At 40.1% G+C, this 72,089-nt stretch overlaps 1 protein-coding gene and 1 long non-coding RNA gene across 2 annotated transcripts; one reads left to right on the plus strand and one right to left on the minus strand.

Annotated features, from left to right (window-relative positions):
- Positions 1–15,991: 15,991 nt before the first annotated feature.
- On the minus strand, positions 15,992–57,241 carry LOC103695767 (cell division protein FtsY homolog, chloroplastic). The gene is made up of 11 exons (XM_008777176.3): positions 56,856–57,241; positions 56,669–56,773; positions 56,390–56,463; positions 56,228–56,286; positions 48,499–48,536; positions 25,687–25,807; positions 25,517–25,585; positions 25,345–25,427; positions 21,660–21,728; positions 16,394–16,456; positions 15,992–16,261 (listed from the first exon to the last, which is right to left on the minus strand). The coding sequence occupies exons 1-11, from the start codon at positions 57,174–57,176 to the stop codon at positions 16,148–16,150; spliced, it is 1,116 nt and encodes a 371-aa protein (XP_008775398.2). The 5' UTR covers positions 57,177–57,241; the 3' UTR covers positions 15,992–16,147.
- LOC120104154 lies at positions 46,015–46,236 on the plus strand. Its single transcript, XR_005506605.1, has 2 exons — positions 46,015–46,056; positions 46,145–46,236. It is a non-coding gene; the product is annotated as an uncharacterized LOC120104154 (long non-coding RNA).
- Positions 57,242–72,089: the final 14,848 nt, after the last annotated feature.

A 72,089-nucleotide genomic window follows, 5' to 3' on the forward strand; every position in this document is an offset into this window, starting at 1 on the left:
GGGGTGTAAGCCCCTCCTTGCTGCCGAATTAAGGAGATAAGGGTGAGCTCCTAAAAATTAGGAGCTCATCCTTATCTCATGGAGAAATAAAAGGGGGAGGGGTTCGGCCCCTCCTCTCATTCTTTTCTTTTGGTGTTCATGGCAGCAAGCCCCCATTCTCCTCCTCCTTTGATCCGCAAGCAAGAGAAGAGGAAGAAAGATCTTGGTGGCTCTCATCCATCTTCCTCTTGGTTCCAAAAACAAAGAGAAAGGAAAAAGGTTGCGCAAGGGTTTCAAATCTTCTTCCTTGGTCCTTCCTTCTTCTACCTCCTCTTAAGGCAATCAAAAGTTGATTCAAGGAAGAGGATATCAGCCATCATTAGCCTTCTCTGCAAGGGAGCTAGCACCCCGGGAAGATCCAAAGGCTTCGATCGACTCACTACTTCGTATGGATACCTGTAGAGGCCGGACGCGTGTGCGGCTTCCATTGAACCCTCATCAAATACCACGTGAATCAGATTTGCGGAGACCATCTACCCGCACAAGGTGAAGATCTGATCTTCTTAATCATAATTTTAAAATAATTTAATAAGAATTTAATCCTGATCTATCTACAAAAGGTTTTAAAATACGTTCATGCGATGAATGGGATATGCACATGTCTTTCCGCTGCATATCTGAAAATTTTTGAATTTTCAGCGGCATGTGATAGATCCTAACATTCTCAACTACACGACTATCCAAAAATAGGCAAACAATAATAACTCCACTTCTGATACCTTCACCAAGAAATATTAGAGGGCAAAAATGGGTGCAAGCCGTAAGAGGATCTTTATGGAAGGAGTAGCACCATCATAGACAGTAACAACTCGAACAAAATTTGGCACATAAAATCATCCCTTATTATACACAGTGAAATCAAGGCAAGGAGTGATTTTTAGTTTTGTCCAGATTTTATCTCATGGTATACAAAAGTTTACATCGCTACAATAAGACCTCGAGTGATGAAACTTGACTGTCATCATGATACAATTATGCTTAGCTGAACTTGGGCTCGAGAATATGACACCTTCTCAGGGTAAGATCGAGGATAAGCTTCTCTCATCAATTTCAATGGTCTTCTAATCGATAAAAGCTAGGTAGTGGAGGCAGTTAGATTTGTACCCGATGATGGGGTTTAGCAAGGAAACAACCTTGGTTGTAATGTCAAGCAGCAATAGCCAACTATGGGATGATGTAAGAATATTCTTGCAGCGAGCTTTAGAGAGAAATGAAAGAGGAAAAGTGGGAGAGGGGCTTCGGATCGAAGTGAGAAAAAATGGGTTGAATACACCTTTAGGAGCTTTTGATGCTTTTAAAATGTTTGTTTTTATCAGTGCCATTAGATCCAAATATTTATACGTGGATCCCATCCAATGTTATACAACACAAAGGTGGGACTTAAGTTACCTCATGTTGCTCTTGATTGATGGTGTAAAGGTGGTTATAAACTAAGGGGATTCTACAGAAGTTCTACATCATAATATAATTTGCACAAAATGCCTTCTTTTTCCATTTACAAAAATAGTCTTCCAAATTTTAAATATGCATCAACTTGTATTAAGTCTTCATCCATTACCTATATGTGCATTTATGTGAGGCTAGGGTCATAATGTTTCAGTATAGCCCAAAGAAGAGCATATTGCCAAAAGAGACAATTGTGGCCCTTTTCAACAATTATGAAAATAAAATGTCATTTTTTGAAAAAAAAAATCCATTGAAGTATGTCAAGCAGCTAAAATCAAATTAAACAACAATAATATACAAGTTACATTTGAAATTTAAAATTCAGATAGTATATAGTATGTTGTGGTATATCCAATATTTGGAACTTTTTCTGCAGCATATGTTGCTTCTCCTTCAATTTTTTCTAAGAACTACAATGGCTCTTTTCTTTAAAAAACAATATTGATAAAAGAATCTATATTGATAATATTTAATAACCTTTGATATGTCTTACTAACCTTTGATAATTATTGATATAAGAGGAATTTGATCATTTTTTAGATAGGTGTTGAAATAAAACTATATGGTATATCAATATTAAACTAAAAACCTTATGATACATCAGATAAATTAAACATAGCGGAAATAGCCATGTGATCAGATTTATGATGTTTGCCTGAAGGTTTTAGGGAGATGAAGATTTTGAGAATGGAGATTTTAGGAAACAAGGAGTTCTTCTTATTTATGTTTTCTTCCTTTGAGTGTCAAATGATGGGAATGGCAAGCACTATCTTTTTAAACATGGCTAGACCAGGGACCCCTTGTATGCACGTTGTACAAGTAGTTTCATCCCATCAAGGAAACCAACTCCTATATGTATACTAATAACTATCCCACAATCTTTAGTTTGAACAAATCAAATAACTACCCTTATCTTCCAATACATGCGCCACTATGAAACAAACAAATAAATAAATAAATAAAAATATCATTTTATTTAAAATATCTAACATTTTCCCACTTGGCCCACATAACCTTATAGAAGTGTTGGGTACTTATAGTTGGCCAATTTTACTTTGTTCATCTGGTTGTGGAATGCTCCCACTCGATCAAGTAATCAAACACATGGATCGTAACGGTTATACTCTAGTCAAGTGAGTACTCCCTTCCATGTATCACTATGCATCAAGTTCCTTAATTAAGCACTTTAAGAGCAATTTCTTTATGAAACTACTAAGGTTATTCGGGTCCTCTTTATGAATTCAATACTTTATGAACAAATAAAAATAAATGAATTCATTGAATATCATAATAAACTTATGTTTATGAACAAATAGAGAGAAAAACATAAACTCAATTAACAAGTCCCATATTTTCCACATGACCTTTAAACTGCTTTACTGATAATCCTGTAGTCATGGGATCTACAATCATCAATTGAGTGCTAATGTGCTCAATAGATACATCTTGTCTCTTTATATTCTCTCTTACACTGAGGTACTAGATGTCGATATGTTTGTTTTTGCTTCCACTCTTGTTATTTTTAGAGAAGAAAACAACAGCTATATTATCCGCAAAAGTCTCTCTATACTACCGATAACTTTGAGACCACCAATAAAGTTTCTTAACCATAATGCCTGCGTAGTACTCTTATAGCATGCAATGAACTCTGCCTCCATGGTAGACGTAGCAATAATGGTTTATTTACTACTTTTTCAGGACACAGCCCCTCCAACAAGAAGAAAAATCTATCCTGAAGTAGATTTTCTGGTGTCCGCACAACCAGCAAAATCCGAGTCTGAATACCCAACCACCTCTAAATGGTCAATGTGTTATAGTCTTTGGTTCCTTATAGATACCACATCACTTTCTTTGTAGCCTTCCAATGTTCTATTTCTGGACTGCTTTGATAGCGACCCAATAATCCTACTGCAAAGGCAATATTTGGTCTCGTGCAAACTTGAGCATACATCAAGCTGCCCACTGCAGATGCATAAGAGACCTTTTTCATCTCTTCCTTTTCCAATTCAGTTTGAGGAGACTGGCCTTTATTGAATTTGTCTCCCTTAATAACGGGTGCTACTAAGGGCGCATAGTCTTTCATCCCAAATCTCTCCAAAATCTTTTTAATGTAGGCTCTCTAAGACACACCTAAGGTCCTTAAAGTTCTGTTTCTGTGAATCTTTATGCTATTGATATAAGAAGCTTCACCCATATCCTTCATTTCAAAGTTCTGAGAGAGAAACTGTTTAGTCTCATGTAGTAAACCTAAATCACAGTTTGCAAGTAAAATATCGTCTACATATAGGACCAAGAAAATAAACTTACTCCCACTGACCTTAAGGTATATGCATTGATCCACAACGTTCTCAATGAATCCAAATGAAATTATAACGTTGTGAAACTTGATATATCATTGGGGGGATGCCTGCTTTAGTCTATATATAGACTTCTTAAGCTTGCAAACCATTTGATTGTCTGTATTGAAACCTTTAGGTTGTACCATGTAAACCTCCTCCTTAAGATCTCCATTAAGAAATATCATTTTCACATCTATTTGATGTAACTCTAAATCAAAATGAGCCACTAACGCCATGATAATTCTGAATGAATCCTTCTTAGAAACTAGAGAGAAGGTTTCATGGTAGTCAATGCCATCCCTTTGAGTGAAATTTTTGGCAACAAGTCTGGCCTTATATCGTTCAATATTACCTGAGGCATTCCTTTTGGTTTTATAAACTCATTTGCAGCCTATGGACGCAATTCCCTTAGGTAATATAACGAGTTCCCAAACCTAATTTTTCGCCATTGATTTCATTTCCTCTTTCATGGCATCATACCAAAGTGTGGAATTTTCTCCACTCATGGCTTGTGAAAACGAGGTTGGATCATCCTTAGGTCTGACATCAAAATCAGACTCTTGAAGTTATACAACATAGTCATCATAAATTGGAGTCTTCTAGTTCTTGAAGATCTCCTTTTTCCTAACTCTTCAACATTGTCCGTAGGTTGGAAAAGTTCGGGTTGAACCTGTTCTTGATGAGTATGTTGTTGCTCAGATGATTATTGTTTGGAGTTATCGGATTGATTTTTTCCAAACATAATCACACACATTTCACTCTGAGGTGAAACAACCGACTCTTATACCTCCTCAAGTTGTACTTTACGAGGATGGTCACTCCCACTAGTTTCATGATCTTTAAGAACTTTGCATTTCTAGACTCAATAATTTTAGAACTATTTAAGAGTGTATAGAATCGGAAACTTTTAGAGTTCAAGGAATACCCAATGAAATAACTGCTAATTGTCCTTAGGTCAAGTTTCTTTATGTGAGGATTGTAAACCCTCACCTCAACTGGACAACCCCATATATATAAGTGGTTCAAACTGCTTTTCCATCCATTCCACAATTCAAAAGGTGTCTTAAGGATAGCCTTGGATGGAACCCTGTTTAAAATATACACGGCGGTCTTCAGGGCTTCACTCCATAAGATAAATGGAAAATTCAAGTTACTATTCATGCTTCTCACCATATCCATAAGCGTATGATTCCTTCTTTCAGCTACACCATTTTGATTTGGTGTGCCACGCATAGTGTATTGAGCAATTATACCCTTACTTTCAAGAAATTGTGCAAATAGACCTTTCATTTGTTCCTTATCTGTAAATCTATCATAGTACTCTCCACCTCTATCAGATCTTACGATCTTGATTTATCAAGCGTATGATTCCTTCTTTCAGCTACACCATTTTCTCTTTGTTTCTCTACCTCAGCTTTATAAGTCTTAAAGGCATCAAGTGTCTTAGACTTTTCATTTAAAAAGTAGAGATGCATAAATCTTGAATAGTCATTAATAAATGAGATAAAGTATCTCTGTCCATTCAAGCTGGAAGAATATGGTCCACAGATTTTGTGTGTATGATCTCCAGAACCTCTAAACTTCTTTTGGCACCCTTAGAGGACTTGTTGGTCTGCTTGCCCTTAATGCAGTCCCCACAAGTTCCGAAGTCAGTGAAGTTAAGAGTTTGTTTAAGAACTTCATCATTCATTAACCTCTTAATTCCCTCTATAGAGATGTGTCCCAATCTCCTATGCCAAAGTAAGACAGAGTCCTCATTTATGAGACTCCTCTTTATGCCAACATTTGTATGTAAGGAAAAACAGTTATTTTCAAAATTTTGATCCAAGTTAATTTTGAATAAACCATCAACCAATTTTTCATTACCAATCAAACTATTATCCATGAAAATGTTCAAACATAAACCCTTAAATGAAAATTCATAACCAAGTACTGGCAATTTAGGAATAGAAATAAGATTTCTAGAAAATCCAGAAATATAAAAAACATCTTTTAATTCTAAAATAAATCCAGTTTCTAAAACTAGCCGGAACGTCCCAACCGCCTCCACATGTGAATGCATTTTGTTTCCTGAATAGACACTCTGTTCACCACCCATTGGCTTCCTGAGGTTGAGTAATCCCTGCATTGTGTTGGCAATATGGATTGAAGAACATGAGTCAACCCCCCATGAACTTTTAGGAGCATCAATAAATAATGATTCATGACATACAAGAGATTTGAAATTACCTTTCTTTACGAGCCAGGCCTTATATTTTTGGCAATCCTTTTTTGAAGGGGCCTTTCTTTTTGCAAAAGAAGCACTGCTTAATACCATCTTTCTTGATTGGTACTTTGTGCTCCTTCTTGCCTCGTTGACCATGATTGCCTATCTTGGCTTTTTCTTTGCTATGCGTTGCCATGTGTACACTTTCGGGCCTCTCATGTTTCCACCTCTCCTCCTCCTGTACACACATTGTCAGAAGTTCATTGATTGACCATTTCTCCTTATGTGTGTTGTAGGAGATTTTGAAAGCACTGCATTCTGAAGGGAGAGAGTTGAGCACGAGATGAACCAAAAATGGCTCTGAAATTTCAATCTCTAGGACTTCAGTTGAGCCGCAATATCCCTCATTTCCATGATGCGTTCACGGACACCCTTAGAATTATTAAAGGTTTTGGTAGATAATCTCTTCATTAGGGTACTGGCTAAGACCTTATCGGAACTCACAAACTATTTCTCAACAGCCTTCATATAATCCTTAACCTTAGTGCAGTCAGAGATTGAACCCCCTATACCCTTACTGACATGAGATTTTATGAGCATCAAACTTAAGCAGTTTGACCGCTCCTATCGCTCATACTTAGAAATCTCCTGTGGCATACTAGATTTCGTGGGAATGGGAGGTTCTTCCTCACGGAGTGCCAAGTCAAGATCCATACAACCTAAAGTGAAAAGAATATTTTCCTTCCAATCGGAATAATTGTTACCACGAAGTTGAAATGCGAGATGAATTGTCAATAATAGCAGTAGGAATAGCTGCAAATAACCAAAGAATAATCACATGCTATGATAAGGAAAAATAAGAAACTATATATAACAGTAATCCTGACCTTCCTGTGGGTAGAGGTTGCATCACACATAAATTACTATTATCTTTAATTAATAAGACTGATGAATTCAAACATCAAGAAATAAATTTTCGGTACATGTTGGCATAGAAAAATCTATTTTGATGCCTAAAATTACCAAAAATTACCATCTCATTCTAATCAAATCATAAAATTTAATAATCTCCCTATGGGTAAAAATTACTAAATTTTATGACTTTATTACAATTTGATGCCAAAAAATCTGATGAAGCTAATTTTAAAATGATTTTATGTGAGCTTAAAATTTATTGAGATACTGTGGCTACTCCCAAAAATTTTAATATTCACGCTTCAAGGCATCCTTAAGTATGTTGGTAAAGATAATAATGTCACTGCCAAAACCATTTTCCTAATTGTTCCAAAATCATCTCTCGTAGCATTATCATAAGAAATACAATCTCTAAGGGCGTTCAGGGTGCTCCTTTTTAAGTTTTCATTGGTGTTGCTCTATCCATCACAGCCTTCCCAGTCCTAGCTTATATCCTTGCGGAGCTCAAGCTCCTTACAACTGATATTGACCGTATAGCCAGGTCTGCTGCTTGGATCCTCCTACCCTTGCCATTGCCCTATCTGGTTCAAGCCATTTCCCTCTTATCTCTCTCTGGGTTCTCCTTTGCGGAGTTGAATTTGTCTTGTTTTGTATAATCCGTGTGAGACCCATCTTGTTATGGATTGCACGACGCACACTAGAGGGTGAGCCTGTAGGGGAAATATATGTTTGTGCCACTCTAGCAGCTGTTCTGTCTGCTGGTTTTGTGATAGATACTATAGGAACACATGCCTTATTTGGTGCTTTTATGATTGGGGTTCTAGTACCCAAGGATGGTCCCTTTGCAGGTGCAATGGTAGAAAAGGTGGAGGACCTTGTGTTAGAGTACATTCTGGAGAAGCTGACCAAGTCTGAGGAATTCCACGTTTGTCTCTACTGAAGCCTCGCATGGTTGAAGTTTTTTTGAAACTTTGTTAGTTTTGTAACAAACGTTAGAGTTTGAAGTATACGTTAGATAGTTAGATAGTTTGAACAAACTCCTGATCTTTCTGAGTTCGGTTTCATGTATAGCTTTATAAACACAAACTCAATACAAACAGAATGGGATGAAAAAAGCCAAATATTTAAACTCTCAGGCTCTTTCCTTATTTAGTTTATCTTACATGGTATCAGAGCCTAGAAAGGCTAACGCCTGATCCTTCTGTTCTGCTTCCGCAATCTCTAGAAGATGTCTTCCAACTCCACCGAAATGCCTCCCCTCTCAAATTGTTCTATCCAATCCAACTCCCCACCTACCTCTCAAAAACTTGAAGGCCCCAACTATATGGCATGGAGCCTCCAATTCATGGTGTTTCTCCGTAGTCATGACATGGTTGGCTACATCACTGGTATAGAGGCTGCTCCATCCAAGACCCTTGAAGGAGGAGCACCAAATCCAGCTTACGCAGCATGGTACCGGAAGGACAACTGCGTGCTCAGTTGGCTACTTGGCTCAATCTCAGAAAAGCTGGTAGCAACTCTATATGGCTTGAAGACGTCTAAAGAAGTTTGGGACTCTCTTCAATCCAAGTTTTTCTCAACATCGCGATCAAGAATTGCTATGCTCAAGCGCCAGCTGCAAACCATCACTCAAGGCAATCGATCCTGCCTTGCTTATGTCGAGGAAGCAAAATCCCTGTCTGACTAGTTAGCAGCAGTAGGGAAATCTGTTGATGAACAAGATGTCATCAGCTACCTCATTGGAGGATTGAAGCCGAGTTACACTCCGTTCATTACCTCCTACAGCTTTGCCACTCGTGACAGAGAGTTTTCACTTGACGATTTTCGAGCTGAACTTCTCAGTTTCGAATCTCTTCTTGAAACTCAAATCAATCAATCTTCGGACTCCCACTTTGCCTTTACTGTTGTCAAACCTAAGGGCTCGAACTACATGAAGAAACCTAAACCTCAAGCCAATGTCCCTAGATTTATCCAGCAAAACCAAAATCCACCCCATGGAAACAACACCAATCCTGCCCCTCATCCAGCACAGCCACAAAATAACTCCAATAGACGTTCTATGTGTCAGATTTGTGGTAAGGTAGGGCACACTGCCCTTGACTGTTACCATAGATTTGACTATTCTTACCAAGGGAGGATTCCACCATCAGATCTTGCAGCAATGGCGGCAGAAGCAAACTCGGTTTATGATCATCAAGTGTGGTATGCAGATAGCGGGGCTAATGCCCATATCACCTCAGATGCATCCAATCTCGCTAACCAACAGGCTGTTTGAAGGGAATGAAGCTGTGACTATTGGCAACGGTTTAGGTTTGAGTATTCAACACACTGGCAATACTTCTTTATCAGTTGGCAATTCAAACTTTAGTCTTACCGATATATTACATTGTCCAAATGCATCAACCAATCTCCTTTCCATCAATAAATTTTGTCTTGATAATAACTGCTACTTTGTACTAACTGGGGCTGATTTTTCTGTGAAGGAGAATCAGACAAACAGAATACTACTTCAAGGAAAGGTTGAGAATGGATTGTATCCAATTGCTGGACACAAGAGCATTTCAAATAAAATCCAATGCTTTACAAGCAAACTAGGAGTTAAGACCACAATGGAGTGTTGGCATAACAGACTTGGTCACCCATCCAAAGCTGTCTAATTAGATTGCCTCGTTCGGTTAGATCGTCTTTCCATTAAGAAATCTACAAATAAGATTGACTTTTGTGAGTCTTGCCAACTTGGTAAGGCCAAACAATTGCCGTATGAAGAGTCCCAGCGTAGGTCTGTTCAACCTTTAGATCTTATCCACTCTGATGTATGGACATCCCCAATAGCATCAATTGGTGGTTGTCGTTTTTATGTTATTTTTGTTGATGATTATACTAGGTTCACGTGGTTGTATCCCATGCACCACAAATCTGATGTATTTGCTCAATTTATAAAATACAAAGCTCTTGTGGAAAATTTATTTTCTTGCAAAATTAAGCAATTACAGACAGATAATGGTGGTGAATTTCTATCAAATCAATTCAAAGAATTTTTATCCATACATGGAATATTTCATCGATTGACTTGTCCACATACATCCCAACAGAATGGGATAGCCGAAAGAAAACATAGACATATTCAAGAGATGGGAATCACTTTGCTAGCAAAATCACAACTACCAAAATGCTATTGGGCCGATGCTTTCCTTACCTCAATTTACCTCATAAATAGACTGCCTACAAAGGTTTTACATGACCTGTCTCCTTACTTCCTGTTATACAAGAAACTCCCGAATTATGCTGAATTGCGTGTTTTCGGTTGTTCTTGTTACCCTTTACTACGACCTTATGAACAACATAAGTTAGCCTATAGAAGTAAAAGGTGTGTTTTCATAGGGTATTCTGGACAACAAAAAGGCTATCGGTGTCTTGACCGAAGTTCAGGAAGAGTTTATGTCTCACGTAATGTGATTTTTGATGAAGGTTCTTTTCCAGCAGTGGATACCATCTCATCCTCTTCTACCTTGAATGGTAATGTTTTGTCTGGTAAGTCTTCATATTCAAATACAACTCCTGTTTTTACTTTGCCGTTATTATCTAATATACCTCATCCACAACCCATACAGCAAGAAACCCAGTCAAACCCTACTATATTAACAATAATACCTAGACCAACCCCTCAGAATACTACAACACCTCCAGATATTGAAAATCCTCATGATTCTGCGGAGACAACTTGCATGCCGCACTTTGAGGAATTTCAAACCCAACTTACCCATCCCGAGACAGAAGCCATTGAGACCCGGTCACATCACATCCTTGAGCCAAGTGATCCGCCTGCTGCTAGTTCACCTCCCTTAACAATACCTCCAGCCAATGAACCAAGAGAAATTGTAACCCGGTCCAAAACTGGAAACCTGAAACCCAAACAATTCCCTGGTTTCATGACCTTTTACTCCACCCGTCATCCACTCAAAGTGTTGTCCAGTGTACTGCAAGAAACTGAACCTCGTTGCTATACACAAGCAGTGACAAACCCGGAATGGCGAGCTGCAATGGGACGCGAATTCGATGCTTTGATGGCGAATGGGACTTGGTCTTCATGTCCTAGACCACCAGATAAACATATTGTCCGCAACAAATGGATATACAAAATTAAGAGGAGGCCTGATGGAAGCATTGAACGTTATAAAGCAAGGCTCGTGGCTAAAGGATTTGATCAGAGAGATGGAGTCGATTTTCATGAAACTTTTTCTCCAGTAATTAAACCATCTACCATCAGACTGATCCTTTCTCTTGCCGTTAGTTTCCATTGGCCAATTAGACAACTAGATGTGTCTAACGCCTTCCTGCATGGAGTCCTTGATGAGGAAGTGTTCATGGAACAACTGAAAGGATTTATTGATGAAACTAATCCTGATTTTGTTTGCAGATTACATAAATCACTCTATGGGCTTAAACAAGCCCCTAGAGCTTGGTTTCGTAGGCTATCTCAAGAATTATTGGAGATTGGTTTTGCGGAATCTTCTGTTGATTACTCACTTTTTACACTCCACTCTGATGATTTGAAGATTTTTGTGCTAGTATATGTCGACGACATAATTGTTACAGGCACAAACTTTACTGCCATCATGCAATTTATAGACAAGCTGAAGAACAGTTTTCAGATTAAAGACTTGGGGGAAATCAACTACTTTCTAGGAGTGCAAGCTTCCCATAATGCTGAAGGTCTCCACCTAAGGCAAAGCAAATATATTGCAGATCTACTGGACAGAACCAAGATGGCAGGAGCGAAGCCATTAGCATCTCCAACAGTTTCTGGTTCAAAACTCTCTGCAACAGCTGGTACATTGTTGGATGATCCAACTGAGTATAGGAGAGTTGTAGGCGCACTCCAATATTGCACAATCTCCAGACCAGATATCGCCTATGCGGTAAATCAGCTATGCCACTTTATGCATAGTCCAAGAGATTTGCATTTAACTGCTCTTAAGAGGGTTCTCCGATATCTTAAGGGTACAATTGATTTTGGTCTTTATTATACTCCTTCCTCAATAACTCTCAACGCATACTGTGATTCGGACTGGGCTGGAAATCTTGATGACAGGCGCAGCACCAGTGGTTATGGAATTTATTTAGGAAAGAATCTAATATCTTGGAGTGCAAAGAAGCAAAATGTTGTATCCAGGTCTAGCACAGAAGCAGAATACAGGTCTATGGCAATTGCAACAGCTGAACTATATTGGATGCGTATGTTATTTTGTGAGTTGGGAATTACACTTTCCTCTGCACCGGTGTTATGGTGTGACAATATAGGTGCACTTGCTTTAGCTTCAAATCCAGTTTTTCATGCTAGAACTAAGCATGTTGAAGTCGACTATCATTTTATAAGGGAGAAAGTGGTAAACAAGGACATTGCAGTGCACTATATTTCCACAACAGATCAAATTGCAGATGTGTTTACGAAGGGACAAACTACTTCACGTTTTCATTTTCTTCGAAACAAACTGTTGGTCTGTTTACTGCCCATCAGTTTGCAGGGGGTATTAGAGTACATTCTGGAGAAGCTAACCAAGTCTAAGGAATTCCACGTTTGTCTCCGCTGAAGCCTCGCATGGTTGAAGTTTTTTTGAAACTTTGTTAGTTTTGTAACAAACGTTAAGAGTTTGAAGTATACGTTAGATAGTTAGATAGTTTGAACAAACTCCTGATCTTTCTGAGTTCGGTTTCATGTATAGCTTTATAAACACAAACTCAATACAAACAGAATGGGATGAAAAAAGCCAAATATTTAAACTCTCATGCTCTTTCCTTATTCAGTTTATCTTACACCTTGTGTCAGGCCTCTTCCTCCCTCTATATTTTGTTTCAAGTGGATTGAAGACTAACCTGGCACCAATCCAGAGAGCACAGTCGTGGGGCTACTGATTCTTGTTATACTAACATCCTGTCTTGGGAAGACTCATAAACTAAAAACTGAACTAGACTCTTCATCTTGATTTCCGATAACAAGGGTCATATAAATGCTTATGGTAGTTTGACCTCTTATGGTGCCTATTGAATGTCTATAGTATATACCAAAACTCTGTTTAAAAATGGTGTCTCTCATGTCAAAAGTTTCAAAGAGAAACAAAACACAACTCTGTGACTGTGCACGCTATTCTGAAATACCTATTTCATGAAGAAGATCTCAAAAAACTCATCCCTCAAACACATCAAAAATTAAATTGAACACAGGCATGGAAGCATGGCTCTGATACCAAATGAAATAAAACTATATGGTATGGCAATATTAAACTAAAAACCTTATAGTATATCAGATGAATTAAACACAGCAGAAATAGAATTACCTCCAACCATATGATCAGATTTGATGATGGTTTTAGGGAGATGAAGATTTTGAGAATGGAGATTTTAGGAAACAAGAAGTTCTTCTGGTCTATGCCTTCTTCTTTTGAGTGTCAAATGATGGGAATGGCAGGCACTATCTTTTTAAACATGGCTAGACCAGGGACCCCTTGTATGCACGTTGTACAAGTAGTTTCATCCCATCAAGGAAACTAACTCTTATATGTATGCTGATAACTATTCCACAACATTTAGTTTGAACAAGTCAAATAGCTACCCTTATCTTCCATGGGCCACTATGGAACAAATTAATATATATATATATATATATATATATATATATATATATATATATATATATATATATATATATCATTTTATTTAAAATATCTAACAGGTGTTTCGTTAGTTTGGCCTTTTGGGACCTTTGTTGCCTGAGATTACATTGGCCAGCAATTTATTCTGATTTATGAAGGCCTGCGTCAGGTCAAGAGTTGGTTATAGATAAATTCTCAAATCTGATGGACCATACATCAATTTATAGAGCCGATTTGATATAAATGGGATAAGGCTTTCCTGATCATGTTTGTAATGCCTTCTTGGGAATTTACAATATATTCATGCCATTTCATTGTCTAACATCACTTCAGTGACTTGGTTTTGTGTATATGAACTCAACACCAGCCTTCTACTAGCATTGCGCTGATATGCAAACTGAATGATTCTTTTTGTCAATTGCTGTGTGTTTTACAATGCAGTACCAACACAATAATATTTAGCTTGAACGAGGACTGCTGCTATTACCAAATAATACCTATTTTTGTGCCAAGTATGATGGTTTGTCAATCTTCTACATAAATACTCAATGTTGAAATAATCTAACAATTCGAATTTATATTACGTTAATTGGAAACCATTAATTTATATGAAGCACCTTTTAAGAATAAAAATTGTTGTCATTTAGTTGACTATTATTACTGCTGAGACACAATATTTTTTGCATCTAAAGCCGATATGAATTTTACATTTCTCCTTATGTCAATTCGTTTTCCAAATCCGATTCGAGATTGCATTCATGTCATGGACTTAGCTGTTGGTCATATGGCAGCTCTTCGAAAGCTTTTTGCTACAGAAGGTGTTGGTCCTCTCTCTCTCTCTCTCTCTCTCTCTCTCTCTCTCATGGTGCAGCTGGTTAACTCCTCACTTATGAACAGGAATAAGATTCACATTTTACTTCTAAGAGTGATTCTAGATGAAGTTTGTCAGTGTAAAAGTGAGGAGCTTGGTTTACATGCACCGAAACCGGATGAACTGGTAGAGGCTCACGTTCCTGCATGTTGTTGAGGTCGCTGTGGCAAAATTTTGGAACTACTGCAGATATAGAGGTGGTGCTGTGTGATCTTTGAGGGCCCTGTTTAGGAGTGCCCTGAAGGTCTGTGTCACAGCCTGATCAGGGGCAAATCTGGGGATCAGGTGTAGCAAGTTAGGTTCGAGTCTTATTTGGTTAGGTTGGGTTTTGTTTTGTCAAGTTTGATCCCTTGAAGTCACTTAGGTTGGGCTGGACTAGGTCAATTTTACTTGACTTTGGCCAATCGGAGTAATACACTCGAAAATAATCACTAGAGGTTTTGTCCATCGATCCATTATCAGAAGTTTCAAACAGGTATAGAGTATTTTGGGTAGTTGTAGTTCTTGTCCTATTTTCTGAACCGGTGATCGCGCCTTGTGCTTGGCAACCAAAGATTCTAGTTTCGATTCTTGAGTGATGCATCTTCAAAAATCTAGACTTCTTGAGTGATCGCATCCCGGTGATCTCCTTTTTTTTCTTTATTTAAAAAAAATTGATTCTATTTTCAGTATCATCTTTTGTTTTTTATTACTATGCAATTACAAAATAGAAGGGGATAAAAACGTGATGATGTCACCAAGCATTTTGAGAATTCACACAACTTGATTTAAAGAGGGGCTCCAATTGTTGGGCTATAATCTATTTTCACCTTTAGTGAAAAAGAAGTATTAAATTATACAGAGAAATGGATATTCAAAATACTGTCCCACACCTGAAGATTGGGTTCACAAAGAGCCAGCAAGAATAAAAGCAAACTTGTTTGTAATTCAGTGATGAAATATAAATTATTGTAATTATAAATATAATCATCTAGCTTTTTTCCGACTATTTTGCATAGTAGTTTCTAACATAGGTTGGCTTAGTAGTTTTCAACTTAGGATTTTAAGCGGCTGCCAATCTAACATCAGCCCTCCACATTAATCAAGCTTGGAACTGGTAAACTGGCAACAGCGGTGTCTTTGAAAATTAAATTATGTTAATAACATTTTATTTATATAAAGCTTTACTTGTTTTCCTATTGATAAGTTCGATCCTCTTGAAGAGATCAGATTTTCTTTATGTTCAAGAAATTATGACCGGAAAATTGATGTTTATTCCCTTCCCGATGTACATTTTAAGGGGGAAGTTTGAATAGACAGCAATTTCCTTCTTGTCATAATGGTCACATCTCTAGTATATCTTGAGAAGTGGAAGAGACAAATTCTTAGATTTAAGTATAGATTTATAAAGCTAATCTTTTTCATTAGAAAAATTTATATGAAAATTTTAAACTAAAGGGATGTTAGCAGCCTGTATCTGGCATTAACACATCAAAGTTTTGCAAGATCTCTATCAAACAGAAGGCGCATAAAGGAACTTTTCAGATATACAAGGAGATGGCTTGGAGATTTCTACACTCAGAAAGCTTTATTAAGCAAAATATGAGCATAAACATCAAATTTTTTGAACAAGAAAAAAGAATAGCAGTAGAACCTGCAAAACAGCTGTACATGATGGTACAACAATGGCTTCCTAAGAACCCTAAGAGAAGATGGCATTAACAAAGGCTTCAGCATCAAATGGTTGAAGATCATCTAACCCTTCACCAACACCCACAAATTTTACAGGGATACCAAGTTCATCTACAACGCTGACCTGCAGTCAGAAAAAAAAAAAAAAAATCTCAGTTTCACTACTATGGTCCCAGATGGGCCATGTCAAGAGAATTGTTCTTGTCGAAGAAATCGCATGAAACGAAATATTTCATTAAAAGATATTGGAGCATACCACACAGCCACCACGAGCAGAACCATCTAACTTCGTCAAGATCAGTCCTGTAACTCCAACTACCTGTTGTGAAATTTTAAGAATTGCATGTAAAAAATTATTTCTCATAAGAATAACGATATATGTGATGCTGCTACAAGTATCATTATATGCTTTCCAATCTTGCGAGGAAATCATGTTTAGTAAAAGAATAAAACTGCAAATATGAGTTCTCATATGACAATATATGTGGCCATATATCCTAGGCTGAACTATGCAAACCCATAGATAATCACCAAGAACAAAGACCAGAATAACTCCAATCCATGGAAACAGAGATGAACAAGAAGGAAATGACAAAAGGTTATCATGAGCAAGAAATGCAGAAAAGTTTGAGGAAACAAAACATAATGTGAAATTTCATCTATTAATAAATAAATGGGCCGTGACCAAAGGTTGAATAAAATTTTCAAAAGGTAGTGTAAGGTTTACCTAACTGACCTATAAAGCAGCATATGAAATAGTTCGCTTGGGGCGAAAAGACCAACCATGAGGGTCGTGGACATGTTCAGAATGCAAAAGAAGCACAGAATAAATTAGATGGGTTCTTCAGTATTCCGAACCCATAGGTCATGGTGACATAACCTAAAAACTAAACAGAAGATGTCAATTTCAGAAAACTGGACGTGGAACCCAATGACATCATACAGGCTAGATACACTCAATAGAAAAAAGGTTAAAATAGATAAAGGTCATCAAATAGAAGCAAATCAACTAGTTCAAGAACATTGGAGCCCCTTAGCCAAAAACATGGAACCAAATGGATTGGTAAGCAAAAAGATAATAGAACTCTCAAGGTGGTCCAATGTAATCAAGATCCTAAAACAAAAAAAATCGAGCATATGCACTTTGTGAGCTATGAAAAGTAATAGGCTCGCAAGATTTGCAGTCTCAGTATTAGACCTTGTACCAATAGCCTACCAGTACACAATATACATACCACGATACTGACACTCAAACACAGGGGGTGTACCATCTGAATACCCTACGAATACAGTATGGTACGCCCCATACTGGCTGGTAGGGATGTTAACACAGATCAGGAACTCTAGATAGGGTTTACTCTAGCAAGAGAGGCACAAAAAAAATTAAACAGACAACCTGGTAGTTGGTGAATGAGGATTGAGAAAGTTGATAACAAATAGTTGGGACATAACTTGATGGTTACAATTACGGCTTACAAGTTGAGTCAGCATTTCCAACTCAACCTGATCTGAACCATATATGGGTTTCCATAATTCAGCGAACTCTAATGCAGCTCAGCCCATCCTATTTACCTAATTGGAGTCTCAATCGATCTTTTCTAGGATTAGAAAAGAACTCACTAGCGGAAGTGTGGATTATCTTCCCTTGTAGGTAGCATCCACAAGACGTAGTCATTGAGCCCTATCATAATTTTTTCATGGCGCTGAGAAATCTCATCCGTCCGGCAAAGGCAGATTATTAAGCTCGAGTAAAGTTGGAACAAGAGCTACCCTACTCCCCCCAAAAAATGCTAAAACAGGGGCATGACAGCTGCGGTAGGATCTAGATCTGGGCCAAGACGAACTACTGTAGGAAAATTATTGAAACCATTAAATTCGGAATATGATAAAGTAGCACTTTTAAAGATAACGCCTTGCCTTAATTAAAAAAAAGTCAAAGCGCTTGGCATTGGGCCAATCTGTCTATTCAACAAATAAATGGAATTTTTATTTATCAATATCCAAGACCATAGATATTGATTTTTCCTTAGAGTTTGGGTATTTGATCGATCCACTGTTACTGACCAAACAAAAAAAGTGCTTGGGTCTTTTATATCAAAACAAAATCATAGTAATTGGTAATTGTTCCTCCATTTTGTCTTTGTGGACCGAGAAGAAAGGGGGCTCAGCGGAAAGAGGGTTGTACCATGAGAGAAGCAAGGAGGTCAACCAACTTCAAATTAGCAAGTTTTTTTTTTCAATTTTTTCTTCAGTTCATTTTAAAATACTTCAATTGGTACACACAAGAAATAGGCCAATTCGGTAGCCTTTTGCTCAATTTCTCGTGGAGTAAAACGATGGGACTGAGAGAAAGAAAGGACAGGGGGCGACCATGCATGGCACTTCTCAACCGTGTCTCCGAGCGAACATTCAAATATCAGTTCCACATTCATTCGTGAGGGTACTCCTAATGGGTTGAAGACCATATCAACAGGTGTCCCATATTGGGCGACCATGCATGGCACTTCTCGACCATGTCTCCGAGCGAACATTCAAATATCTGTCCCACATTTATTCGTGAGGGTACTCCTAATGGGTTGAAGACCATATCAACAAGTGTGCCATGTTGCAAATAGGGCATATCTTGTCTATATCTTCTACCAAGACATTCACCGAGCAAGTAGAAGCCCTTCATAGAGATACCAAGAAATCTTTTTTGAATGATTCAAAATAGAAATATTTCTCAATGAGTATTCTTGTACTAAGAATAAGAGGGAGAAGTTGATGTTTGTTCCTGAAGTAAAAATAGTTTGATCTGTTCCTAAATAATATATATATATAATAAATTATATATATAATTTATTTGTTATTTTATTTTTTTATGTTATTTTTTTTATGTTAAATGTTTAAGAAGCCCAATAGGGGCAATACTTGAAATGGTGATCCATAAAAAAACACCTATATTGAGATCGCCTAAAACAAGGCGGCACCCAAAAAGAATTACTAAATAACTTAGTAGAATTGATATGACCGCTATGGAGCAGTATGGGCTAATGAAGCATGGGGATCTTATTAGAGTTGGGACCTGAAGGAAACTTGGGCCAATGTCAGTACTCATCTCCGCATCATTTTGCTATATTGCTATACGTTCATTTTCCTCTTTTTTCTCCTAAATGAACTCCACATGGATAATCAAATAATTCACCATGATTCCACTATGATTATTGATCAATAATCAATAATCAATAATAAGGAACTTGGTGTCAACCCGTCACCGAGAATGGCTTATGTTCCAAGAACCAATGCTACCAATACGGTTAGCACCTACCACTGAAACGATGCCTACTGATGATAGTGCGGCTACTGTTCAAAATGCACTTGCTGAGGTGAACGCTGGTGTGGCTAAAGCTGCAAAGAATGCTCTGGGGTTTTTTTCATGCTAATGACAAGCAGACTAAGAAAGTGATTCGGATCTCACACTTTCCACCAACCTCGAAGGAATGGGTAAGAGGCTGACTCCAATTTGAAAAAGGGAGAATATGGTTATTGAAGCATAAAGCACATTTCCAATTTAAGAAATACCCTTTTTTTTTCTAACCCGACTGATGGTCACGCTTGAAAACGACGCCTTAAACATATCTTGATGCCTGAAAGTTGGATAGGGTGGCCCTTACGTAAGGACTATATTACCCCAAATTTCTATGAAATACAAGATGCTCATTGAATGATAAAGAAACTAATGTTCACTTATACCACTTAAGATTTTAGAATGTCCATGTTTACCCAACTCTAAGACTTCCTTTCACCGACCAATAGTAAATCATGGGCTGGAAGACTAATGGATCCATCTCATGCTTTTTAACCAGGGTAAGGCATAAGAATGATGTAAGACATTCTGTATGTATGTATATTTATATTTGTGAGGAACTCCAATAATAACTGGGTGTGTAGAAACTTAATTTCATGGTGTTGCACATATGATGTTTGAATGACACTACATGCCTTCAAATATCTAGAAATAGATAGTTTGAGCTCAAATACTCATCATTGATCTAGATATAAGGTTTATTTGCTTATAAATGAAGATAACTATCCATAGGAACCATATGACAAGCCAAACCCAAACATAATATGCCAGGTTTGGCACATGACCGACCTGAACTGACCTGTATGAGTGGATCAGTAAATAAAAATTCCTAAGAATCTCATGACCTGTGTGGTCAACTTATAGACCGCCTCCAGTCAAAATCTTGAACTGAAACTGTACTGGTTAGGATCAAGGCATGAGCAACATGATCCTAACATGGCTTGTTTGCAGGCCTAGTTTCATGTCACAATATCCATTTTTAGCATTGAATTCTCATAGTTATATTGTTGATATTCTACAAGCAAATGTGTGCAATCTTGGACAACAGAATGCTATTTATTAGACAATGATAGTTCACAAGTTAATAAAAATTTGATAAAGACTATTTATTTTAAAAAATAAATCAACATAGAAATTCCATGGTTTATAACTAAACAGGTCTAGATTGTAGATATACATGCAAGAATTCTATATTAGACATCAATGGCATGATATGCACATGATTTGTAGGTTAGCATGATAATGCAAGTTTGCAAAAATAAAACATTAAAAACATACATGCAATATGTTGTTCATTGTTGAATCAAATAGAATAAGAATAATTTGTTAATCTATCTAAAAACATATTAAAAAGAAAAAAAAACAAGATTAAATGTTAAATTGGACACACACACACACACACACACATATATATATATATATATGTATATGTATATGTATATGTATATGTATATGTATATGTATATGTATATGTATATGTATATGTATGTACAAAAGAAAGCCTGATGAAGGGCTCAAAGAGTCAGCAGAACAAAGGCAATAAACAGAATGCAATTTTAGTGAAAATAAAAAAAGATGAGGTCGCACTGAAGATTGGTGCACAAGAGATAACACAGTGATTGGTTTCATTGTCCGGGATTCATCATAGCAAATACTAAAGAGATAGATAAAGACATGCTAGAACTTGAATTAGTTGGATGAAGTGAAGGTCCCTGTGGGGTATTATGCAATAGAGAAATCCCTCAGCATGCATAATAACAATAAAGTACACAATATTCTCTAGCTCAGAATGTTGACCAGTATGCTGGGTACAAGGAAAAAAGTTGAATTTGACAATTGAGAATGTTGAGATAGATGTGTGGAAACTAGACAATGAAAAAAAAATGAGCATCATTAAAGTAGTAGGAGACAAGATTTGCTGTATTGGCCGGTACCGTACCGTACCATAGCAATACCAAACTAGTACGCCGTCTCGTATTGTATCAAAACTTAGTACATCTCGCCGTCTCATACAGTACCATGTACTGACACACTGTAATAGAATTTACCGATACGGAGTCCGGCACCGAGACAGCAAATCTTGGTAGGAGATGTACAAATTAAATTTAACTGATGAAGAATAGATCGAAATGGTATTGTTTTGTAAAATAGTGATCCAAGATGATAAGAAGATTACTTCATTAAATTCTCTTGCCTGCTGTAGCATATTCAAACCAGTTGTCCCATCCAAAACTTGCAAAATCTCCTGTAAAAATAAAATAAAATAAAACGACCTTGTGTGATTCGTCATGTAAAATTCAGCATGTTTTAACATGCACTAATTAGTAAACATAGCTGTCAATTAATTTATTTCAGACCAATTGCCAATTTGCCATTGAACATGCTGACCAGAAAGCAAGAGATTGGTATCTGTAGAAAACTAAAAGGAAAAAAAATCATTTTATAGTAAGAGCCAAAGCCTTTGGGCTGGAATCTGCTGTTGTAGATTCTCAATGCAACTAGGAGAGAGAAAGGGCGAAAGGAAAACACCTGCGCAGTTTTTTCTTTTCATTTTTTTTTCCGCATCCCACACCCCCCCCCCTCCCCCCGAAAAAAAAAGCTATAGCCTTCCATTAAACAATCCCCATCTTGATAAACATGTGTGCCATAGATGCAAAATCTATCAATAGTGAAGGCATAGGTATTTGTTCAAAGTGGTAAATACCAGATAATTTGGTTATTAAGAAGCAGTGCTATTTACAGGATGTACTAATAGAACTAGCTTAATGGTTAGAACATCAACATGCTTAGAAAAAATAGATCTTCCATACATGATATTACCATTTAGATTATTGTTATACCATCCAGTTTGCTGACCATAATATTATTTATAATAAATATGCATATATTAGATAATTTCCATCCAAAATTGACATGTATTGTCACATTTTCCAACTCCATCTTCCCATGCAAAAGATAAAGAAATTGCACAATACATGGCGGTCAACATTGACCCATTAAGTCCAAATTAAATGAGCCATATGATGCATGTGATACTTTATAGTAGTACCATATGAGTGTTAAAGCAAAAAGAAAATAATCAGAAACAAAATAAAATCATACAAAATAAATTTTCATGTTTCATCTTGAAGCTCTATGTCCAGGATATGCAAAAGAACTCTACTATCCCAATCTGCACTAAGACCCCTTTCTCATTTGTTTCAAGATAAGTTCAGGAGGAATATGAAAGGAAGTAATTACACAGGACCAGAAGACACTGGCTGTTTAGCATGATTTGACATTGAACGATATTGAAGTAGGAGAAACTTGTATTCAGATGTAATGTTAATGCTATGTATGCTTATTTTAGTAAAATCAAAGAGAAATTCCCTTTAAAACTATGGTGCAGTGTATAAGACACCCATAAACAATATTAGAAGTACATCTGCACCTTGACACTTTTCCTGGCTTCATAGTGTTGCAGACACAAGCATAAGCTGTACAAAACTAATTGTCCTCCATAATGCACAACCATGATACAGATATATAAAGTTATTGATTCTAGGATAGTTATAAACTAGCATATAACCCGCACGATGCACGAGTTACAATTGTTTCTCCTTTTTCCACCTATTCTTGATATGCAATATAACAATATAACAAATTATAATAAATAAAAGGCTTCAATAGTCAAATTTCTGTTGCATATTAAGCAATGAGCTATAACAATGGCCAAGCAAACTAATACTAACGTCATTCCTATTTGTTGCATATTAAGTAATGAACTTAGTGATGGCAAAGTATGTTAATATCGGCATCATTAATACCAGAATCTACATGACAAATGGAGAACTCCATACAGGCTGAGCCTCCATTTTAGATGTATCCTAGCATATAACCAACACAATGTGCAGGGTACAGATTTTTTTTTCTTTTTCGATTGTTATTGAAATGCAATACAGAAATGTAATAAAATATAATAAATAGAAAGTTTCAATAGCCAAACTTCTGTTGCACATCAACAAGTGAACTTTAGTGATGGCGGAGTAGGAACTCCCATCAAATATCTAAACCAACATAGTAATATTAGTTTAGATAAGTATAATACTTATATATTTTAAATGGATAATATTCTCAACTATAAATTATACTTATATCAATTATATAAGTATCATTGATATTTAATATTGATAATAGTAAAATACTCTATTATCTATCATCTATACTAATATATAATGAAAGGAATGGATAATATAATACTTATTTATAACAGATATCAGTTAATAAGTGATTTCCTCTTGTATTAGTTATAAGAGCCCCAGCTATTATCCAAAATCAAGAAACTATTGGTGACATTATTAATACAAGCATCCAAGTAGCAGGTGGAGAGCTTAGTTTAGTAAATTTTCAGTCCATATTACTAAATTTTAGTAAATCTCATTCACAATTGTTTCTTTTCATTCTTAGTACATTTCTCCAACATAAACACAACATAAGCGGAACCGGTACCAGGCACCGTATCGGTTCTCCGACGGGATGAGTCAGTATGGGCCTGCGCTGTGTCGTGTCGGGCCCGTACTAACACAGTAAAACAAACGGGAGAGATGAAGAACGAGAGAGAAAAAGAAAGAGAGCGGAGGAGGGAGGCCGATGGAGGGTGTCGGAGGCCGGCACCAGGCCCTTTTGCAACTTAGGCGGCCGTTCCCCTATTTCATCCGAAACAGGGGTCGACCGCTTTTTAATTTCGCGATTCTTAAGTTAAGTCGGCAAATCCGCTTTTTATGTTTGCCGACTTCACTTAAAAATTGCAAAATTAAAAAACAGTCAACCTCTATTTCGAACGAAATAGATAAACGGCTGAGTAAATCGCAAAAGTGCCCAGCGCCGACCTCCGCCGGCCTCCCTCCCTCCCCCGCTCTCTCTCTCTTTTCTTTCTCCGCCTCCGGCAACAGATTATGTTTCCATTGCCAAAATCGTACCGGTGAGCCACCGGTACAGCTCAGATCTGCCGGAACCGCCCGCTTCGGAACGGTTCCGCCGACTGTGCATAGACATGACTATGACAATCTATTTACTAATATATTAATCTCTAAATTCATAGAATATTTTCAACAGGTTCCTAAAACATTGTTGATCTCCATATGGATATGGGTTGTTTCAATTTAATTGAAGTACTGTTTTTTGAGAAGAGTGCAGCCCTGAAAGTCGGCTTAATGCCCACACATGGACACAACTATCACACTGTTTACTTTAATTTGTGAAAGTATTTAAGCATTTGTCTTTCAGAAAGTTGTAAGCATTAATGCATTAGGATATGAAGAGTCATCTTGTGTCTATTATAAATAGATATGTAGCAGAAAAAGAAGGAATAGTGAAGAATTAGGAATAAAATCTGTGTTAAATTTCTTTAAATCTAGTGGTGGATTGCACTTGTTATCTCTCTTCTCCTACCTTATTATCCTCTTTCCCTATCTTTTCTCTCCTTTGCATAACCCCTTTTATTTTCAGTGTCAACCCAACCAACAATAATTCTTCAAAAAGGACAAACTGAGTAAGTTTGCAATCAGAAATATAAAAAATGAGAAACATATTGAATTAAAATTCCAAGATATTAACATTCAGAAATAGATCGAGCATAAAGAAGCATGGAAATATACTACTCTTTAAAGGATAGAAAAAAGTGTTTTTCCCTTCTTTTTTTTCTTCTTTTGAGCTCTAGGATGGGTGGGAGCCTGGCTGTAAATCGAGTTGAGTGGGAATGAACCCAGGTCTCTTGTGTCCGTACAAGAGGCTTTACCAGCTCAGCCGGTTGGCACCCTCAAGAGAGAAAACAGGTATTGTCTAGAAAATTTACGGACATAATTTGGAGCATATTATCATACATTTGGAGCACCAGGGATAACTTTAGCAATAGCTTTCTTGCACGAAACCAACTCTTCCATGAGGCTGTAATTTGTGTGCAGACCTGAGAAAATCATTATAAAGTTAAAGAGAAGGATAAGAATCAAATTGAAACTAATATATCACAAAATTTTTGAAGAAGAAGATACGCACGTCCAGATGTATCACATAAAACTACGTCATATCGTTGCTCCTTCCCTCTTTTTACAGCCTGTGTAAGAACTATCCAGAAAGTGACTTCAGATGGCAATATACACATCCTCTCAGGAACTATTACACAAGCAAAATAATATACAAGATCATGGGGCACCTGTAAGTCATACCTGATGGGGCTTTGATCTTCTCACCTTCTGCAATAACTATCTCTGATCCAGTTCTCTCAGCCCATACCTCCAGCTGCTCACTAGCTGCTGCTCTGAAAGTATCACCAGCTGCCATTAGTACCTGAATCAAAGTGGCCAAATACAAACAAAAGAAAAAAAAAGTTTAAGCAAGTTCCTCTGCAAGACTCAAGGAACAAAGTGACTACAATTATAGAAGCAAAAAACCTTGAGGATGATAAAAAAAATTTAAAATTCCTCCATTCAGCTATGAAGTCAAACTGACACATGAGGTCTTAAACATTGCAAGAAGCAAAAACAAACAACTGCATAAATATGCATGAAGTCTTATTCTGGATCAAGATGATAGGCTGCAACAGTCATACACGTAGAACTTAAAAACTAGTCATACTTTAGCATGCTATTCTTTAAATGCAATTTAGCTTGCAGCTTTTAGTCCATGATAAACTTCACTAAAACCACACAAATCTAGATACTTTCTTTTAATAACAAAGCTAATTTAAAAAATGTAGCAGATAAAAAAAGTCAGAGATTTAGCAGCTTTAAGAATCAAGCCCTTACAGCCTCTATTCAACAGATAAATCAACAGATATTTTTTGGAATAAAAAATCCTAGGCTTCAAGAGCTACACCTATTTAAAGCTCAACATGACTGCATATAACAAAGGCTGTAAGGCAAATGAACAGTCATGTTGGGCTCAAAGTTCAGCTTGATAAGGGCTTGCTCAATTAGCAAGCAAGGTTGTGATATTCCCATCTTATTTGTGTTTGGCTTGAATAACCTCAAAATAAATTTAAAAAAAGATAAAAATTATTTATTTATAAATAAAAAATTGTGTTTGTGTATTATCTATAAATTGTAAACATATTAAATAATAAAATATGCATCTCAGCTGTTCAATTGGGATATGATAGTTTTAAATGGATATCAACAGCTTGGTCTCATGGTCACAGTAAGTCCCTTATATGAGCCCTTCAAGAAAAGCCTAGTCCAGAATCTCTAGATTGAAACTGAGTGAGTTCCTCAAGCTCTGCTCAGTTAATAATACAATAAGAGCTTGAGCATGGCATGTCTCACTTGAGATCAGCTGCGTCACACCCCTACCAAAAAGAAGGCCTTACTATGGTGAGCTGGGGTGTCAATAAGCTGAAATACCTTGGTTATGTTTGCTCACACGATCAATTCATTGCAAACACTTTGGCTGATAACTTGAGCAGAAGCTTTGGATCAATCAAATCAAGCTTAGTTACAAGCAAGGTGTGCTGTTATAGTACCGAATCTCGTACCGGTGCCACACTATTGCTGTGCTAGTACGGTAGGGTTTGAGTTAAGAATATGCTTCACGACTGCAAATCCACGTGTTAAGTTTTCTAAATTTAGTTTCTGGTCAATAACAGATGTTTGTTTTCAGTCAATAAGTCCTAGTCTCTAGGATATTGTTAGCGCATCACAAGTCATGGTTTGTTACCGTAAATCTTGTGATCCACTCTCTTTGCAGTTTTACTTTTGCACTATAAATGTAATGCACTGGTGGTAAATAAAATAACCCCTTTGCTGCATCGTAACTTTTTTATTTACTTTTTCTATTCCTTTTCTACTTTCAGATTTCACATACCTTTGTTTCTCTATCTTTTCCTTCTCAAAAAACAACAATTTGGTATTAGAGCTTCTATTTCTTACGGGACCTGGGAGCAACCATGGAAGTTGAAACAAGTTTCTCCAATTTCTCTCAAGCTGCTCCTCCAGTTTTCGACGGAGAAAACTTCCAGCTCTGGGCTGTTAGAATGGAAACTTATCGGGAGGCTTTAGATCTATGGGAAGCTGTCGAAGAAGATTACGAAGTCGCTTCGCTGTCGAACAACCCGACGGTCGCTCGGATCAAAAGCCACAAAGAGAAGAAAACCAAAAAATCGAAGGCCAAAGCAGTGCTATTTGTTGGTGTTTCAACAACAATTTTTACGATGATCATGACTTTCAAATCAGCAAAAGAAATTTGGGAGTATCTGAAGAAGGAATACGCAGGTGATGAACGGATACGAGGTATGCAAGTGCTTAATCTAATAAGGGGATTTGAGCTGTAAAAGATGAAAGATGCTGAGACAATCAAAGAATACTCAGACCGATTGCTTCGCATTGCCAACAAGGTGAGGCTTCTTGGCACTAAATTTGATGATTCAAGAATTGTAGAAAAAATTCTTGTTACAGTGCCTGAAAAATATGAAGCCTCAATAACCACCTTGGATAATACTAAAGATCTGTCCAAGATTACCTTGGCAGAACTGTTGAATGCTTTGCAGGCTCAAGAGCAACGGAGGCTTATGAGACAAGATTCTACTGTTGAAGGAGCCTTGTCAGTTAAACACCAGCATGTCCAGAGAAACAATAAAAAGAAGAAACAAGTCTCAAGTTCTGGGAACAGTTCAACCAACCACACTCAAAGCAAAGGTGGAAGCTCAAAGGGAAACTACCCTCCTTGCAAACACTGTGGTAAAATGGGTCATCCTCCATTCAAGTGTTGGAAGAGGCCTGATGCAAAGTGTAGCAAATGCAATCAGCTTGGACATGAAGCTGTGATTTGCAAAAGCAAATTTCAGAAAAAGGAAGAAGATGCTCAAGTAGCTGATCAAGAAGAAGAAGTTCAGATGTTTGCGGCCACTTGTTTCTCTACAAAGGTCTCCTCAGAATGTTGGTTAATTGACAGTGGTTGTACAAACCACATGACGTTTGACAGAACTCTTTTTAAGGAGTTAAAGCCTACCGCAATGACGAAAGTCAGGATAGAAAATGGTGGTTATATTGCAGCCAAAGGAAGAGGAACCATTGCAATAACAACCAGCTCAGGTACAAAAACAATTTCAGATGTTCTTTATGTACCTGATATTGATCAAAATTTGCTGAGTGTTGGCCAGTTAATAGAAAAAGGATTTAAGGTGTCCTTTGAAAACTTGTATTGTCTTATCTATGATGCCGCTGGAAAGGAGATCTTGCATGTTAAAATGAGAGGTAAAAGCTTCTCATTTGATCCAACGGAGGAGGAGCACACAGCTTATTCCACCAATATCAACATCACCGAAGTCTGGCACAAAAGGCTTGGGCATTGTCATCTTCAACGAATGTTAAAGATGAAGAAAGATGAAGTGATAAGAGGTTTACCAGCTCTGGTTGATCACTTGCCAAATTGTCATGCTCGTCAATTTGGAAAACAAAGTAGGAAACCATTTCCTAAATCATCCTGGAGAGCATCACAGAAGCTGCAACTAGTTCATACAGATGTGGGAGGACCTCAAAAAAACACCATCACTTCAAGGTAGCCAGTATTACATTCTTTTCATTGATGATTTTACAAGAATGTGTTGGATTTTTTTCCTAAAGTTCAAGTCTGAAGTGACTGGAGTATTCTGGAAGTTCAAGAAGATGGTGGAAAATTAAAGTTGCTGCAAAATTCAGATTTTAAGGTCTGATAATGGAAAGAAGTACACCTCAGCAGAATTTAATTTGTTTTGCGATGAAGCTGGCATTGAACATCAGCTCACTGCTCCTTACACTCCACAGCAAAATGGAGTTAGTGAAAGAAAGAATAGATACGTCATGGAGATGGCCAGATGCATGCTACATGAGAAGGATTTGCCAAAAAGTTTCTGGGCAGAGGCAGCCAACACAACAGTATTTCTGCAAAATCGGCTTCCAAGTGTAGCCGTTGAAGACAAAACTCCATTTGAAGCTTGGTATGGGTATATACCTTCATTAAGCTTTCTTAAAGTATGTGGTTGTTTGTGTTTTGTCCATATTCCACAGGTCAAGAGGGACAAACTTGACAAAAAAGCAATTCCAGGCATCTTTGTGGGCTATAGCACAGTTTCTAAAGCCTACAAAGTATATCACCCTCAAACAGAAAAAATGGTGATTACTAGAGTTGTTCACTTCCATGAGGATGAGCAATGGAACTGGAAAAATTCGCAAGGAACAAGCAGACCTTCACAAGAATTTATAAGTAATTCTCTTGAAGAGGAGACAATGGAGCAGTGGCAAAATGAATTGGAAGATGATCCTCCAGTTAGAGGAACAAGACCACCTTCAGACATTTATCAAAGATGTAATGTGGCATTATGCGAACCTGCTGGCCATGAAGAAGCTCTTAAAGATCCAAAGTGGAAGAAAGCTATGGAGGAGGAGATGTCAATGATTCACAAGAATAAAACTTGGGAATTAGTCCACAAACCAGAAGGCAGAAAAAACATTGGAGTAAAATGGGTGTACCGAACAAAGCTAAATGCTGATAACTTCATCAACAAACACAAAGCAAGGATTGTTGTTAAGGGGCATGCTCAAATTTTTGGCGTTGATTATTCTGAAACTTTTGCTCCAGTTGCTAGATTAGACACAATCAGATTGTTGTTAGCTTTAGCAGCACAAAAAGGCTGGAAAGTGTTTCAGCTAGATGTCAAATCAGCTTTTCTAAATGGTGTTTTGCAAGAAGAAATATATGTGGAGCAGCCAGAAGGATTTGTGGTGCAAGGTGAAGAGGATAAGGTCTATTTGCTTAAAAAGGCCCTTTATGGCTTAAAGCAAGCCCCAAAAGCCTGGTACAGCAGGATACATGAACATTTGCTAAGCTTAGGCTTCACAAGAAGCTTATCTGAAGCTACACTTTATGTTAAACAAAAGGGTAGTTATGTTCTCATTGTGTCCCTTTATGTTGATGACCTTTTGGTAACAGGAGATAATGTACAAATGGTTGAAGAGTTTAAACAAGAGATGATGCAGGTCTTTGAGATAACAGACCTTGGCCTTATGACTTACTTTCTTGGTATGGAGGTCCAACAAAGCCAAAATGAAGTATTTATCTGTCAGAAGAAGTATGCAAAGGAAATTTTGAAGAAATTTCATATGGAGGAGTGCAAAGCAACAAACATGCCAATGCGTCAAAAAGAGAAGCTGAGCAAAGAAGATGGTGTTGATAAAGTTGATCAAGGCTATTATAGAAGCCTGATTGGTTGCTTAATGTATCTTACAGCAACAAGACCTGATATTTTATTTGTTGTAAATCTCTTATCTCGATTTATGCATTGTGCTAGTGAAGTGCATTTAAGAGCAGCAAAAAGAGTATTAAGGTTTATCAAGAGTACTGTTGATTGTGGTGTTAAGTTTCAGAAATGTCAAAACTTCAAGATGTGTGGATTTTCAGATAGTGATTGGGCTGGTTCTGTAGATGACATGAAAAGTACTTCAGGATACTGTTTCAGCCTAGGCTCAGGTGTTTTCTCATAGTGTTCAAAGAAACAAGAGATTGTAGCACAATCCACTGCAGAGGTAGAGTTTATTGCAGCAAGTGCAGCAGCAAACCAAGCTTTATGGCTGAAGAAAATACTATCTGATCTACACATGGAGCAAAATGATAGTACTCAGATTTTTGTTGATAATCAAGCAGCAATTGCAATTTCTCGAAATCCAGTATTTCATGGGAAAACGAAACACTTCAACATCAAGCTTTACTTCTTAAGGGAGGTGCAGCAATATGGAGAAGTAAATTTAGTTTACTGCAAGTCTGAAGATCAGCTGGCAGATTTGTTCACAAAGCCACTTCCAGTTTGCAAGTTTGAGTTACTAAGGAAGAGAATTGGAATTTGCAGTGCCTAAAGCAAGGAGGAGTGTTAAGAATATGCTTCACGACTGCAAATCCACGTGTTAAGTTTTCTAAATTTAGTTTCTAGTCAATAACAGATGTTTGTTTTCAGACAATAAGTCCTAGTCTCTAGGATATTGTTAGCGCATCACAAGTCATGGTTTGTTACCGTAAATCTTGTGATCCACTCTCTTTTCAGTTTTACTTTTGCACTATAAATGTAATGCACTGGTGGTAAATAAAATAACCCCTTTGCTGCATCGTATCAACTTTTTCATTTACTTTTTCTATTCCTTTTCTACTTTCAGATTCACATACCTTTGTTTCTCTATTTTTTCCTTCTCAAAAAACAACAGGTTTGAGACTAGTTCGGCATGCCGAATGTCAATACACCATACCGTGTAGCGATACAAAACCAGTATGGTACAGTATGCCTCGTACTGTCCAGTTCGGTATGGTACGGCGAACCTTGCTTACAAGAACAAAATACAAGCTAAGGACAGTTTGGATCAAAACATGTTCAGCTTGATTTGCACTTTGCATATTTGGTGGACTTAAAATAAATGGGCTAACTTTAACAGTAAAATAACAATTCTTGCTTATTGCTTCGAAGTTTCAAATAAATTAATCAAAATTGTGAGTTCTTGGAATTTGGTCTAGGTGGGTCCTTGTACATGAATAGAGACATAAACAAAAAGCATAGACCAAGCTCAAGAAAAAGTGATTAACCTAAAGAGCCAAGCCAAGTCTCATGAAATTCTGAAGGACCAAGCATAAGCAGTTATTGGCCTAAGCTGAATCAAGCCCAGAACGAACCCAAAAAGTTGAGCCAAGTACAAGCTGAGCACTGTAAGGTAAGCTTTGTTGGCTCACCAAAAACTTCGTTGTGGATCTCACAAGTAAATAAATCCTTAATTCAATTAACCATGTCAATGATTGTTTTAGAAAGGGTGCATGTTTCTCTTCTGTTTTCAGGATCCATCTTGGTTCTTGTTTGCTTATAAGAAGTGAGACTGAGAATAGGTATTTCTTTCTCTCTAACATCAAGCATTCCGACTTTTTCACACACTTAATTATAGCACTCATTTTTATTATCTTTGCAATATGTTTGCCGAATACATCTATGTGATTTCAAGGTCAGCTTGGTTTGTCTTGACGGCCCACTGATTGTATCATTTGTGTGTGTAATAGTCCCTCAAGGCACACGCCTTTTTTTCAAAGTAGCTGTGTGGTATAATCTATCTTTTGTCTTACATTTTAAGTGTATTTTCTTTGTTATCATTCATCCAGTTTTACTTAACATGGTAGTCCATATTGATTCACATATGAGACTTCATGAGATAAAATAGCAAGGGCCCATAGTTGGTAGCGCACGTCTTTAGCAGATCCTAGGATACTAAATTTGTTTAGATAGGTCAACTTAAAATTGTACAAAACATGAATGAGCAATTTAAGGTATTCACTCCCCCTTTAAGGAGGGGGGGGGGGGAGGTGCATTATATACCAATTGTAAGGATTTTACAGCATAGTATGCATTCTGTATGAAATGATTTATCCATGTGAAGGCATGTCACTTCGCAGTACCCCCAAACTTTAGGCATCGTTGATTTTAGGATCATTTGTTCCACTGTGTAACTTAAAGTCCTCTCCATAGACCAGTCACCTCGTACAAGTAGCCAAACAAATTGTTAAAAGCCAAATGAAATTATATGCTAATGAAAAGTGAGTTATTTAACAATATAGTTAGGTGACAGAGTTACTGTTTTGAATTAACTCTTTAAATGGTCAACAAGTGGGTGGTTCCAATTTTATAATCTAGAACAATCTGGGGATGAAATTATTGTTGCATGGGGAAATCGTAAGGTATCAGAGTGCTAAAATTATTTTTGCAGTATGTTTACATGGAGTTCAGCTTGTCACACTGATAAGAACCTAGCAAGATCTAAGATGATGTTAATTCAACTCAAAAGAAATTTATAATATAGTACAAACCAAGGTCTGCCAAACCAGCATGTCGTACCATACTGGTAAAATACCAGTATGGTTTCGAGGTTCAATTGGTATATGAGTCGAACCGGTCCGCACCGGCCCAAACCAAGCAAAACCTTCTAGTACCACTTAGCACCAACCGTACCGTCCGGTTATAAGCGGTACCATAGCTAAGAGTGAGAAAAAAATGTTAAGAGCCTATTTCAGCACAGGATGTGTATCATACCATAACATACCAAACCTGCAATATACCAATATGGTTTCCATACTGCTTTTGTGGGCCTTGGTACAAACAATCAAACAAAAGGAAGCCAACCCTCATATTTAGCCTAATAATGAGCAGCGAGAGTTGCTCACGTGTAGACACGTAAAACATGTCTCAATAGCACTAGGCTTGATCTTGCATTTGTCACATACTTTTGAGTTGAGGATTCCTTGTGAAGATGTATATTAGACTTTGGGAGCTGTTAGGTTTCTTGCAACTAGAGATACACTGTAATAGGAGTTGCATGCGAGTGAAATTGCATGCAACTTTTTTTTTTGGTTTGGGAACATAAAACAGCAGCTATTGCATGTCTTTTTTTGTGTGTGTTGGAAAGTTGCAATAGGAAATTTCAAGTAAAGAAAATCTACATGGACATTTTATCAAGCCCTTTCTGTGCATATGTTATAGATGAGAACTTCGGAGCCTAGATTATATTTAAGGGCATGGGTATGAATTTGCTAGCCTTCCTTGAGGGCAAGGAGGTGGTAGCAGACCTTGAAGTATGTCGTCTTCTTGATGCTACTCAATTGTCCATCTCAAGCTTCTCCATATAGGCATGGGCACTTGACTGAGCTTTAGCACCCCTTATGTTGGTGCACATGGAGAGAACACCACACATGAAGACCATGTAAGCTCAACATCGCTAAGTCAGAGCTTGCATAATACGTCCATGCTTAAGGGATTCTATTGAACAGATCACTTGAAGTTATTTCAAGCAAAAATGTTGAAGCCAAGGCCACATTTGAGGGTGTGGGCATCGGTCTATCAGCCTTCCTGGAGGGCAAGAAGGTGAAAGCAAGACTTAAGGAGGGCACTGTAGGTGAGGTCGTCACTAGGAGAATGGTTGCGAGGTGTGAGGCAAAGTATAAGTGTAATAGCATGGTGGGAGAAGAGGAGGGCATGGTTGAGGGTGGATAGGCAAAGGGGCATCATAGGTGCGCAAGAAGATGAAAGAATGAGCCTTTCAAGAGAGTAACATGCGGACACCCATGAGAGTAAGCAAGTGCAAGTTGGACGGGAAATCTGGTGACACTAAAAAGTGTGTGAGTCGAACCATGGCATCTTCTCTTGCAACCAATTTGGATGCAGGACAATGTTACTGCATTTGGGCTGCAACTGGGCCCATTTTAGTATCAGCAGTTGCTGCAGGCCAATAAGCTGCAGCTAACCAAATGGCCCAAACACACCAAGATGCTGCAAATGGACCTACAAACTGCCATGGTATGTATTGTACTGATTGGATGTGCACCAAAAAAGGGAGAGGGAGATGGGGAGAGGGAGAAAGAGAGAGGAGGGAGAGAGGGAGAGAGAGAGGGGAGAGGAGGGAGGGAGGGAGGGAGAGGATAGGAGAAAGGGGGAGAAGGAGAAAGAGAGGAGGGAGACGGAGAGGCGCGGAAAGAAGAGAGAGGGAGGAAGGGAGGGCAAGGGAAGGTTTACAGAGAGGGAGAAGGAGCGGGAAGAAGAGAAAGGGAGAGAGATGAGGGGCTTATCTTGTCAATGGCAATAGCTAGAACCCCCAAAAGGCATGGATCGACATCAAAGAGGGGAGAGAGAGCGAGCGAGTGAGCGAGAGAGTGAACCCATCAAGGGTGGGAGTTTTATAACCTAAACCGACCCATATTGCCGAACCATTCCGATTTGGTGTTGATTCAGTTCAATACAGGTCAAACCGCTCGGTTAGGGTCAGTTCGGCGATCCTTATTATACATTGTTGACCCTTTCTATATCAGCTTAAGCTCTTGGTTTGGATTTTAACAATTGTCAATGATGATATTTGCAATAATCAATTATCTCCCTGTACTCATAGCAGACCAATCATTTGAAACACATGCTATTGGATATTACATGAAAGATGGCTATCAAAAAGACTCCACCCCAAGGAAAGCCGTACCGGTCCGTACCGGCCGGTACGGGCCGGTACAAACCGGTCCGGTGCTTGACCGGTACCGGAGACAGATGAAAACCGGTATATCCGGTTTTCATCTGTGTACCGGCCGGTACGGACCCCGTACCGGCCGGTACGGGACTCGTAGGCCGGTTCGCACCGGTACGGGTGTTTTTTTTTTTTTTTAAAGAAACCACAGCTTCGCGCTGTGGTTTCAAAAACCACGCGCGGCGCGTGGTTTCAAAAACCACGCGCGGCGCGTGGTTTCAAAAACCACGCGCGGCGCGTGGTTTCAAAAACCACGCGCCGCGTGGTTTTAAGGGAGAAGTGGCCCGTGGGCCACTTCTTTCACTTTTTTTTTTTTTTTTTTGGGGAACCACAGCGAGGCGCTGTGGTTCCCAAAACCACCGCGGCGCGTGGTTTCAAAAACCACGCGCCGCGCGTGGTTTTAAGAAGGAAGTGGCCAACCGGCCACTTCTTTCAAAGAAAAATAAAAAATAAAAAATTGCTGTGGCCGACAGGCCACAGCTTTTTCCCTTTTTTAATGGGAAAAGGAGTGGCCGGAGGCCACTCCTTCCCATTAAAAACCAAGGAAGTGGCCGACCGGCCACTTCTTTCCGTACCAATTTAACGATATTAAGCTGGAATTTTCTGTTAATCTGGGATTAACAGCACGATCTTAAGCCTCTCGTTCGGTTATAAAAACCGAACGAGGCTCACTTCTTTCCCAAACAATTTGAGGTTGAGACTTGAGAGGTTCTATTTAAGGTGCGGAGACGGAAAGATTTGAGAGATAGCGAGGAGGAGGTCCTGCCCAAAAAATCCAGCGGAGACTATTTAAGGTGCGGTTTTTTTATCCTATATTATTTCATTAATTTTGTTAATAATTTACTTAAAAAAATAGTTTATAAATTACTTAAATAATAAGATAATGCAAAAATTTACTTTATTAGCTTAATTTTTTGATAAGTTGTCCTTTTATGATAGAAATGGAGCCATCAAGAAAAACGAACCCTGCAAAACGTGATATTGGCTGGTCTTATGGGCGAAGACTTGGAAGTGAGGGGCAACGACACCAGTTTCAATGCAAGTTTTGCGACAAGGTTTTCAAGGGAGGAGGGGTAACCAGGTTGAAGCAACACTTAGCCGGAAATTCCGGTGAGGTTGCTACGTGCCGAAATTGTCCTAACGAGATTCGTGTGCTGATGAGGCAGAATCTTGCTGAGGCCAAAGAAGCGAAGGAGATGGCTTCCAAGAAGAGGGCGGAGGTCGATCGCCAAGCGGCAGAGCCACCTTCCTATCACTCAAGGGAGCCAGAGAAGGTCGAGGATCTAGATGAGGAGGAGGCAGATATTCAGGCGGCCATGCATGCAAGCCTGGATGATCAGTGGCAGCAGGAGGAGGTGGCCAGGCATAGGGCTCGATTTGGGCCCTCTGCATACGAGTCGGGCGGCGGTTCTCGAAGCACTAGACAAGATCCAGAGTTCTTGAGGATAACTTCAGTAAGGGAGGGCGTCGGCAAAGAACGTGGCCGGATTGCATCTATGCTGGGTGGTTTTGGTAGCCGAAAGAAGTCATCTAGAGGAGTTGCAGAAGGAGCGACAATTCATGATGTAGATCCGCATGCTCTCCCCGGTAGAAATTCAAGGCAGCAGAGGGTAGACACAATGTGGATGAAGGATAAGAAGAAAACTATGTGGCGAGCTATTGGATCCTGGTTTCACTTCAGCCACATCCCAGCAAATGTGGCAGACAATACATACTACAGGTCTGCCATTGCCGCCATACAAGCTGCCGGTCCCGGTGTAGCTCCTCCAGGCCCGAAGGATATATACGGTGAGCTTCTTGACAACAATAAGGAGGAGCTGGAGAATTGGATTGACTCCTACAAGAGCAAGTGGCCCATATATGGACTAACCATCATGTGCGATGGTTGGACCGGTCCGACCAGGCGGAGCATCAACTTCCTGACATACTGTGATGCTAAGACCTTCTTCCACAAGTCGATTGATGCTTCGGTGTGAGACACGGGCTGAAGTCGGCAGCCCCTGCCGACTTCAGTCCCGTTCTCTTTTTGGAAGGCCGGAACAGAGGATCGCGATTTGCGATCCTCTCCGGCTCTTCCGGGGATGATCGGGGCGGGGATGTCGCTAGTCCCGCGGCACCCCCCCCCCTCCAGCTCATCCGCGACCGAACCGCGGCCGCGGATCTCGCTCGGCCGCCGCGATCTTTGCGGCGGAGAGCCATCACGAGGGGGGTGATAAAAACCCCCCAAATCCTCCTCCCTAGGGCAAACCGAGCCCTCTTCCTCCTTCTCTTTCCTCCTTCCCTCCTCCTCTCCGATCGGTGTGTCTTCCCGACCGAGCGCCGCCCGGATCCCCTCCGCGAGCTTCCCCTACTCCGAGATCCAACCCCTCGGCTTCAAACATCGCCGCCGTCGCTTGACGCCGGACCGGGCCTCCCTCGGCCAGGATTTGCCACCTCCGTCGACCGCCGGTAAGCCCTCCTCCGTCGAGATCCTCCTCTCCTCTGTTTCAGCCCAAGCAGCCGAGATCATCATCTCGGTTGCTTCTCCTCCCCGTCGGTCCCTGCAACGCCGCCGGCCGCCATGGCGGCTGGCTGGCAGTCGATCGAGGGGTGGCCCCCGGCCACCCAAGCCGGCCACCCCCGCCGGCCACCTCCCTCTCTCCTCCGTCTCTTCTTCTCCCCCTGTTCGTGGGGGGGAGTTTGGGGAAGGAGGAGGCCCATCACGGGCCAAACTGGGCCGTTGGGCCCAGTCCATTGCAGGCCCAACTTGGGCCCAGTCCAGTCCGGTTGGGCCCAGTTGGGCAATACCCCCATGGGCACAACTTGGATCCAGATCAAACCCGAGAATCCGAACCCGAACCCGAAACCCAAACCCATTTGACCAATAAACAGATTTTTTGCAGTTAAGCCCTTGGCAGTATGCTATTTCAGAAATAGGGACTCCTGTAATTTGTATTTGATCCCTATAGGAAAGATTTATTACATAAAGGCCCCCAACTATATTTATTTAGTCCCCTCACTCAAGTTTTATTATAGAATAGTACCCTGTAATTAAGTATTAGTCCCTGCAATAAATCTTATTGTATAAATGAATAAATTAGAAGCCAACCTTGGGGGCCCTATTTAGCCGAGTCTATGCGGGCCCATTGGGCCGTGCCCATTATGGGCCCTATCAGGTCGTGCCCATTATGGGCCAACTTTGGGCTCTGTTGGGCCATGTCCAATAGTATTATTTTTGAATTTTGCTTAGTCTGAAATTAACAAGAAATTAATTAAACTTTAACAGGTGAACCTGATCCGTCTACCTGAAGTAGGAATCAAGCGAGAAGAGGTAAGTAACTTAATACTTCAAGTGTAATTTTCAAATTACTTGATAAATAGATTAAATTCTGATAAATATTTTGTATTCTGTAAAATGGGTCAGGCATGTTAAATTTTATTTGAAAATCATGTTATATACTCTGAAATCCGTGAAATATGACTGCACAATTTATGAAAACTATTTTTATATATATATATTCTCAGCATGGCTATGATCTGTTCTGTTCTGTTCTGGCCCCGCCAATGGGGATTATACGTTGGACCTGTCGACTTGTATTCTGTGAGGAACCGGTTTCGACACCGCGCCACCGGTGATTAGAATAGTGGTTTCTGGACACCGTTTCCACCGGTGACTAACAATAGTGGTTTCTGGCACTCTGTGCGACCCATGTCACTGGGTTACGTGGCCGTAGCCTATCATGTTGAGATTATGATATCAGAGTTTTATAAAAACAAAAATGATATTATTTGTGATTTGTTTCAAACATTGTCCTGTATTTTGATCTGATATGCTCTGACCCCACTCTGGGGTATTTTGTTGCTTACTGGGCTAGTGTAGCTCATTATTCTGTTTTCTCCATTTTTCAGATCCAGAGGCTTGATCGCACAGGATTGGGGAGTGCGTTAGAGTTTCCGATGATTCTTCAGTTATTGGCATTTTAGTTAGTTTAGTTTGGACATTTGAATTATGTTGGCATATATTATTTTGGAATTTTGTAAGTCCGCTTTTGAACAATTTAAATAATTATGTCAATTTTGAACATCTGTATCTGCTTTGATGTAATCCGTTGCCTTGCACGCCTGCGCGGCCCGCCGTGCGGGCGTGCGGCGTCTGCCGCGCCTCGGGCTCGGGGCGTGACAGATTTGGTGGTATCAGAGCTCAGGTTTCAGATTCCTAGGGATTGTGTTTGAAATAGTCGGATGGAGCTTAAGTTTTAGGATCTTTAGAATTCGTCGGAAAGTTTGAGAGATGGGCAGACATTAGGCCATTAGACGAAGGTATTTATTTGCTTTTGTTATTGATAAATTTATGTTATTTTACCAGAATTTTGAAATGCTAAAATGCAACCTAATTATGGCTGTAACCAAAGTGTGAATAAGTTATTCTGAGAGTTTTCTTGGTAGAGCAATTTGTATTTCAATGATTAATTAGATTTTGACTAAATTAAGTGAAGGAATATTAATCATGAGATATTATCGTGCAATGTAATTATGTTGGAAGTTTAACTTGATATCAGGCACTATGGATATTGCTTCTAGTTGAAGTTAATTATTTTGGTAGCAATTTAAGATTCATCTATAAAAAGATGTTTAAAGCTTGGACTAGAAAATATTCGTTGAAATCTGTATGTGGATCATGCATGGAGCTCGTATATAGAAGGAAAATATACTTGGGGATGAGACTTAAGAGTTCTTATTTGGCTCTACTTGAGACTTGAAACAATTAAGATTGATATTTTGATGGAAAGTCAATTAGTAAATCTTGAGAATATTGGTGGATTAAAATGTTTTTGGGTTGGTCGAAGATAGGACCTCTTTGATTTGGAAAAGTTCTTGATGGTTTTTCTTGTTAATGAAAAATTTCGTTGGAAAGTATAGTGTTTTTGATTTTGATCAATATGGATATCATTGTGTTATTAGTAGATTCTTTTATCTGCAATATATATATTAAAAAAAAAATGGGAACTATTACTAAAGGGATGAAATAGTTAATGAGTTTGTGGTGTTTTGAATAGATTCTCTAAGTCTAGTAGTTTACAAAATTCCGAAATGTTGCAGTATTGCAAATAAAAAATATTTTACTTATTTAAGGAATTGATCTCAATGTAAAATCATAGAGCTTATATCTTGGAGGAATTTCTTATAAATCTTTGAACCAGATTATTAGATTTGTGTGAGTTAAATATTTATTAATCAAGGCTATGAGTTGATTGTGAATTTTGTATCACCATATGAGAAATGCAAGTGGGATTTCATGAGAGGCCCAAATAAGTTTAGCCTAAAAGAAAAGATTCAGGATGATTAAGTAAGCTCCTAAGTAAGTTAATCTAGAATCTTTTAATTATCAAAGCTTAGAATAAATATTAACTTGTATAATGGAATTGTCAAGGAAAACTAGAATTGGCTTAGTTCAAATTTGGATCTAGAATATGATTGCTTGATTATATGATGGTACAAATACGATAACTATCTCAAGGGTTAATCATGATCTAGTGTACTTGGGAAGCAAGGATAAAATTTTGTTTGGATATTAAAAAAAAAAAAAAATTGCTGATGATGTGGGATCAATAAGAAAGTTTGGAAAATATTGATCTGAGTTGTGCAGCAGAAATTTGATTAACTGAGTAAATTTAAACTGGTCAAAAATATTGACTGTGTTTTGGTAACATGTTATGATGAAAGACTATTTTATTCAATAATAAAAGATTTTGTTAATACGGGAAGGTGAACACTATTGATTCTCAGGTCAATCCTGATATGATTATGTTATTTCTTAGATAGACTTTGCTATTTTTGGGTATGCTAAGAAAATAATAATAATAATGATAATTTGAACGTATCATGACTCGGGTTAGTTGATTGATGACCAAATATGGTCTAATTTGTTAAATATCTGAATAAACCATGCATTATTTGCTCTCATCTTATGATTTATAAGTTTAAGTTAAAGGCTTTGTGGCATATTGAATCATGGTATCAATACTTTGCCTTCTTAGACCTACTTTTGCGATTTGATACAAATCATTTTTGAGATAAATCGTTGCTATCTAATGATTATCAGTACATGTTCATTTTGTGAATCATATTCTTAGCAACATAATAATTTGACTCTAAGGTTAGTCATTATCCTTTGAGGGATCAGCACACTACCGGTTGCTTCTGTTTATGCTTATATACTATTTGATACTGGTGCTGCACATTCATTATGTCATCGATATTTGTGCGAAAGCATGATCTACCTTGCATGCTGTTAGAGTATGATTTGCATGTTAACACCCCTGCTGGAAGTGGGATGATGGGTAATCAGGTCTGCAAGACTTGTCCGGTTCAGATAGTAGGTAAAGACTTGCCTGCTGATTTGATAGTTATAGATACGCATGACTTTGGCATAATTCTCGGTATGGGCTACTTAGCATCACACTTTGCTACCATTAACTGTCATGAAAAGCGGATAAAATTTTAGATCCCTCGAGATACTGAATTCAGCTTCATCGGCAGTGGTGCATATGCCTCCCCTCGAATTATTTCTGCTATGCAAATTAAGCGACTACTTAGAAAGGGGAGTATGGCATATATTGCCACAGTGGTTGACACTAGACAGTCAGATCAAAGATTTGAAGATATCCCAGTAGTAAATGAATACCCCGATGTCTTTCCGGAAGACCTCCCTAGCTTGCCACCAGATAGAGAAATTGATTTTGCAATTGATTTGATTCCTGGTACCACACCAATCTCTAAGACCCCCTATAGAATGGCTCCAGTTGAAATGAAAGAATTAAAGGAGCAGTTGCAGGATCTTCTTGATAAGGGTTTCATCAGACCTAGTGTTTCACCTTGGGGAGCCCCAGTCTTATTTGTAAAGAAGAAGGATGGTAGTATGAGATTATGTATTGATTATCGAGAGATAAATAAAGTAACAATAAAGAACAAGTATCCTCTACCAAGAATTGATGACTTATTTGATCAGTTAAAGGGGTGATGCGATTTGGAATACGTGGAAAACTCAGTCCACGCTATGTGGGCCCCTTTTGAGATTCTGGAAAGAGTAGGAGCTGTGGCATACAAATTGACACTCCCACCTTCACTGTCTGGAGTCCACAATGTTTTTCATGTTTCTATGTTAAGAAAGTATATTCCAGATATGAGCCATGTGGTAGAAGTGGCTCCTTTGCAGCTTAGAGAAGATTTGACATATCCTGAGCAGCCTGTACGTGTGGTTGATAGAAAAGAACAAGTATTGAGGAGGCACACGATTCCTTATGTTAAGATCCAGTGGAGCAATCACTCAGAACGTGAAGCCACGTGGGAGCTGGAGGACAAGATGAAGGAAAAATATCCGGACCTTTTTGCAAGCTAAGGTATGTTAAATTTCGAGGACGAAATTTTTCTAAGGAGGAGAGAATGTGAGACACGGGCTGAAGTCGGCAGCCCCTGCCGACTTCAGTCCCGTTCTCTTTTTGGAAGGCCGGAACAGAGGATCGCGATTTGCGATCCTCTCCGGCTCTTCCGGGGATGATCGGGGCGGGGATGTCGCTAGTCCCGCGGCACCCCCCCCTCCAGCTCATCCGCGGCCGAACCGCGGCCGCGGATCTCGCTCGGCCGCCGCGATCTTTGCGGCGGAGAGCCATCACGAGGGGGGTGATAAAAACCCCCCAAATCCTCCTCCCTAGGGCAAACCGAGCCCTCTTCCTCCTTCTCTTTCCTCCTTCCCTCCTCCTCTCCGATCGGTGTGTCTTCCCGACCGAGCGCCGCCCGGATCCCCTCCGCGAGCTTCCCCTACTCCGAGATCCAACCCCTCGGCTTCAAACATCGCCGCCGTCGCTTGACGCCGGACCGGGCCTCCCTCGGCCGGGATTTGCCACCTCCGTCGACCGCCGGTAAGCCCTCCTCCGTCGAGATCCTCCTCTCCTCTGTTTCAGCCCAAGCAGCCGAGATCATCATCTCGGTTGCTTCTCCTCCCCGTCGGTCCCTGCAACGCCGCCGGCCGCCATGGCGGCTGGCTGGCAGTCGATCGAGGGGTGGCCCCCGGCCACCCAAGCCGGCCACCCCCGCCGGCCACCTCCCTCTCTCCTCCGTCTCTTCTTCTCCCCCTGTTCGTGGGGGGGAGTTTGGGGAAGGAGGAGGCCCATCACGGGCCAAACTGGGCCGTTGGGCCCAGTCCATTGCAGGCCCAACTTGGGCCCAGTCCAGTCCGGTTGGGCCCAGTTGGGCAATACCCCCATGGGCACAACTTGGATCCAGATCAAACCCGAGAATCCGAACCCGAACCCGAAACCCAAACCCATTTGACCAATAAACAGATTTTTTGCAGTTAAGCCCTTGGCAGTATGCTATTTCAGAAATAGGGACTCCTGTAATTTGTATTTGATCCCTATAGGAAAGATTTATTACATAAAGGCCCCCAACTATATTTATTTAGTCCCCTCACTCAAGTTTTATTATAGAATAGTACCCTGTAATTAAGTATTAGTCCCTGCAATAAATCTTATTGTATAAATGAATAAATTAGAAGCCAACCTTGGGGGCCCTATTTAGCCGAGTCTATGCGGGCCCATTGGGCCGTGCCCATTATGGGCCCTATCAGGTCGTGCCCATTATGGGCCAACTTTGGGCTCTGTTGGGCCATGTCCAATAGTATTATTTTTGAATTTTGCTTAGTCTGAAATTAACAAGAAATTAATTAAACTTTAACAGGTGAACCTGATCCGTCTACCTGAAGTAGGAATCAAGCGAGAAGAGGTAAGTAACTTAATACTTCAAGTGTAATTTTCAAATTACTTGATAAATAGATTAAATTCTGATAAATATTTTGTATTCTGTAAAATGGGTCAGGCATGTTAAATTTTATTTGAAAATCATGTTATATACTCTGAAATCCGTGAAATATGACTGCACAATTTATGAAAACTATTTTTATATATATATATTCTCAGCATGGCTATGATCTGTTCTGTTCTGTTCTGGCCCCGCCAATGGGGATTATACGTTGGACCTGTCGACTTGTATTCTGTGAGGAACCGGTTTCGACACCGCGCCACCGGTGATTAGAATAGTGGTTTCTGGACACCGTTTCCACCGGTGACTAACAATAGTGGTTTCTGGCACTCTGTGCGACCCATGCCACTAGGTTACGTGGCCGTAGCCTATCATGTTGAGATTATGATATCAGAGTTTTATAAAAACAAAAATGATATTATTTGTGATTTGTTTCAAACATTGTCCTGTATTTTGATCTGATATGCTCTGACCCCACTCTGGGGTATTTTGTTGCTTACTGGGCTAGTGTAGCTCATTATTCTGTTTTCTCCATTTTTCAGATCCAGAGGCTTGATCGCACAGGATTGGGGAGTGCGTTAGAATTTCCGATGATTCTTCAGTTATTGGCATTTTAGTTAGTTTAGTTTGGACATTTGAATTATGTTGGCATATATTATTTTGGAATTTTGTAAGTCCGCTTTTGAACAATTTAAATAATTATGTCAATTTTGAACATCTGTATCTGCTTTGATGTAATCCGTTGCCTTGCACGCCTGCGCGGCCCGCCGTGCGGGCGTGCGGCGTCTGCCGCGCCTCGGGCTCGGGGCGTGACATTCGGCTTCTGTGCACAACACCTCGTACATGCTGAAACTTATGGAGGATGTGATTGATCTGGTAGGAGAGGAGAATGTCGTGCAGGTCGTCACTGATAATGGGCCGCAATATAAGGCTGCCGGGCAGGTCTTGATGGAGCGGCGGCCACATATTTTCTGGACCCCATGTGCTGCACATTGTATCGATCTTATGTTGATGGACATTGGAAAGATCCGTAGGGTGCAACAAACGGTGGAGACAGCCCAACGCATTACGAGGTATATTTATAACCATAACTGGGTTCTTTCATTGATGAGAAAGTATGCAGGGGGAGAGATTTTGAGACCAGGAGTCACACGGTTTGCTACCAACTTCATCGCACTTGATAGCATACTCGAGAAGAGAGGAGCTCTACGTCAGATGTTTGTCAGTCCCGAGTGGTATGATAGTAGATATTCTTATGCCGGCACTGAAGGAAGCAAGATAGAAGACTTGGTGACGAGACAGCCATTCTGGCAGCAGGCTACTACAATAGTCAAGGCTATCAAACCATTATATGAAGTGCTGCGGGCCGTAGATAGCGAGATCTACCCCCAGATGGGATTTTTGTATCACATGATGGTCAAGGCAAAGGATCAGATTATGGAGGCAGATCCAGCACATGGCCGGTCATACATCAACATCATTGAGCAACGGTGGGGAGCGCAAATGGGTACGGAATTATATCTAGCAGGTAAACTAAGATATAATTATAGTGACAATTATAGTGATGGATATAATTATATAATTATGCTAAGATAGTCTCGTATATGTGCAGCATACTACCTAAACCCCCGGTTTCAGTACAGCATAGATGGAATTGGTATGGATGAAACACTTCTGGATGCTTTGCGTAATGTGATTTACAAGATGGAGGCAGATCCAGAAAAAGCGGCCCTATGTCTTGAAGAGGTAATTATGATTTAGTAATTACTAGCATGTGTAAGTATATCAGCATCTTCAATTATTAACATGGTTTTCTTATGCTTATTTTTCACAGAGCAAATTATTTAGAGAGGGCAGCTACAGTTTTGGCCAACGAGCGGCTGTCGTCAGCAAACACAATATGAATCCAGGTACGTGACACATCAGCAAAACATTCACCTGGTGTTACTTAGTTACTATTATGGAACTATCATATATGTAATCTTCATAAATATTTTTGCAGCTGAATGGTGGGTGCATTTTGGCGGATCCGCGAGAAATCTAAAGCGGATAGCTATCCGGATCCTCTCCCAAACAGTCTCCTCTAGTGGATGTGAGCGCAATTGGTCCACCTTCGCCCTTATCCACAGCAAACAAAGAAACCGTTTGACGCAAAAGCGCCTCAACGACCTTGTTTATGTGCATTACAATTTGCGGTTGAGGCTAAAGTGCATCCAGGAGGAAGTGGAGCTCAAGTATACAGATCCGATTTACGGGTCCTTCACCGCTGATGACGATGATCCACTACTCGGCTGGCTTGTAGGCCAGCAGCAGGAGCCCGAGCTTGACGAGCCAGGATCGCCTCCACGACCAGCTACCTTCATAGCCACCGAAGCTGGGGTCGATCCAGAGCAATGGGCTGAGCGCAATATTCCACGCACTCCCAGAGCTGATCAGCCGCAGGCACAGGGGAGCCAGACAGAGAGGGCCAGGAAAGGAAAACAAAGAATCCCAATAGAGAGTGTCGAGGAAGAGACTTGGACTAGCAGCGATGAAGGTTCTGGTGGTGATGGATCTTCTAGCCATGGAGGGAGCGGAGGACAGTATGGTACTCATGAGACACAGCCGGAGGGTGGTCTTTATTTCACCGGTGAGTCCCAATTTATGGGTGCTACACAGGATACGGACCACGGTCGACCACCTGATAGAGATCGTGAGGATATTATTGGATATAGAAGACGGGCTCCTCGAGGTCGTTCAGGAAGACAGGATACGACTGCAGATCCGAGGACATACGGATACGGATTCTATTATCCACAGTCTCAGCCTGACGAATACGGATATGGTGCATTGGATTTTGCTTCCGCCATATTTGGATGGGCCCCTACACAATCAGAGGACACCTCTCAGAGCCAGAGCGTGAGCGAGAGATCCGACAGTTTTTATAACCTGGCGCGTGTTCCTTCTGATTGGGTTGATTTGCCTCCTCCTGATTATACTTATGATCCAGATATCTACGAGAGCCATCGGCACTCGTCCCGATTTTAGATATCCTAGAGTACTTTAAATGTATGTAAATGATTGTATCTTAATTCGAAGATATTTTATGTGTATGATTTTATCATTTCGAACGGGAGGAAAACATAACATGCAATGATGCATCATATATGTTTCAAATTTCAACCCTAAATTTAAATATGAAAATATCAAAAATCATGAAAAAAGTAATAAAAAAACATCAATTTTCATTTCATTTAAGATCCAACAGAGACAACATTAAAAAAAAAAAGTCTGGCTCGCGGAGCCCGGCCGGTACCGTACCGGTCCGGCCGGCGACCGGTACGCCGAGCCGGACCAGTACGGCGGACCTTGCTCCACCCTATAGCTTAAAGTTAAGTAATGATTGGGAGAAATATTTACCAAGATTGTAAGTTGGAGCCAAAGTCAACTGATTTAGGCTTTAGAGGTTAGCATGTTAAATATGAGTGGTTCATGTTGTAGCCTTTGCAGAAGACATGCTGACTGTTGCAACTTCAAGTTTTCTGTTTAGCTGTAACATGATATTGTAATGCTTTGCATAACAGTGCCATGTAAATAATAGATTAAGGAGTATTTTTTAAATCATTGTACATCCAGTTTACTTAAATCAGTAAAAGAAAAAGGTAAAAACGAGCTGGTCTCTCTCTCTCTCAAGTAAATTCAAGAATTAAGGCACCAATAGTTTGAAAAACTTTTGTAAGTTGAGTTATTGTAAGATGATTTGTGATCAGCTTAAATATGGGTTTGGAATCAGTTATGACGTATGAGGATTCTAGTATGATGCGAGTGGATTAATATTTTCATGTCTTACAGATTAGTCTAGCCATCGAAACATGGGAATCAATCTCATAGACTCATACTTCAATAAGTTAGATCCTCTTAAGTTTCCTATCACACTGATCCTCAATTTTCTTAATTTTAGAAGCTTACAGTTCCTTGAGTATTCATCAATTTTTAAGTCATAAGTCTAGTAAACGTAAATTGTTTCACCAAGCAAAAATCATGTTATGCCAGCTATCATTTGCTTGTCAGTAATTAAACAGAAATATATCTTTATACAAATGGTTTGGGCCAATTTAAGAACTAAAAATCCTTTGTATGCAAAAGTTTGCATGAAGAAATTTTTTTCTCATACTAAATAATGCAAAACAATCAAGAGAGTAGCCTCACCTTTACCCCTTCTTTCTTTAATCTATGAGCAAGCTTTCCTGCAAAAATTGAAGTAAATCTGGTGAAAATAGAACTTCATGGTCAACTAACCATCAGATAAAAGGAGATTCATCTTACAATGTTACCAAGCAATCTATGTTATCGCATGATCAATAATAAATGCTCTCTAGCATGTGTTGAAGACTTGAAGTATCCCAGACATAACTAGTGTTTCAGTTGCCAGATGTTAACAGGTGTCTGACATGGAAACGTTCTAATATTCGACAACAAGGATTCCTTACAGAAACATTAATACATGTATACTGGTTTGATGTCAAAATTGCCTGAATGGCAATGAGTTCAAACAACATACAAAAAATGGATTTCTAGAGGCAGAGAGTACACAAAATAAGTTACTTAAACTAAGATATGCAAAAATGTTCATAATAAACAACATATTGTAAAACATTACATGTGAAACCTGAGGATGAACTGTTGGAGTGAATGCAAATCACACAGGAGAAAACATTATCAAAAGATTTCATCAATGAGCATGCCACCACATTAAATTAGCATGATAGAAACTTTACACATACATATGCGGCAAATGTAAGTAATTCTGTTTAACTAACACGGCATCTACATGGTAAAATTCTAAAATATATAAACATTGGAAAGTTGCTAACTTATTACACTAGTCAACTATTAAAATTTGGTATATTTCCAAAACATTAATTAAGAAATTGTGGCTAGTATACAATCTCAAAATCATTAATGGATGTTTGCTTCTACTGATGATGTTTCCAGAAATTAAACTATCTTATAAAGAATTTGTTTGGTTTTGCAGTAACACAGTATTTGGTGGTGGTGGTGGTGGAAGCAGGAGACTCCATCAAACATCTCAAGCTTAAGACAACCATGTCCTGGTTTTCCAACCACGAGCTTCTTGTAAAAATTTTGGAGGGAATATTTTATTCAAATTCGGCTTGCTGTAAGATTGGTGAACACTGCTCTCAGCACTAACTACAATAATCACCAAAGAATATAATTACCACCGCCTTAAGCATTGTTGTGGAATATTTTCATCCTTTGAAAATCCTTCTTCCTTATGTTGCTTGAGAGGCAACCTTCAAAATAAGCTAGATGTCTTCATCCTCTTTGGGCTAGGGGTGGCAAACTATGACCCGACCCGCCAACCCAACCCGTGTTCGACCCGCCATAAACAGGTTTGGGTTTAGCCTAAACAGGTTCGGATCGTAAACAGGTTGACCCGTTTAACTTGTTTATTAATTGGGTCGGATACGGGTTTTAGATATCTGACCCGTTTAACCTGTTTAACCTGTTTAACTATTGGGCTGATAGAAGATAAAGGCCACAATCCATGAGGCCCACAGCCGGCCCAACTCCCCTCGGCCCGATTTCTCCGCCTCAGCCCGATTTGGTTTTTCCTTTCATTTTTCACCGCTCAGCCACGATTTGGCCATTTGGGGGGATAGGGTTTGTCAAGCGCCGCCCGACTGCCCGAGCTCTCTACTCTCTCGTCTCCCCTCTCCTCTCCTCCGCCTCCGCCCTCTCCTCCCCGGTTCCCCCTTGCCGACTATTTCTGCCTGCCCGTCAATGGCGAGTCGGCGACCGCGGCTACATCATGCCCCCGATCGGCCGATCCCACTCTCACCTGGGACGAGATCATCGCGGCTATATCAACGCCCCCCGCGGCTACATCGACGCACCCCTCCTTCTTCCTCCTCGGCTAGGGTTTTCAGAACCCACAACTGGTGCCACCGGAGAGAGTAGCTGCAGCTTCTTCCCGGAGCGAGGTAAACCGTAAACCCTAACCCCTGTTTCCTTTTACCCCATGATAACAAAATAAAAAAAAGAAGAGGAAGAAGAAGGGGGAAGGGACCTACCTGGCTACCTAGGGTCTCCGACTGTGGATCCGGCGCCGCGCTTGATCGTCGTCATGGCCACAGTTGTTGACGGCCGTGCTAGGATTCTTCCTTCCCTCCTCTGAGGGGTTCTTTTCCTTCTCCTGCTATGGGTAGGCAACTAAGGCAAGGCAGAGAGGGTTCTTCCTCCCTCCTCTACTGAGGCTGTGACTTGGTCGCAGGTGGAACCGCCGCGATAAGGTCCGGGAGAGAAGCCATCAGCCCCTCCCAGACCTCATCAGATCTTCGAACTTCGATTTCTGAACATCAGAGAGGCTTCTCTCTCTCTCTCCATTGAACCCCCCACCTCTCTCTCCCTCTCTCTCGCCGGAAGCAACCCCACCCAGCGTCCCAGCCACGGTCCACGGAGCCACCCTCCCATCTCTCTCTCTCCATTTGGTTAAACGGGTCAGAACAGTAAACCCGACCTGTTTAATCGACCTGTTTATTAAACAGGTTAAACGGGTCGAGTTGGGTTACGGGTTCAGGTTGTAATTTCTGACTTGTTTATTAAACAGGTCGGATTCAGGTTTCTACTTTTCTGACCCGTTTAACATCTGACCCGACCCATTTATATCCGACCCGACCCGATTGCCACCCCTACTTTGGGCGCAAAATCTGCTATGCTTTCATCCTTCAGCTTCTTCATGGTCTTCAATTTCTTGGCCTCTATTAGGCGAACCCATTATTGCTTTTTTCACCAAAATGGAAGCACTTGAAGGGTGTCTTTTCTCCACATATGTTTCCTTTTGATTAGACATAACCAATGCAGAGGCAACATGAATTGTTTAGTGCATAACTTGCAATTTTCGCATAGCAGCCCTTTTTTGTTTGACTTCTTATCAATTTGGAGTACAACATTGGTAAAGTTCAACAATTCAAAGACTATGTCCAACCATGAATAAACCAATTGTTAAGGGTCTTGATGAAACTACAGTGAAATAGCCGCCTCAATTTCAAGCAAACCCCATGTATGTAGTCAAATTATAAAACCTCACCGAGTAGTCCACCATTTCTCCTCTTTGATGTAGTTTATAAAAAATGAGTTGTAAAAGTTGTTCATAATCAACAGGAAGAAAATCTTGCTTTAAAATTTGTTCATCAGCCCATGTCACAACATCCTGATCTGCTTTTTGAATATTTGTACAATTTAGCAGGATGATATGGGACTTCACAAGCCTCATGAATTTGATGCCACACAATAATTTACCTCAACCAGAAAGCCAATCACAAAATATTTCTGAGTCACCTGGCCATGGAAGTTGGGAATAGCAAGTTTTCTGCACTTATTTGGTATGAATATAATCATGACTTCGCTCTCGAAGATAGAGCATTCCATGATACTTGATATCATGATTATCTCTCATGTAGTAATTCAGAAGAAAATTATGAACATAATAATAACCACAATTTGGTGGAATATTATGAGTATGGTCAACCCTAGGATAATTTTCACAACTTCTAGCAATAAGAGAAACTATTAGAAAGTATAATCAACCCTAGGATGGTTTCAAAATCTTGTAAAAAAAAGAGCTTATTGTGCATTTGAGAACAGTGAACTAGCATTGGATAATTATGAACCTCTTTCTTATGGAGAAACATACTTGGAAGATACTTTTAAAAGAACATCATGAGTTTATCCTCATATTAAAATTGGCACTAAGAGAATGCATAGGTGATGGACAGTGTCATGGAAAAGGACAACTCCATAATAAATTTGGAGATATACTAAACCATTTGTCCACCCTTCTAAACTTCTCATCCATCTTAGAACTCAAGTCTACCAGGAAGTTAATTTTCTCAATATCGTTGGCTTGATACAAGTTCCTTTTTTCAATTTCCTTGACCCTTTGAGTCATGCTTGATGTAACCTTGTATTTCTTATGACTTCTCAACAAGAGAAATAGTTTGGGACCAAAAAACTTCATACCAAATAATGGATGCACAAAAATAAATCACCAAGAACTGATGAAGAGGAAGGGGAAAGAATAAAGAATGATTGGGTCAAGAAGAGAATGGTAAAAAATTTCCAGTCTAGAAACAGTCTAGCTTTATTCAGAATGAAAACTGAACAACAGTATTCCTCAAAGAGTGAAAAAGGAATTTATAGAAAACATGCAAAACCTAACACAAATATACAAACAATGCCAACAATCATTTTGCAGTATTAGAAACCATAAAATCACCAATCCTAACTTCATTATTAGGCTTTAAAGGACAGTTTAACCCATAAGATACCAAAACATGACTTAGAGTCACTTCACACCTACAATTTAATGAGGCAATAAGCAAAGCTACTCAAACTAGTCTAAGTGCTATTAGGATTGCCTTTATGACAATAAGGTTTATTAGACTGCCTTTCAAAAATTTACTTGAGAAAAAAGCACCTTCCATGCCTGACACAACTAGGAATAGTGTCAATGGCAGAACTGTAATTTCTTAGAGTTTTGATAGCCTCTCGGTAAAAAGATAATATAACTCCTTATTGAGACTTCATTTTGCATGATTCTTGAAATACCAGAAAGCTTATAAACAAGCTATACAACTGCACCATCCTTATCTTAGATTAAAGAAATTTTGCACTTGATGAAGTGGTCTTTTAACTGCCATAGCTTTAGGAGTACTCTAGACATTGGTACTAGGATGTTGATTCCTTTGCTTTTTACAAGAATGTTGCTCCATGCTTTTATGGATCATTTACCTAATGACATCTAAAGTTCCTGACAGGTTGTGGTTTAACAGAAATAGCAAACATATCTTTTACTGTTTAGGGACAGTTTTCCCATGCACCCACGTTTTAGGCCCTTGTTATGTAATTGTAATTGTATGACATTTTTAACTCACTAAGTAAGATTTTTTGTTTTCCCTTAGCTCTTTTAAATTTATGCCTAGGTGATGAATCTGATGTGGCCCTAAAAGGGACTGTGATGAAGAGAAAGAAGAAGCACAAGGAGAAGAGAGAAAGGAGGTGGACAAAACTTTCCACAAATTTATGATTAAGCAAAATTTAAGTCCACCATCAAACTAACCCTAGGCAGCCTTAGCCTATATAAAATATATAGAAAATCAAAAAATTCCAAATATCCCCAGAATTACGAAAAATAGAAAGTAGTAATCATGTGGAACAGGCCTATGCAATTCTAAGGTCATATGGACTAATTAAAGTGATGAATTTGAGAAAACAAATTTCCTAAAATGGCAACTTTCCACTTCTGGGTTCTTGTTGACCACTGAAACAATGGAATATGGCGATGGAACATGAAGCCGATGGACTCCATCAAATGGCAAGTTTGTCATGCTACAATTGCTGCTTCTCAAAAGTCTCCATTTGCACAATTTGACAAGTGGACTGAATGTTATGCTTGTTTTAGTAGGTGTTGCACAGAATTGTATATCTCAGATCTCAATTGCACTGGTTGATAGCTTTCTTGCACAAAGTCTCCATCTCGAACTAATCCACATCAATCTCACATCAGAAAAGTTCTTTCATTTAAAAGTTCCCTGATCTAAGATGTCTAAAGTACAAATTTTATTGTGATTATAGGGAAAATACAAAATTCCTTCATGTAAATCCAAGTTATGGAATATGGAGTCATATACCAGTTTATATACAGATTCATACTAGGAAGTAGGAAACAGTAAACACTTCATATCAGTATGGTGCAAAATGTACCATGGCATGTACCTTGCTATAGAGTGGTGGCATTATGTGCCATGGTACAATTGGTTTTTCAAACCTTAGCCATAGCAAATCTGGTATCTCCCCAAAACCAATTTATCTAGTTAATGGGGAAAAACAGTCCATACTGCCCATATCAGCTAAAATGGCTTCTGAACTTGGTACCCACGAAAATTGACCTGATCCGAAAATAGTTGATGTAAACCAGTGTAAAATTGGTTCAAATTAATTCAAGATGTAAGAGTACTTTAAGACTCATTTGAGCTTTCCATGTAAGTTATAAATCACATCTGTATATATTATAATGACATCTAGAGCAGTTTATAGGTTACATTTTTCAGTTCTAGCATTTAAAGAAGGGAGAGGAGAAGAGAAAAATGGGGAGAGAAGAGAAAGATAGATAATGGTTCTTGAAGCAAAAGTATGTTCATGTGTATGTTTTTTTACAACAAGAACTACAGCAGCATTTTATATGTAGAAAATGTGCCTCCATAACAAAGTGAGATGAATTCTCGATTGGTAAATCTAGGCTTGCTAGTTGCTAGCTATAAAAAAAAAAAACACTATAAGTACAGTCATCTCTCATAAAACATCTTTAAAAAAACTTTTATATTTTAATATTTTGTATTATTATATCATTTTTTCTACTTTTAATGTTTTAGAAGTAGCTTTTGACTGCATAAATACCAAGAACTGCATCATGACTAACCAATATACTGGCTGTTACTAGCATGTTAGCATGTGGTACAAGACTAATCGATCTAGCAACTGGTACTGGTATTTAAAGTTTAGCCAGAGCATATTGGACTGGTTATGGATGGCTTCAATTTTCAAAAGGAAAAGCAGGAGTCAATTACCAAAGAGTTTAAGCATTTTCTCTATGGACAAAACCTTCTCCTAGCCATGGAAGCTACTGTCATGAGGGAAGCACGATCATGGAGCAAGACTTACACATTCAAAATCTCATCATTGAGAGTAATTGCCTTATTCCAATTCAACTAGCTATTAATGGAGAGCAATATGGTTAAAGCTCTAGAGAAGCTGATGGCGACCAACCCTAGTGCTCATCAAGGGGCCTTGTCAGTGCAAGAGGTGGTTGCTAATCAAGTCATGGATGTTGATGTTGTAACTCCCATGTCTTTGCTGTGGGATGTGCATATGGGGGCTGATGATGTTCAAGATTCTCTTTGTGGTTCTTCTAACCCAGGAGAGAAAGGTGAAAAGCATGGTGGTGAAAGAATTGTGCCCATGAACAACTGATTATGGGACTACTACTACCAAGGGTTAAAGCCAAATATGGGTTATGAACTCAGTGTCAGGTGATGAAATCGCCATATGGGTTATGCTTTTGCCTTTGCTTCAAGAAGGTTGTTACTTTCTTGAGAGCTAAGATGAAGAGGCCAAGAAGGATTCAAAATATGCTCTATTCGTAAGACTCATTAGGAGGAGAATTCACCATGAGCCCCTTGCTCATGCAATAAAGGAGAGGTGGAAACTATCTCAAGAGCTTGAGACTATTTCTATGGTCGTGGATCACTATTTGTGTTGGTATTTAAAGTTTAGCTGATATATCTTCATCTTTCTTCAGATTGTAACCAAGTTCTGCTTTTTTTTTCTTGGGCATTAACCTATGTTTATTACCAAAAAAAAAGATCTTTTTTCTCTTCTCTAGTAGAAGCATTAAACTAGTTTGAAAAATCCAATCTAAAGTTTACTTCAGATTGAAAGTAAAGTACTGATCTAAAATCAGATTAAAGTAAAATCTCAACCTCAAGATCTGTCATGGGTGGCGATTCGCACTGAGCAACATCATGACAGTTTCTGATTATTACAGTAAAAGAATCTACAGAATGAAGGCTGGTTCAACAGCATTTAAAAGGAAATTAAAAATGTAGAGAATCAAATAAATTAGGTAATATAAAGGACAGTGAACTAAATCTTGTCTGTGGCAATAGGGATGATCAAGTACCATGTTCTCTAGAGCAACAGCACAACCAACTTCTCAAGTACTACCAGAAACCCTAAAATTAAGCTTATGTTATCAGTAGACTCATTAGATTGTCCATGGTTGGAATTATAAGAAACTATAATTTACCAAAATGCCAAAGAAGAGAAAAAGATAGCTGGCATTTTTGAAATGTATTACCAAGAGAAGTTGTCTTTCCACCACCATTCACGCCAACAACCATAATCACAGCAGGTTTCCTGTTAGCACAAGGACATCAAAAAAGAAGAATTTGAAGTCAACCATGAGGAAAGGAGACTAAATGTCCCCAAAAACAACAGGCATAAAATCCACATGCAAAACCTGAATCCTAGCTGAAGCTCTGTCTTCTTGCCTTTGCTTGTCAACAAGTCTCGAACACTCCTTTTCAAAGCATCCTGCGAAACCAACAGCACTAAGTAAGACCTTTCAAACAATTCAAATACCTTCCACTGCAATTCTACCACCAGAAACAACAATCTGACGACCTAATTATACAGAATGCCTACTCTTTACTCGGATTGAAGCAGAAGTGCATGTAGCAATCTTGCAAATTAATGAAAGAAAAGATATCGAAACCCCGAAAGAGAAGAAAGCAGCTACCTTTATCTCATTTCCGGACTTGAGCTTCCCGGCTAATATATCATCCCTCAAGCTATCCACAATCTTCACAGAGATCTTGGGCCCAAAGTCCGACACCAATAAAGCCTGATCAAAATAAAAAAGAGAAAAAACATAATTCAGTACTAATTTTAGTTTTTCGGACTTCCCAGCAGCATCAAGAGTGGACCTCTTCGAGCTCATCGAGGACGCGGTCAGTGTCGGCGAGGTTCCAGTAGAGGAGAAGCTCGTCGATGACGGCGAGGTTCTCGCGGGTCTTGGAGAAGCCGGAGAAAATCTTCTCCACGTCGCTCTTTGCTTTTTCCTTGATGAGCCGGCCCAACCTGTTGAAGAACCCGGTTTGCCCGGCGGCGCACCGGAAACGGGCGGCGCCGCCGGCTCGCCGGATGTGGAGGCTGGCCCGGTGTCTGGAGGGGGCGAGGAGGGCGGACACAGGAGGAGGAGGGGCAGGTGAAAGGAAGGTATTCAGCTGCGAGGAAGCAGCTGCCATCGTCTCCTTTTTCCTCTACCTCGCCCTTTTTCTGAGTGCTGCTTGGATGGGGGTTTTAAACGGAGATGGGATTTTTAGGAGATGCTTCATGACCCCAGATTCCCGGGGTGGCCGGTAAGGGCAGGGAACTCACGTGGGTCGCACGTGACTGATTCATAAGAAACTAAGAATTTGAAGGAGGATAATTTTGGGAGTTTCTTTTTATTTCAAAAGCGAGTTCTTTTTATGTTTTGTGGATAAATGGTTTGATTGGAAATTCATTGGATCATTATGCTCCTATTAGATCTATATATCTAGCACCAGTATAATAGTGCAGATAAAAATGACAAGAAAACAGAAAATGCTTCTAATAATAAGATGCTTATGATCAGTGCCGGCTCGAGCCTCGGTCGCCTAAGGCCTCCGGCCCAGGGAAGGCCCCCATCGACAGCTCGGCTTTTTTTTTTTTCGCATAATTAATGGCAGATGGGGTGTGGCCGACGGATGTGAAAGCTGGGCACTGGCCACTGGCAGACGGGGAGTGGGCGATGGCTACCGAGCTATGCCCATACGCCGCTACAGTGCGTCCCCTTCGGCCCTTCGGCGTCTCCCCGACGACAGACAGGGTCACACCGTCACAGCTACGACAACGGCTAGGCCTGGGCAACGGCTACCGGGTACTGGCTACGACAACGTCGACAAGCAACGGCCAAGTGCCAACAGGCATTTCCTCCCCGGCTCCCCCCCTTCTCTCCTTCCTTCTCTGCCGCCTGCGGCCTGCCGGTGCTTTCTTTTTAAATGCTGAACCTTCTCCGGTTCTTAGCAGACTCGGTAGCTCGGCTTGCAGAGCGCAAAAGAACAGTTTTAAGCTCAGCTTCCGGAGTCCTCTCCAGTATCCAGGCTCCACCACTCCATCTCTCCTCACTGACGGCTTCCGGAGTCCTCTCCAGTCTCCAGTCGCCGTCCTCAGTCCTCCGACCTCCGGCTCTTGGACCGCCTCTGCTCCGGAGCCCGGATCTCCTCTCCAGCTCTCCTCGCCGACGTCGCCGTCCTTGGCTCCTCCCGTCCTCCAACCTCCGAGCTTGGCTCCTCCCGTCCTCCGCTCCATCTCTCCTCGCCGACGGCTTTCAGAGTCCTCTCCAGTCTCCAGTCGCCGTCCTCGGTGACTCGGTCCTCCGACCTCCGACTCTTGGACCGCCTCTGCTCCTCCTCTGAGAGACCTAGTGAGTGGCGACTGGCGAGCCGCCGGCCGGATCTTCTCTGAAGCTCTGAGAGGAGTCCTCTCCAGCTTTCCTCACCGTCCTCGGCTCCTCCGACCTCTGGGCTCCGCCGCTCCGGCCTCCTCGGGGTCCTCTACTCCTCCACTTCTCCATTAGCATCCCACTTCCCAAGTTCCCAGTTCCCAATTCCCACAGTCCCACTGATCCCAGGCAGTGCACGTGAGTTAGTTTATTAATTAATTTTTTAGTCTAATTAATTTTTATTTAATTAATTTTTTTAACTAATTAATTTTTTGGTCCAATTGTAGATTAGTTGTTCGGCACTATTCGGTCTCTTCTCGCCATCGAATTTGGCACTATGCCGCCTCTTCTCGACACAATTAAGTTCGGCACTACTTGTCGGAACCCGAGTTTGTTTTTCTTGACACAATCAAGTTTTATCATTTTTAACTTTTTTATATTTTGATTTGTTTGTGGTGTTTTTTTAATTGCTTAGTTTGATAATATTATTTATAGATTAAAATGTCTTATAGAAAATATGACTGTGGGTATGAAAAACTCAAAAAAAAAAATGATAAACTCATTCAATCTCAAAAAGGAGCTCTAGATAGATTTGTTGTTACAAACAAACATAACACCACATCAAATTCAACTCAGGAATTAGCAACAGAACAGGCACCCGAAATAGAGTTAAAAAATGAGATTACTAGTGAAACAATATCTAGTAAAGAACACAATGAACAATCAGATGAAGATAGGATAAACAAGGAAAAAAATTGTGAAACTAGTTCTATTCCTACAAATCTATATGATCTTGGTCAATGGAAAATGATTGATACAAAATTTAGAGATCTAATAGTGGAAAGAGGTCTAATTAGGGATTATGATTTTCATTTTTCTAAGGATGAAAACAATAGACACTTCTCTACGATATATTATATTCGTAAGTTACCTAATAGTGAAAAACATGATAGAAAATGGTTAGTGTATTCGAAAGATTTGGATAGAGTATATTATTTTTGTTGTAAATTATTTGATTCAAAGCCTAGCACGAGTCAATTAGTCAATAAAGGAAGTAGGGATTGGAAAAATCTAGGTATCAAGCTTAAAAGTCATAAAAAAAACTAATGAACATATCATTAGCATGAATAGGTGGATTGATTTGGAGGTGAGATTGCTAAAAAATAATACAATTGATAAAAGTCTCCAAGAACAAATAAACCAAGAGAAGGATCATTGGAAAAAAAATTCTATTTAGAATTATTGCTGTCGTAAAAAATCTTGCAAAAAATAATTTAGCATTTCGAGGAAAAATGAAAAGATCTATCAAAGCAATAACGGAAACTTTCTAAGTTTTATTGAAACAATTGCAGAATTTGATCCAATAACGCAAGAACATACTTGACGCATTCAATAGTGGTGAAATTCATAATCATTATTTAGGTCATAATATTCAAAATGACTTGATTCAAATGTTAGCATCTGAAATTAAAGCTATAATAATTAAAAAAATTAAAGAAGCAAAATACTTTTCTGTAATACTTGATTGCACTCCTGATGCAAGCCATCAGGAACAAATGACCCTAGTTTTAAGATGTATAGATACTTCAACAAGTTCAGTAAAAGTAGAAGAATATTTTTTAGAATTTTTAGAAGTAGATGATACCTCTGGAAAAGGCCTTTTTAATGAACTTATAAATATAATAGAAAAATATAAACTTGAGGTTAATGATATAAGAGGACAAGGGTATGACAACGGATCTAATATGATAGGAAAACATCAAGGTGTACAAAGAAAATTATTATTATTATTATTTTAACAAAGGCCTTTTTTAGTAAGTTCGCCTTAGGCCCCCAAATGCATTGGGCCGCCCCTGCTTATGATCTTGGAAACAAAAAACAATCTAGTCACTCAAAAGAAAAAGAAAATAAGAAATATAGAATGTTATCTCTATTGCTTTGAGATGAGGAGGGTTTATCGCCAACTATATATCCACCCTACCCTCATGGGTCAACCCAGCTAGATAAATTGTTTTTTTTTCCAAGCTAGAAAGGACTAAATCTCATCTTTTACCTATTGTAGGAGTATTTCAAAATTTCAAACCTACATTTCTTTTCTCTTGTATACTTTCTTTAGTCCCACATTAAAAAGAGATGAAGCTCAAATAGTTTTTATATAGTCTTCAACTTTTTTAACTTAGCAAAGCAAAGAAAATAGTAGCTAACGCATGCATGAGCCCAATGGAGACCCAAGACAATATTGGCAGATCTGATCTAAAAATGGGTTAATTGAGCGTGTCGCGCTCGATCATGGCGCGCAGGGGGGACCCTCCTGGTTACACTCTCACTCTCTCTCTCCCTAAAAAATAGTGCAATCTTAGTTATCCTCCTAAGTTGAGATAAAGTCACATTTCAAATGTGTTATTTTTTTTATAAAAAGGGATGGTGAGATTTTGTCTGGGAGCCAAATGCATAAAACTAGTCTAACCTTTCTTACTATATACTGCTAGTATTTTGCAAGTATAAAGCTGTGACTTGAAAGTGCACACGATGACATGATGGATCTCTAATATCGGAAAAGATGATTAGTATCAAAAAAAATATTATAATAGTTGAGTCGAAACTAGGGGTAGTTTGAATGGAAGAGATCATGTCATAACAGTAAACAGATATATGATGTAGTCCAACGCATGCACATTCAGTGCACATGAATGGTAATGATTTCTTTATTAAAGATAAAGACAAGCATGTGAATCGTCTCATGCAAAAAGAAGAGTTTCTTTTCGAGAAAAGAATTAAGAGAGTCTAACCTGATATATGAAAAAGCAGGGATCATGTAAAGTTCAAATAATTACATCCTAAAGATAAACAGTAGAAGATGGAAATCAATGTTTAATTTGAAGAGTAGATGAGCTTGAATAGGATAGGAAAGAGAAAAGGTGGTAGGGTGCCAAGCCTAGGGTTGGTTTTCGAAGAGAGTCCTTGAATGGAATAGGAAAGAGAAAAGATGGTAGGGTACCAACACTACAGAAAAAATAAGGTTTTCCGACGTTTTTTTTCCGACGCTCGGAAAAAACGTCGGAAAATTTTGATACAACGCCAAATTATGCCGACGCTTCTAAAAAACGTCGATAGAGAGTCCAAAAAAGTCAAGAGATCGCACTATACCCTCGAGACTGGCACTTCAACCCACTATCACAATAGATGTGAAATATGCTTGATAATTAAGCCTCCGTTTGGGAGTTCTGAGGAGAAAAAAAAAGAAAGAAAAACTTTAATGAGGAGGAAAAAAAAAGAATGGAATAGAATAGACTTTCCTCTCCTCTTGCTTGGGAGTTTTAGGAGGAAAGGAAAGTACTTTCCTTCATCTTGTTTGGGAGTTTGGAGAGAAAAGAAAAGAAAACATATCTTTTTAACACTTTTACTAAAACACCCTTATTATAAAAGGGGCATGCTTATGAGTAGAGAGTAAAATAGGTATTATCAAAAATTTATTAAGTTCCAATTCTTTTCTCTCCAAATCCTCCCATTTATGGGAGGAAAGAAAGGAGAGAATTGGAGACCAAAATTTTTCCTCCATTCCCTCCTTTTCTTTCCCTTTCCCTCCACTAAAAAACTTCCAAACATTAAAATTTTTAACTTTCCCTTCCATTCCATTTCTTTCTCCTCAATTCCAAGATTTCAAACGGACCCTAAGGGTGGTGCCTAAGCTTCGAATTTGAAAAGCCTTCGATTCCTTTCTTTCTAGAGGCACTAGGACGAGATTGCCAATGCGCTCGATCTCCCTAACCTCTCCTACATCTTGATTAGGGAATATAGCTAGTCGAACTAGCACTGAGAACTGCAGTAAACCAGGTGCATGATATTGGTGTAATAAGGCCCTGTTTGGGGGAGCTTTTGGAGGGCCAAAAAGCACTTTCTGGCCCTCCAAAAGTACTTTTAGGTAAAAAAGTATGTTTGGTAAAATTTCCAAGAAGCTGTTTCAGCTTTTGCGGGAAGCTGAAAACAACTTTTCCGCAGAAGCTCAATTTTGGAGCTTTCCGAAAATGCTGTTTTCAGCTTTGTCGGAAAGCTGTATTTTTGACCAAAATACCCCCATTTAAAAGTTTCTTTTTCCTCCCAAAAATCTCAATCCCACCGCCTCTTTCTCTCTCACCATCCCCCCTCTCTCTCTCTCCCCCTCTCTATCTCCTTCTCCTCAATGCCGCCAGCCCTCCTACATTTTTTTTTGGGAGGCAGCCACCACGCCGGCCACCCGTGGCCGCGCTCCCCAGCCGCCGCTGCGGCCTGTCGCCCCGACCGTTGCGACCCACCACACAGCAAAAAAAAATGGAAGGGGAGGAAGGGGCCGCCATGGCTGCTGCTCCCCCGCGGCGCCGCGGCACGCCGTCCCGGCCCCCTCCCGAGCCCCCCTCCTCCCGCGGCTGTCGCGGCCCGCCCTCCCGGCCCCCCTCCCGCGGCCCCCGTGGCTCGGCCCCCCTTCCGGCGCCGCCGGCTTCGCGGGAGAAGAAGAAAGGAGAAGAAGGAAAGAGAGGAAGGAAGGAGAAGAAGAGAAAAAAAAAAGAAAAGAAAAAAAAAGAAGAAAAGGAAAGAAAAAAAAGAGAAGAAAAAAAAGAAAAGGAAAGAAAAAGAAAAAAAAGAAAATAAATAAATAAATAAATATGTATATAAATGAACGAATAAATAAATAAATAAAATAATAAATAAATATATTTTAATGAAATAAAATAATAAATAAATAAATAAATAAAAATATTAGTAATTATTTAACCAATTTTTTCACCTAGCTAGAAAATTTGTTAGAGAAATAAATGATCATCAAAAGAGTAAAAAATTAATTTATACTAATAATTATAATATTTTATACATTTATTATTGTATTATACTATAAATATAATATAATATAATATTATGTTATGTTAAATAATTTAATATTATATTAAATTATTATCCTATATTATACAATATTATAGTACTATATTATAATAATATTATGTTACATTATATTAATATTATACTATATCATATATTTATGTATTAATATATATTATATTTTATTATGCACTATTGTATAATACTAGTAATGTTCTTTATGGTCATTTTGTCATACAAAAGTACTTTCTCAGTTTGTTTACCAAACAAATGTTAAAGTGTCACAGCACTTTAGAAATGTAGTTACCAAGCAGCAAACAGCTTTTTATAAAAGCTCTACTTCCAACAGCTCTACTTCTAACAGCTCTACTTCCAACAGCTCTACTGCTAACAGCTCCCCCAAACAGGGCCTAAATAATCTCATATCCTGTGCATGCATTAACATTGTACAAATAAATGATCTAGTGTCTCTTCTTCAATTCCACGGAGGGGGCAATGGGGGGGAGCATTCCAAGATTGCTTTCTGAGGTTGTTTGCTGAAAAATCAATTTAAAACTTTGACTTTGTCTAAAAGGGTAGAAGTTCAAAGGAGTTATGCTTAGCGTGGATCAAAGGCCCTAATCTACTAGGAACTCTTTGCATTCTTAACAGAGAATGTTTTTTTGTTGTGGTTCAAATTCGGCCTGTGGGTGATCACGTCAGAGGAGTCGAGGGAGCCACTAGCGATTGGAGGAAGGAGACGGGGGCTACCTCCTGCATGACAGCAGCGGCGGACCTGCACAAAGCCTCACCGGTGTTTTCGGTGAGGGCCCTCCGACGACAAGTTAGAGTGAGATAAATTTGGTCCAATCAAAAATTCCTTAGAACTTACCTCATCATGAGAGGAAGGTGGCAGAGGCATTGTCCACCCTCATCATGAGAGGAAGGTGGCTCTGAGTCGAATGGCGCGCAGCTAAGGCTGGCCGGTGGCGTGTGGTGCTGTCCGTTCTTGAGAACAGTAATGTGTTGACAGTTGTAGCAGGGTATGGCCGAAGTAGTCATGATGCTGTCCTCTGACTGTCGAGGGCCAGCTATCAAAGCGTGACGTGGTGGTGTTGCAATATACGGCCACGTAGGAGGATGTGGACGCACACATGGGTGCGGTTGTTGGCGAGGCCAAACCCGTTGAGAGGTCGCATCATGCGTTTAGCGAGGTCGGCTAGACGGGTGCTGAGGATAGCTCGGCTCCCTGGATTCCGAGGTGCGCTCGGTGGAGTGCCCCGAGCTCGAGGGTTGGGGCGTACTACTGAAGTTAGTCGCCCCAAGCTTAGTCGGGGCGAGTCAGCAAACATTGGAGGTCGATGGAGCTTTTGGTGGAGTCTGAGGCCGAGCTGATTCTGGGCTGGACCGAGGATTCAATCGGTCAGCATTGGCATTTATTGGGCCAACATTGGGGCGGCCTTTTTGTTGTAGGCTGGACGATCCATTTTGCCCCCATCACTTTTGATTTACTCCATCATCATGACAATCTATCATTGCCTTCAGTTAGGTGGAAATCTTGTAGATGTTAGCAATCTAATGAGGTCAACTATATTTGAAGTTTTGAGGGGTTGGGTGAAGTATGATGCGCAGTTGTCTTTGGAGAAGAATCTTGTTACATATGCATCCTAGTTTAGGAAGATTGTTAATGTTGTTATGGCCCCTCTTCATGTGGGACCCACATCATTTAAAAATAGAAAAAAAATATCGTGGTAGTTTTTTTTTTCAAAAATCACTTGGCTTCAAAGTGCGGCAACTGTGGAAAAACCGAACAATAGGAAAAGCAGAAATAGAGTAAAAAAAATGAAGAAGAACAGGATAAAAAAATAAAAAAAATGGTGCTATGTTGTTGGATAATTGGATAGTTGATTTGATTCAAATTTAGTTGAAATTTTAATATGTTGTGTCCCTTTACAACTAACCTGGCCTTATACTTATCAAGGGTTCCATCAAATTTAATCCTTTTCTTTCAAATCCATTTGCATTCCTTGGGGTAATTCTACCAATTCTCAAACCTTATTTTTCTTGATTGAACCAACTCTTCTATCATGGCATTCTTCCAATAAGTTGATTCAGTTGAGGAGACTTCTTCATAGGTATGTGGGTGTTGCTGGAAATTGGACCCGGGGGCGACCGTCGGCTGAGAAGGAGAAGCTCCGCTGCAGGAATGGCGGGTGGCGGTGTGTCGGCGGGCGGCGTCCTCCAGAGGACCTGCAAGAAGCCGGTGGCCGGGGTTTCCGGCGCCGGCCCTCCGATGCTTAAGTCAGAGGGGGCAAATATGGGGGAGAAAAGAGGAAGATGTTTTTTTCCGAATTTTAGCGTCCAACCCCCTCCCAAGATGGAGGGATTCCCCTTTTATAGAGGGGTATTGTATTACCTGTGAAGTGACGGGGCAGATTGTCCTCTTTGTTATAATTGAGCACGATCATGTGCATTAATAGCGTCGTGGGAGATCAGACCGGAGTCAGATTGGAGTCAGACCGGAGTCAGTGAGTTGTCGTGGGAGATCAGATATGGTGGAGTGGTTCAACTGCCTGCCGTGGAGGGCTTGTGGTCCGTAGATAACAAGCGCATTGATTGTTGAGTGAACCGGAGATCAGAAGAGGTCATACGCTTTGATGGTCGAGTGGTCCGGAGATCATCTTAAGCCATGCTCATTAATGGTTGAGTGCACCGGAGGCCTGCAAAGGCCATGCGCGTTAAAGGTTGAGTGCGTCGGAGGCCTGCAGAGGCCATGCACATTAATGGTTTGGCGGTAGTACGATATGGAGACTTGAGTGTCTGGAGTTGGGCTCCTGAAAGGGGTTAAGCCGAGGCCGAACACTAGGGTGGGACGTTTCGGAATCCGGCATCTGGTCGGATGCCGAGCCGAGCTGGTTGCCCTTAAGTCGGGTGCCTCCGGCCCGGGCGTCACTTGGTCGGCGCCTTCTGGTCGGGCGCTGGGCCGAGCTGGTTGCCTTTAAGTCGGGCGCCTCGTGGCCGGGCATCTTCCGGATGATTTGGGTTTTTGACCAACACTCTCCCCCCCGACTTCCTAGTTCGAGCCGCTTGCGAGCTCGGACATGGAAAGTAGTTTATTTAATGCCGCATCGGTAGGGGCTGGGAAGTTTTGAATTTTTGCGGCGCTTCGCACGTTCCAAGGTGACATTAATAAGAGAAGACAGGACGACGCCTTTTCGCCTTTCGAAACGGCCTCGCGTCGTGGGTTCATGATTGAGGCTCCGCGAACCGATGTGACGCCGCCTTGATTCAGTATTTAAGGCGTCGATTCGAACTGGATATGCGGATATGGCTCCCGGGATCGACATGTGGCACGATCTGAATGGGACGTGGGGTTTCGTTTCGCCGATCCGGGCTGTTGAAGAGGTTTATATAAACCCTCAACTTGACCCTGAGGGCTTCTATTTGGTGACCTTTGCTTCTTGTCCTCCAATTATTCCCTTTCCTGTTCCTCCGGCGGCCTCCCGGGACCGTCACTCCAGTTTCTCTTCATCTCCGGTGAAGATCTTAATAGGTGCTCTCCTTCGTCTGCTTGGGAGGCCCTTGTTTTCGTTTGTTTCCTTTCTTTCTCTTTTTTTTGTTAGGATGGGTCGTGGTCCCAACGAGGTTGGGTCCACCATTAGTGTCGAGGAGATGGAAATGGCTGAGGAATGGTTCTTTCCTCAGCGCGGGTTCCGCTTGGAACCCGCGGGGGCGAGGAATCGGGTGACAAGGCCCCCTCCGGGCCGGATCGGAGTGTTTACAGAGTCACTCTGGGCCGGCCTGCGGTTCCCTCTTCACGGGTTCATGAACGAGTTGCTGGCGACATATCAAATCATCCCGGCGCAACTCGTTCCGAATGCATGGAGGACCATAGTCGGTTTTTTGTCCTTGTGCCTTTTGCACGGGATGCCGACCTCCGTCAATGTCTTCCGGGGGTACTTCTTACTGAAGTCCAACCCGGGCGACGGAGAGTGGCTTTACCTTGCCCTTCGGGGTGGTCGATCGCTTTTCCGGGGTGCTCCTTCATCCATTCACGGATGGAAAGAGAAGTTTTTCTTTTTGTCTTCTGAGCGGACGTGGGGGTTCAATCTTCGGTGGGAGCAAGCCCGGCTCAAAGCCGTCAACAAGCTCCCCATCCGGTCCAAGGACGAGCAGAAGATCCTCGATGCTCTTTGCGGCCTCGAGGAGAACATTCTGCTGAACGACCTCGTGAGCGAGGACGCTCTGGTCAACGTTGGCCTGAGCTCGGCGCGCCCTCAGGGTAAGGGTAGTTTTTATTTATGTTTTTCTGCTTGGCCTCTTATTTCCTGATATTTGACCTTTTTCTTTATTATTTTTTTTCGCTCTCAGACGTTCCAAAAATGGTAAAAAAGGATTCGGCCTTGTATGCTCGGTTTCAGAAGAGGGCGGCCGAAATTGGTGGGGCCCCTCTCGAGCCCAGGAAGAGAGCCAGGTCTTTGTCGAGCGCGGTCGCCGGGGCGAGAGCGGCCGGACCTGCTCGGACGGAGGTTCCGAGCCTCGATCAAGGGGGTATGAGCTCAACGGGGGCTTTCGCGCTTGCGTGCCCCACACCTATCTCACAGCGATCGGGTTGGCTGCCTGTCCGACCCCAACTCCCCGATCCCGAGCCGGATAGTAGTCAGGAGGTTGCGGAGCCGCATCCACCGAGCCCAGCAAGGCCCAGTCCTCCGGGCCCATCGGGGGATCAAGGTCACCAGGAGAGAGTGCCCTATGCTCCTGGTTGGGCAGTCTTCGAGGGCGATTCGGCCCTGGATAATCCCCAAACGGCGCGCGAAGTTCTTCGGGTTGCGCTGCTGATCGGTTCTTTCAATTTTGAAAATAAACCACGCAATAGCACGTATCCTGTAGGATAGTGATTACGGGTGTCGGTCCACAGGGATTGAAGAATAAGTTATTTTTCTTTTAAAAATAAATCAAGAAGAAGGATTTGCTAACTTGATTTAACTAAATTAATCTATGAGTACGGATTGAAATTTATCAAAGTAGATAGATCTAGGGTTTGGAATCCACCGTGTAGCATTGCATTAGGGACTGTGTTCTTAATTTTTATCTTTTGGAGAGGCATGCAAATTGGCTACAAGCTTTTTAAAATAAAAGCATAAAGAGTGTTAGGAAGATCCATCTTCGGTGTAGCATGAAGTGTCTGCCTAAGTATGCTAATCTAGGATGCAGCACACTTCATCTTCCTAGGCATGAATCATCTTAGACTACTTTAGCAAACATGATTAGTAACTAGCATGCTCAAAGTTTAAATATCATAAAGGAATATTTCATTGAAAATAAGAATTTAAACAAACTCCAAAATAATAAAAAAAATAAGAACTACAATACCCTGATACAATGCTAGGGCTTCATCCAGCCCTAGACTAGACGTTTAGCTGTGCATGGCTTCCGGACGACCTCCCATCTTCAAGTGAAAGTCTTCCCCTCTCATTCTTCCCAAAATATCACAAAATATTCTCTTTCCTCCCCCCCCCTCTTTCTCTTTTTTTTTTTTTTTATTTCTCTTCTCTCTTCTTCCACGCATGGGTTTCTCCTTCCTTTTATTCACCGAAACAGGGGGTCCCCTGTTTCTGTCGAAGCCCGCTCCCCCTTTCTCCCTCTTCTTTCTCTTGCTCTTATAGATCGCTGAAGGCCGGTGATGGATCCCCAGCGAGGAGGAGGGCGTGATGCTGGGAATGATCTCGGCGGAGGCTTGATTTCTGTTGCACGTGAGATCGCTGGAGAAGGGCGTGATCGTTGGATGCGGCTGGAACGGCCTGATGGCGGAGGAGCTGGATCGTTGATTGCAGCCGGCTGGGATCGCGAAGACTGGGATGGGATCCGGATGCGCCACAGGCGGAGGAGGAGGCGGAGATGCTGGGATTTCGACGCAGCTTGATGGCAGAGCTGGATCTCGGCTGCGGGCTGCGTCACAGGCGGAAGACGAGGCGGAGATGCTGGTCGCGGGATCATCGGGAGGACGCCGCGGACGGTGGGCGGCCGCGGGATCAACGGGGAGGCGCTGCGGACGATGAGCTGCACATGAGATACTCTTCGGGGGAAGAAGATGAACAGTAGCCGAGCCATTTATTTATTTATTTATTTTGTATTATTTATTTATTTTCTCTAACACTGTTCACATGAACAGTGTTTTCACGGAACACTGTTCATATGAACAGTGTTTTCGGCATTTTAGTTTTTTTTAACACTGTCAATATGAACAGTGTTTTAACGGGACACTGTTCATATGAACAGTGAATCGTGAATATTTAGTTATTATTATTATAAATTTTATATGAAGGCAAGTAACGAATTGGTTGAAAATTGGCTTTGGATTTGCGGTGGGTCATGATCGTTGATTTGCTTGAACTTGTTCTCGAGCCTAATGTCCTTCAAATTTAATTATTGCTAAACTGCTTCAGATCGAACTCGACCGGTCAAAACTAAGACCATGACTTAATAAAAAGGGTAATCAAATATTTTTCATACAATTATAACTTTCAATCTAATCAGGACCAAAACCCATTTAATTATAACCCAGGCGACCCTTTTTTGCCGACGCTATCCACACGCGTCGGGAAAAAATACTCCAGGCGTCACATATCCTCATGCTTCAAAGAAGCGTCGGTGGCTCCTCCCCAAATACAACCCTCCCGATCGAGCCCTAGCCTGGCCTCCTTTTCCGGCTCTCCGCCTCCCCGAATACCCACCCTCCTTTTCCGGCTCTCCGCCTCCCCGAATACCCACCCGATCGAGCCCTAGCTAGCCCTCCTCTCCGGCACGAGCGGCTGCCTCCGCCCTCAAGCCTCCTCCCTCCTCTCCGGCGTCAACCGACAAGCCTTCAAGCCTCGAGCGAGCTTCACCTCCGCCCGAGGATCTTTCCGAGGATCTTCTCCTCGTCCCTCCTCTCCGGCTCCGACCGATTGGCCCTCAAGCGTTGATCGAGCTTCTTCTCCGCCCGAGGATCTTCTCCTTGTTCTTTGGAAGCGCCGATTCGAGGTATGCCCCCTCTTTCTCCTATCAGCTAAATACTTTACAGAAAGATGAAGAACTATAATTTCTTAAGATACTATGACAAATGATGAAGAGACGAAGAAGGTGCGGAAAGATCATTTCATGTTTTATATTTTTTATGTTTAGATCCGTAAATAACTCCCATTCTATAATTTCCTTCTATATATCGAGCCCTAGCATCCAATCTAACCACCCCGTTCAAATGTTGACTAAGAGAAAATTGGATATATTGGTCACTTTTTTCTATTTCTTTATACATATATACATGTGTATAAAGCATTTCTGTTGTCCCACCTACACCCAGAGCCAATCCCCTAGTGATCCTGCCACCACACCGCAGAACAGGAGCTCGTGTGGAACCTTGGATTTCTAGCATAACAGCGTTATTTTCCTAGGTTTGCTATCATAAATTCCTAAAATATAAGCCAAAAAAGATTACATACCCCAGATTGTTATTATCTCATTCCTCCTCCTCCCCCATGATGTGCATGTTTTTCTAATATGGCAAGCCTGTTATAAAGGGACTCTCTCGAAATTATTATTTGATCAATGTAATAGTTATAAGAGACTTATTTTACTAAATCTATCTTCAAATAAAAAGTAATTAATTATATCATCCATTGTTTGATACTATGACAAAAAGTAATTGTTAATAATGGTTTTATAATGATATCATCTGCCCATATTTCTATTTAATAAATTTTCTAGTTAGTCTAGTTAGTATAAAGATTTGAATCTTGAAAGACATTATTTTACTTAGATAAGTAGCGCAAATCATGAATAACGATCATAATTTTTGCGATACGATGACTGCTTTAATAAAATCATGATTCGATAACGATCGTAAATTGTATTTCTATTTTTTTTTTTTGCTTAGCAGCTGCTGTGTGAAGTAACAGCAATGAAGATTCCACATGGTAAAATCTAATAGGTTAGTGGGCAAAGCCAGCTCAATGCAATTCATCTGCAATCCATGGTGAACCCCATGCCATCTAAGGTTGGGTATCATGGTAGATCATATCATGGTATCATGGTACAAGTTATCGGATGATAACATTGCCATGTATCTTCCATCAATAAGACGCCGCGTGCTGCTGGGTTATCCTTTACAATTTCTTAGGATGATTAAAATAAAAATATTGAAGTCACCAGGAGAAAGGAAAGAGGGCATTTCAAGAAAAGATCCAATTTTCTGTAAGTTCTTACAGAAAATTTAAATACTTTACAGCTAAATGTAATTTCTTTACCACTGTGGTCATACTGTAAGTTGAATTGTGATTCAGATCATAACTTGAGCTGCTTTTTTTTTTGTGACTCCTGTCATCCTAACTCCACATTTGCATCACAAATAAGACCTAGACTAGCTAATTGGGCACGCATGAGTTTTGCACTGATAAAGAATGCTCGGGTGAATGTATATTGATGCCATAAAGATAGGGACAAAAATCAGTACAAATTAAAACAAAAAAAACATGGTTATAGTACTTGGGTTCTCATGCTCCAAGTAAATTTCTTGGGTTCTCCTGCTCCAATATACATTTATGACATGACACAAGAAAAGAATATGATATGGCACAAGAAACCACTTGTGCCTTTCCCTTCAAAGCAACTGCATTTAATGATAGGAATACACACATACAAATATATATACATACAATATATATATTGTATGTATATGTGTGTGTATATGTACACATATATTCATAGACATGCATGCATACATAAACACGTACTTTTCATGAGTAAAAAAAAAAAAAAACCAATATAGCCCATTCACTGGATGTACAGATATATGAATGCTATTTATCAGAGTTATATATGTAGT

The sequence above is a fragment of the Phoenix dactylifera genome, chromosome 17, assembly GCF_009389715.1.
Source record: "Phoenix dactylifera cultivar Barhee BC4 chromosome 17, palm_55x_up_171113_PBpolish2nd_filt_p, whole genome shotgun sequence".
NCBI lineage: Eukaryota > Viridiplantae > Streptophyta > Magnoliopsida > Arecales > Arecaceae > Phoenix > Phoenix dactylifera.

Excerpts from the sequence above, each read along its gene's own strand:
- LOC103695767 (XM_008777176.3), bottom strand. The coding sequence starts at position 57,176 with ATGGCAGCTGCTTCCTCGCAGCTGAATACCTTCCTTTCACCTGCCCCT. Across the intron at positions 56,774-56,855 it reads TCCTCGATGAGCTCGAAGAG|GCTTTATTGGTGTCGGACTT; the intron begins GTCCACTCTTGA and ends TATTTTGATCAG. Across the intron at positions 48,537-56,227 it reads TGGAAAGACAACTTCTCTTG|GAAAGCTTGCTCATAGATTA; the intron begins GTAATACATTTC and ends CAATTTTTGCAG.